This window comes from Protopterus annectens, chromosome 2.part0 (genome assembly GCF_019279795.1).
Source record: "Protopterus annectens isolate FY-2018-M chromosome 2.part0, PAN1.0, whole genome shotgun sequence".
Lineage (NCBI taxonomy): Eukaryota > Metazoa > Chordata > Ceratodontiformes > Protopteridae > Protopterus > Protopterus annectens.
In genome coordinates, this window is record NC_056728.1 from 1,046,312,714 (window position 1) to 1,046,384,802 (window position 72,089).

Genomic DNA, 72,089 nt, shown 5'->3' on the forward strand with positions numbered 1-72,089 from the left:
AATACTGCAGTCAGACAGCATTTGCAAAAATATTGCAGTCTCAAAAGGCAGACTTAGTAAGCCAACCTCATCCTGCTTATGTGGTAATGTTGGCTGCTCTCTCCTACCCCATCTTTTTCCCTACAACAAGCACTTTATTGTACATAGCATAACAGCTAAATAAGTAAGAGTAACACATGGTCATATGTATATACTGATTGCTGACTACTTCTAAGGGTTCTAATCCATGCATTAGCTAAGTGTCATTAACTGTTTTTAGTACACTATTATACGTGTAGTTGCTGGCTACCTATTATGAGCCATCATTATCCTATTTCTGTTATAAGCTACTTTGACACTGCCAACCTCTCCCCCGTCTATGTATCTTATATCTTCTGTATCATTAGTTTTCCTTTTCTGCATTTGCACAATGTATGGTGCTGAGCACCATCTGCAAATGAGACTGATTGGAAGTACACAACTTATGGCAAACTCCTGCGTATTTTTTCTTTGGTCACATTACTCTGCTGCCCTTCATACTACTATGCTTAGCTATGCATAATTGGGCTAATCTTCTGTTGAACAAGCTGAAGAGTTAGATGTACAGCATACAGGTGTCATGAGGGTAATGAAGAGTAACACATGCATTCTCATTTTCTGCAATCTGTTGTCACATGGGAACTTAGCGTGTTTAGATAATACTTGGATCTATAGTTTTCCTTGGAATACTCTTAAGGTTCAAAAACAAATGCATGCAAAAATGTTTTTAAATGTTTTGTATTATTCCTGTGGCTCTAAATGTTGGCTACACCTTTCCTTAACACATCTTTATCCTGCTGCTATATTAATGTGCCTGCTCCATATTGTGAAGCCTGACTTGTACAGATCTTTCCCGAATAATTATGTTGGTAAAGCAAATAGTAAAGTTCATAAATGATTGTCTTAATTGTGTGTCATGTCATCATCTGTCCACCTCTTCCTACCACTTATTTACATAATTTATTTGTTGATATTTGTTTAACTGGTAAAGTCTGAATGGGTCAAATGAGCCCATTCTCATTGGAAGCTCAGGGAGGCAAGATCCACTTAACACAGAAGATAAAAAATGCAAACACATTACCTAAGAATCACCTAAAAATTATACATTTCAAAAATAATCAACAATACTGTAAGGCATAAATATAAACTAAAATGTTACAAAGAGAACAATGAGGAAAAAGAAAATACAACACTATATAGGAGATAACATACTTGATCTCATCATCACGAACATGGGAGCACAATGTTCAACACCGGAAGTATACCCCTCACTGGTGAGATCAGATCACAAACTAATCTCGCTGGAGGTCCTCATCCCACCCCCACCTGAAATAAAAAAGACCACAGTAAAGAACTTCTCAAAAGCCGACTTCACACTTCTAAAGACTAGTGTGGTCTCCTTTCAGGCCCCGAGCGGAAAACAATACTCAAGCCGCTGAATCACTTACAAACGCCTTCTACCAGCACCTGCAGGACTGCATGGATAAGGCAATCCCAAGCAAAACAAAGACTCTTTGTACCAAAGGCAAGCGTCCAGTCTGGTGGACCCCAGCCATAAACAAACTCTACAACAAAAGGAGGAAGCTACTACAAGATAGAGCAAAATCCTTAAAAGGTAAGACACCCTTGATCACTATAAGTAAAAAACTAAGAGCTCTCATAAAATCATCCAAAGCAAATTTCGAGAGAAAAATAGCTAAAGACTCAAAAGACAATCATAAGGCCTTCTTTAACTATGTTAGAAACCTAGGAGGAAACTCCCAGATATGCTCAGAACTAGTTCAAAATGATGTGAAGATTACTGATCCTACAGACATTGCCAACATACTGGCTGACAGGTTCAGTGCAAACTTCTCCCCCCTCTCCCCCCTAAAAGGAGAGATATCTATACCAAATGAGTGCAGCCCCCCAAACATCTCCAACGCCCAAGTGAGAACTGCTCTCTCCAAAGCAAAAAACACAGCATCCATGGGACCCGATGGTGTCCCCAGCTGTGTGCTCCACGAACTCAATGAGGAATTAAACCCACAGCTACGACAGCTGTTTAATCAAAGTCTTACCTCTGGATACGTACCCAGGGAGTGGCGCACTGCAACTGTGGTCCCACTTCACAAAGGCGGTGCCTCCACAGACCCTGGAAATTACCGGCCCATTAGCTTGACAAGCCTTATCTGCAAAGCCATGGAGAGGATCATAATGGACCTCATAAATAAAGACATAGGGAATTTGCAGACTTTGGATCCAACCCAGTTTGGCTTTGTCAAAGGCAGATCATGCCTTTTAAACTTGGTTGACTTTTGAAACAGTCACCAAAGCCATTGATGAGGGAAAGGCAGTCCATACAGCCTACCTCGATCTGGCTAAGGCCTTCGATACAATACCCCACTCGGGTATCATTGAAAAACTCATCAGCTTAAATGTTAACCCATACATCACAAGATGGGTTGCAAACTGGCTGAGTGACAGAACCCACAGGGTCAGAGTTGCTGGCGCCATGTCAGACTCAAAGCCTGTCACAAGTGGTGTCCCACAGGGCTCAGTCCTGGGCCCACTCTTGTTTGGCATCTACTTTTCCAAGTACAAGCAAACACAGGAGGGTTATGACTGACAAAGTTTGCAGATGACTGCAAACTGGGCCATAGTAGAAAACACATCTGACACAGATATCCTTCAGAAGGGTCTCACAGAAATGGATAACTGGTGCCAGAGCCACGGTCTAAAGTTAAATGCCAAAAAATGCATAGTCATACCCTTCGGGAAAAACAAGGTTACCCCTAGCTACCAAATAGGTGGCAATCCACTGAGCACAGAAGAAGTTATCAGGGACCTGGGGACCCAGGTTGATAGTAGTCTGTCATTCGACACCCATGTAGCTAAAGTAGTTAGGAAGTCCTTCTACATTGCCCACCTTATCATGAAGGGATTCTCATCTAGATCAAGGGAGGTCATAGTCTCCCTTTACTCATCACTCATCAGACCAATGATTGAGTACAATGCCCCATTCGGAATGTATCTGACCCGACACTTGCAGCAGCTGGAGAGGACACAAAAGTTCCTCACCAAAAGGATAAAGGGTCTCAAAATTCTGTCCTATGCTGCCCGACTGAAAGAACTCCAGCTCTATTCAGTCGCCACCGCTTGCTCAGAGGTGACCTTTGCCTAACATACAAGGCCATGTCAAACCCAGATTTGATGAATATGCTTCACCTCAAAAAATCTAGATCCATCAGAGCCACAAGGGCGGGAGACTTAAACCTCGACACGGCTATTAATAGGACGTGCTGGAGGGATAGATTCATCACCCAAAGACTCCCTATGCTGTGGAACAAAATCCCGGTACATGTGAGGCAGAGCACCTCGCTGGCCTTGTTCAAGAGAAATCTTGACCAATGGATGGGAGATCGCAGATATACCCCAGGAATTACCTCAGTGTCACTGCTCGACAGAGGCACAGCAAAATAATGGGTATAGTTCCCCATACTAAAGGGGTGGCGTAAGCCACAAAACGATGGGCTAGGCTTATAAATGCCCTCGGGCAGATAGCCTAGTATGAACCTATGAACCTATGAACCTATTCTGGAGAGGGTCCTTTTGGCAATTCACAGTAGTAATAAGTAAAAGTCATGTGTTTGGTTGAATTGTAAATATAAAGGGAGAGAGAGATTAGGATAGATCAGAATAAGTGGAGAAGAGGTGAAAGGACAAGGTTGTGTAAAGTGGTAGAGAGGATAGTATAGCCAGGCGAAGATGAGGAAACGGAGATGTGCAGACCATCTGTACAAACAGGGGTGGAGAAATGTATGACTTGTGTGTCATCCAATAAACATCTTTGATTGCAAAATGTTTCCAGAAACCATTTCCACTGACAATGACATGTTTGGTCCCTCATGTGCTTCATAATAAATCTGTAGCATTTATATAAGTCTTGACTAAATCATTACTATAACACATATCTATTCTGTATTCCATCAGGTTCATAATAGCTGAATTCATATAATGCTTCTTTGTATGAAAGTCAACAAAGAGCATGATAGACTACTGTTAATTCCCATTCCATAATGTTAATTCCCATTCCAAGTTCAACACCTCAAGAAATGATTGCACATCTACTAATGTGTGATTCATAAGAAACTGGTGCATGTGTGTGTAATGACAGGTAAGTAACACTTCAGTATCAAAGGTGCTGTGCCCACTTCCTCTGAGAAAAACACATTTAACTTTGCACTCATCTTCTGCTGTATTTTATCACACTATTAACAGCAACACCCTCTCTGCATCACACTGATGAGGTCATCCTTTCAAAAGTGCACTCTCTCTCCCCTTAAGAGTCAGAATTCTCTAGTGCTACTTGCAAATAATACTAGACTGTCTAGTTTGTGTAAGTAGAACGGTAGGAGGTTCAATGCTCAACATGTTAAACTTGCGTGTATGGGCAAGGTATAGAGACAAGTAAGTAATATTTGATGCTGTGTCCACTTCTCTTTGGGAGACTACATTTAACTTTGCACATAGGTCCCTTATCCCAACAGAAACATCCTCTCTGTAACACAGTAAGGTCATTCTGTCAAAGTGCAGTATCTCTTCTGTTAAGAGTCAGACGTTTGCTCTGGCATTACGAATAGTATGGTGCTGTCTTCATTGTATAACTAGATAGTAGAAGGTTCAGTGCTAAACATGGGAATCATGTGCGTGTGTGTGTGTGTGTGTGTGTGTGTGTGTGTGTGTGTGTGTGTGTGTGTGTGCGTGTATCTGATGGGGGGGTCTGTGTATAGAGTCAGGTGAGCATGTTCTACCACACAGCTGTTATCAACCAACTCCCACTCTGGAGAAACATTACAAACTGCTAGGTGACTCCACCATCCCCTTATTCCACATTTCACAATAACATATTGTCTGCAACACACTGATGAGATAATTATTTGTAAAATTCACTCTCACACTATGGACATCCGACTTCTCTTGTGGAGCTTGCTGTTCATGGAGTGGTCTCTAGAATGCATAACCATTTAGTTAGGTATTTCAGATACAACACTGAATACCATGTGTGGGTAGGGTTCCTAAAACATTGGAATGCTTTCACTTACACTAGATATGTGTAACATTTCACTCAAGTGACATGTTTTGTCTGGAACCATTATATCCAACATCAATGTATTGTGCTTTAACCATTGCAATGTTTCTACAATGAACTGGCGATATCACCCCCTCAAAGATGCTTTATGTCTTATTTGTAGTCAGACTTCGACTATGGCTTGTGCATTTAATGAACTCCCCTGTAGATTATGTAAACAGATATTTAGGATGTTTGAATCTCACAGTGTTGAGCTTGTCTGTGTGGGGCTGTAGAGTCAAGAAGGTATAACTTCCACAACAGCTAAAATCAATCCACTTCAACAGGGGGAACCTTTAGACAGGTAGATGAACCCCACATCCCCTTATTCCACTTTTCATAACATTGCCTCCGCACCATACTGATGAGCTCATTCTTTGTAAAGTGCACTCTTACACTCTAAAAGTCAGACTTCCCTGTGCTGCTTGCATTTCATTTACTCTTCTCAAGAACGTGTAAATAGATAGGTAGGAGGTTGGAATATAGCAGTAATTACCTTCTAAGTGTGTGTGTGTGTGTGTGTGTGTGTGTGTGTGTGTGTGTGTGTGTGTGTGTGTGTGTGTGTGTGTGTGCATTAGTTAAAACCCTTAGACAGGTAGATGACCTCCCCCATTCTCTTATCCCACTTTTCATAACAACGTCTTCTTTGCAACATACTAATGAGATCATCTTTCTAAAGTGCACTGCCACATTTTAAAAGTCTTGTTTTTCCTACACTGTTTTCTAGAATGTATAACTACATGGGTAGAAGGTTCAAATACAGCAGTGATTACCTCCTAAGATGGTGTGTGTGACTGTAAATGGATTCAAGGTTGTTTATACACTTTTGCAGTGGTAACATTCATAACTCCAGATAGCTGTAAAACTCATTTTAACACATATTTCCTTGCCAATATATTGCTGATGTTGTCCCTTCCTAGATGCTGTATGCTGCACTTATACTCAAAATTCTCCTGTGGCCCTAGATGCTGATGGTATGCTCTATAGATTTAGTAACTAGATAGGTAGGTGGTTCAAGTCTATCCTTGCTTAAATAGTGTGACTGTGATTGCTATCCTATATAGTCAGCTACCTCACAATGACCATTATGTGCATTTCTACTTGTGAGCTGTATTTTCAGTGACACAGTGTTAAACCAGCAAATGTTAGCATCTCCAGGAAAAATACATTTTGGCAACACAATAATGAGATAATGCTTACTTAACTGCAGTATCTCATAGTTGTAGTGTGATTTCTCCTGTGGTGTGTGATTTTGATATTGTGCTTTGTAGACTGTGCACCTACATAACTAGGAGGTTTGAGTCCAACTGTGAGTATGCATTTTACTCTTATATTTTGTAGATTACTTTTCATATACTTACATGATGTGTTTTTCTACAGTGTCATTGTACCATTCAACCATTTTTTACCATAAACAGCCAGCTAATAAACAAAGCTGATGTCATCCATTCAACTATGCTCTGTCACAGTTATACACCAATATGTCACATAGCACTTGTGATTCAGACAATAATTTCTAGCTTTTGATTTAGCTAGTTAGTTCAAATCCAGCCATTACTGCACTGACTACATTGTGTCAGTCTCATTTTGACTGTACTTATCACTAACTCTGTTATTAAACACATCTGCTGTGTACAGATATAGATGGTAATTCCTCTTACAACAAGCTATGATAATTTCAAAAAAATTACAGTGCTTTTATTCAGAGTAATGATGACATGTGATTACATTTTACATTATAATGCCTTCTTAACACTCGTATCTGCCATAGCTCCTTGCCAAATATTTAACAGCTTAACTCCGTAACCCTTATCTACCTACTACATTTACTGAAATGAATTGCCTCCTACCATACTCAGTCCTCACAACCTTCTTATTACCCGACTTATTTACGAAGTCTTCCTCTATTATCCCTGTCTTCCTCTCTTATCCCTATTCTTCCTTTCACCCCCCTTCTATTTTGATCCCACTCTATCTCCCACTTCTGCTCATCTCCCCTCTTGTATCTTCTGTCTCTCTCTACCTGCCTGCTGTTAAGGCATTATTTAAGTAAATGATTTAAGTATCATTATTATTTTTTTTCTAAATAAATTTCCTACATTTAATGTATTCTGTACTACATGGTATATCTATCTTGTTAACCACTTTTCCTCACAGTATTCTGTATATTTTTTCTTTTTCTATTGTTACTATCTTTAACATAAAAAAATGGTACCTCTATATGTTTCATTTACTTAGTTCTACCTTCATATGTTTAATTTCTGTGTCCTTCTACTTGAAAATAATAACAATAACTACTAATGCTTGGTCTTTATGTTTTGCTATTGTATGTTCTGTTATTGTATTGAATCAACACAATTTTAACTTACTTATGTACAAATACTGTTAGCAACTCAATTCTTTATTGCATAAATGTGTAAAGGTCTGTAATTGTTGGAGCTTTTCTCCCCAGGCCTGCACTGAAAATAGGTTCCTGACCCAGTCGGACTTTCGTGGTCACCAAATGTCAATAAATAAATAAATAAATACATTTTTCTTACATAACAGTTGTAGCCAGCATTCTCCTTTCGTACGAGGAAATAAGATAATATTGTGTATGTTGTTGCCTTAGTACAGCAATTACAGGAACACATATCCCTTGCATCAATAACATGATGTAATGCCTTGAAATGCCAACATATTTCACAACTGTAGGGACACTTCTGCTGTGGCATAGTCATTTTCTGCAATATCATGTATTTTCTGTAGTCAAATGTTCAGGTGTTCAACATTCATATTCAGTTCCTGTTAGTATTGCTTTGCCTTATACTGTAATACACGAATGGCATCTACCACAGTTATAATGTGCACATTTTCAGCGAGACAGGCCTCCTCCATCCCTTTTATCTCAAAGAGATTGTTTACAACATACATATGATATCATAAGTTAGCATAGGTGGAGTGTTGCACTTATGTTAAGATTTTTGCTTGTGTTTCATCCGCATGTCATTAGCCAGTAGACTTAAATAACTTGCTGTTTGACTCCTGAAAAGGGCAATATTATATGAATGTACTAATGGTACACAAAAACCATTGTATCTAATTATTTATATCCATTTTATTATGTTGGACAGTGATATATTATCAAATGTTGCTATTGCTTGGCAGTGAAATGACTACTCAAGGTATGCCATGCTGTGAGTCCTCCTGTGACATGTGCATTAAGTACTGGCTTGAACAGCATACCAACACAGATTGACTGTGATTCAATTCTGAGGCAGTGTGTGTACTACACAATGGAAATAGCTTCCTTGTCAAAGAAGCATTGATATTTTACTGCTAACTAATGTATGGAGAGTAACATGCATAGTTTCTTTTCAGCATTTTGACTACATCAAATTATTGAAGTTATATTTGTAACTCCTTACCTACTTCACACATTGATTTCTGTTATTTGTGACAGCCTCCATTGCTCTCTCCTGTGCTGCACACAGTCATTTCGGAGGTCTTGTAGAGACCCTAGTTTCATAGGCAGGGATTTGAACCTCACAAACATCGAACTTGTAACCAGTAAACTAACAATACTGTCAAGGAAAATAAAAGTCAAACCAGACAGTTTATTAGCAGCAACCAGAAAACACAAATACACACGTTAACCCAGGTTTCGTCATCTCAAAAAGGACTTCTTCAGAACAATGAGCAAAATCAACTTCACATTTAAATAACCAACTCTTACATCACTAATTAATGTCATTATTCAATAATAACTTCATTGAAACAATTAATTGAAAATGACTTTGTTACAAGCCTTCTACTAATTTCATTAAAATCAAACTTAAAGGAGCCACATTGCATCACATTAAATGAAAAGGTGGAAACCCTAAATTATATACACTGATGAAATAAATCCACAATATATAAGATATAAAAATATATATTACAATTACACTACTTTGAGCCATTGTTAATTGCATCAAACATTATAAATTAATCATAGTTGTGATTAATCTGAATAAATTGTCCTAAAGCATTACATACACTTACATTTTTATAAAAAAATCCTTATAAATTTTTTTTTTAATTTTTTATATATATAAATTAGTGAACAATACATAAATATACAAAATACATTCATCCTAAAATATGCCTTAACTTTAAAATAGGGGCTATACTAATATTTTTGTTGATGCCCGGACTAATTAGGGCATTTAACCTTAACTGCCACTTCAGTTCACATACATCAAGGTGAATATCTAATACCTTCCCCTGTAAGTCTTTTTTGACCTGCTGAATTATGCAAAATTTAAATTCATGGTCTACATTAGCTAAAATATGTCTAGCCAACACATTAGTGGCTTTACCATGTTTTATATCCAGTACATGCTCCCTAATTCTCTCTCTAAAATATCTGGATGTTTTTCCCACATAAAAAGCGGGACATTTTTGACATTGTGCAATATAGACCACGTTTTGTGTATAACAATTAAAATGTCCTGAAAGGTGGACCATTATATGGTTAACACTTATACAATCCTTAGTAACCATAATAAACTTACATTTACTACACCTTCCACATTTAAAATTGCCAAATTCTCTTCCTACTAGGTCTACTTTTATCTCCGACTCTCTCTGTAAAATTTGTTTAAAAGATTGATCTTTATGAAAAACAAACTTGGGGACCCCCCCATTTTTGTATTCACATATTTGTCTAATATCAGGAAACCCCAATTTTTCTCAACCATCGCCATAAACCATTCCACATCTTGATTGTATGTGATCACAAAAATTAAATTCTCAGTATGATTAGATTTACACATATTTTCATCCTGTTTTCCATTATTACCTTGATGGTGGTCAAATGGTGGTGGTGCTGCGGTAGCGTTGTCGCCTCACAGTAAGACGCTGTCTGGTTCAATTCTCAGCTAGAGCGTCTTCTGCGTGGAGACATGCATGAATGGGCCTACCTTCGTTGAAGGTTGTGCGTCAGGGCTGGTAACTCGGCACATAAAAATCAACTACCAATCATTAGCGGACCAGAGTTCCGCTGTGGTGACCCCTAACTGGGAAAAGCCAAAAGACACAATAACCTTGATTCATATTAAGTATAGCCTGATATAACCCTGTCTTCCTTTTATGTACAACTTCTTTCTTGATGTTATTACACAATTCATCTGGGTAACCCCTTTTCTTAAACATAGTGATCATAAAATCTAATTCCTGTATAAATGCATCACTATCATTCACCATTCTAGCTGCTCTTACCATTTTCCCTTTAATAATGGCTCTTTTTTGATGGTATGGGTGCACACTATAAAAATCCAGATAAGAATTAGAAAATGTACTTTTCCTAAAAATATCAGATTTAAAACAATTACTGACCCTATCGATGGTTAAATTTACATCCAAATATGAAATGCTATCCTTACTAAAACTGTATGTAAATTTAAAAAAAAATAACAGTATTGTTAATATAATTAATGAACGCATCAAGTGTTTCACAACTACCTTCACATACAATAAAAATATCATCCAAATAGTGTATGTATTGTGTATTATAATAGATGGATGTAAATCAAATTCCTGTTCCCAGTAAGACGTGATATAATTTGCATATATGGGGGCACATGCTGCCCCCATAGCTACTCCTGTTATCTGTTTAAAAAATGCCCATCAAAATATATATAATTATTTTGTAATACAACTTCCATAAGTGTTATAAAAACATTCACTTGGTCTTGATCAAACAACTTAGTTTTAATTAATTGATTTTCTAACCAACTCAGACCTATATCATGGGGAATAACAGTGAATAAATTACATACATCAATGGTTAGGAACATGGTATCATCATTAATACTTAACCCTCTTATTTTAGCCAAAAAGCTCCATGAATCTTTTGTTATATATTCAAAAACTTTTAAACCCTTTTGCATATGTTGATCTAAAAATTGACTAATAAAATTTGTCTTACGTCTTTTCCCGTCAACTATTGGCCTAAATTGAATATTACTAAGGCCTTTATGTAGTTTTGGAATACCAAAAATACTACTAACTACTGGAAAAGGATTTTTTAAAAATTCATATTCTATTTCATTAAGCTGTCCTTGATACAACATATCATCTTAAAGCAAATCTATTTTTTGGTGACTAATATTAATTTCATTGATACTACTCTCTGTGTAACTGTCACCCATCAACATATTCATCATGGCATTATTGTAATCCATTCTCTCAATTATTACTACGCCATTCCCTTTATCAGGTTTTATAATCCGTATATCTTTATTTTTCACTAATGTATTCAATAAATCAACTTCATCATCAGTTAAATTAGAATACCCACTTTTATAAAATCTATTCATGTGTTCCCTGATGTCCATTTCACATGCCTTTTCAAATAAGGCTACAGTCTGATTCATTGGTGGGTTAAATTGACTAGGTTTTTTCAAAAAATGACCCTGTTTATCAACTATATTATCAGGAAACTGCATTCTTAGATTCATTTGCTGAGTGAAAATTTTAAGGTCAATTAACATTTCAGTAATATTGCTTTTCCGAAAAGGAACAAATGTGAAACGTTTTGATAATAAATTTGCATATTCAACGTCAAAATCATATTTGGTATAGTTATATACTTTAAAGTCATCATAAGTATTACAAATCAATTTTGGGTTACTCAATACATTGAATTCAGATGCCCCTTTCATTTGATTAACTAGTAATTCTACTAACAAACTTATTTCATTATTATCATAACAATTAGAAACTTCACTATAATTACTGTCAGATGCTGATGAACCATCAGTGTAATAAACATTATGTATATTACAACCAGTATACTTATTAGTATCTAAACTATCTTCTAAATAACTATTAAACATAAACAAGTTGTCCTTGTAGTATACACTCAAATTTAAACAATTATCCACAAGACTATTAACAGCATTAATCGACTGATTAATACTTGCATTTTGAATGTTATCAAAATTGTCCACAGTCCCAGCATTAACAATCCTTTCTGAATATTTGTCAAATAGATTCAAATGCGGTATGAATTCAGACAAAATTCCTTGTTGTGAGACAGGAACATTACTTCCTACAATCATTGACCCAATCATACTGCCACCATATGAAAGTGAACTCATATTTTCAATGGTTAATGAAACTCTATCATTGGTGGCTAATACATAAATATACATAATAAATTCATCCTAAAATATGCCTTAACTTCAGAATTATTTTATTGTATGCCTGAGCTATCGGGTGTGCTCGTATATTAGGTTTGCCTATAGGCAAATCGATTTGTTTACATTCTGTGCTTGTGCTTGTATACATCCTGCATGGCCATGAACGCTATTTCTGGCCAAGAAAAGAGCTTGAAAACGTATAGGAGTGATGAGCAGCATGCATATTTGATTAGCTCTGCTGCTCATCACGCTAATGCACTTAAATAGTGTAAGCTTAGCGTGACACCTACATGACTGTTAATGAATGTCAGGATCCCAGGGACTTGATCAGTGCTGTACCCTGGCAAACAAACGCAAAAAATATATATTATATATATATATATATATATATATATACATATATATATATATATATATATATATATATATATATATATATATATATACATATTATATATATATATATATATATATATATATATACATATATATATATATATACATATATATATATATATATATATATACATATATATATATATATATATATATATATATATATATATATATATATATATATATATATATCTAAAACCCATAACATCTAATTTCATAACATTGAGACCAGAACATCCAAAACCCATAACATCGAATTTCATAACATCTAACACTACAAATGACAAGAAAATAACAACCCCTCCACATATAACGACACCAAACTAGTAAAACAAAAAAGCCAATTCCACTAAAATAAACACAAAGGGTAACTCCGGTGCAATAAAATGCTGTCTTCCAACTTAAAAAACTTTCGTTTCGCCAGTATACAAGTCAGATATAAAATTCACTTGTAAATATTAAAGTTTTATTAAAAAATAATAAATGAATGAATAAAACACGGATTGAGCGCTTTCATCTCCCTCCGGAGACTTCTTCAGAATCACAAATAAACCATTTCCCATTCCTTTTATATCATCCCTTGTTGTATGCCATTGGCTGGCCATTAAAGCTTCAATTAATCAATAAACTTTTTAAAAAATCTTTTCCTTATTCTTATTCACACTATTACATATATATATATATATATATATATATATATATATATATATACATATGAATAGATAGAAAAAGCATTGCATTTATTTTTTCCTCTATCATTCGCTAATACATAAATAAACATGGACATAAGACAAATATGTTAAATTAAATATAAATGCATATATATTCTAAGTACATATATATATTGTGTGTATCACACTACCATCCCTATCAAATGTTACTGTACATACATCGGACAAGTGTCTTCATCATTAAAGTAACTAACCATATATTATGTATAAAAAACTCCATATATACATATATATATGTATATGATATATATAATGAACCATCCTATAAAACTTATATCAAAACAACAAATAAACAATAAATAATATGTATAAATATATAAATATAGACAATAAATATGTATATACTCCCTTACTAAAAATGTCCTAAAAAGATGTGTATTGTGTATAAAAAAGTATGTTGTAAAAAATGTACAATGTTATATATGTGTATATCTAGGTACCCAATACCAATAAAATGCTATATATTGTACTAATAACCACAAATCTACCTACTTTTTACATTGTGCTTTTTGGATCTTCTGAAAGAACTTTTAAAGTTGGAGTGATGGAAATATAATCGTTCATACCTTTTCCACTACACACATCCAACCTTAGTTGCCATATCATTTGCCTAAATTCTAGCCTCATTTCCCAATCTCCACCTCTTTCGAAATGGTCAACCTCTTCAAGGACCCAAAACTTAAAACCAGCATCTTTGCATACCAAAATGTGTCTATATAAGGCATTGTTTTAATTTTTCCTATTAATATCCCTTATATGCTCATAAATTCTCTTCCTGAAGTGGCATTCTGTTTTACCCACATAATACCCCCAACAGGTTTTACAATATGCCAGATAAACAACTCCCTTGGAATAACAGCTGTTATATCTTTTAGCTCTTAATGTCATTTGTAAACTTGGAATTCTAATTTCTTTTGTCCCTGCTATAAAGGGGCATTGTGAACATCTTCCACATTTGAAAGTACCATATCTCAGACATGTTCCCCCACATTGGTTTTGTGTTTCGTCTCTATTATATTTTTGATATTTTTATTTCTTCTGAAACACTTCTGAGACACTTGTCCGATGTATGTACTGTAACATTTGATAGGGATGGTAGTGTGATACACACAATATATATATGTACTTACAATATATATGCATTTATATTTAACATATTTGTCTTATGTCCATGTTTATTTATGTATTAGCGAATGATAGAGGAAAAAATAAATGCAATGCTTTTTCTATCTATTCATATGTGTGTGTGTGTGTATATATATATATATATATATATATATATATATATATATATACATGTAATAGTGTGAATAAGAATAAGGAAAATATTTTTTTAAAAGGTTTATTGATTAATTGAAGCTTTAATGGCCAGCCAATGGCATACAACAAGGGATGATATAAATGGAATGGGAAATGGTTTATTTGTGATTCTAAAGAAGTCTCTGGAGGGAGATGAAAACGCTCAATCCGTGTTTTATTCATTCATTTATTATTTTTTAATAAAACTTTAATATTTACAAGTGAATTTTATATCGGACTTGTATATTGGTGAAACAAACGTTTTTTTTAAGTTAGAAGACAGCCTTTTATTGCACAGGAGCTACCCTTTGTGTTTATTTTAGCGACACCAAACTACCAAACACACCTTTCACTATGTTTCTGCAAGGGGGGCAAGACCCGCTGCATCCCCATGGGGGGGATCTGCCTCCCCCCCGTAAATTAAATATACCAACTCTAAGATTGCACTACAGTGGAAAAAAGTGAATTTCCTAACCCCACTGTATCAAGCCCCCCTGCAGAAACACAGTAAAAAGTGTGTTTGGTAGTTTGGTGTCATTATATGTCATTATATGTGGAGGGGATGTTATTTTCATGTGAGTTGTACTGTTAGATGTTATGAAATTCAATGTTATGGGTTTTAGATTTTTCAGAAATGAATTATGAGTTACACTTGAGGGACAACTTCACAAACTATCTGTGCTTGTGTGTTATATGTACACATACACACACACACACGCACACGCACACACGCACACGCACACACACACACACACACACACACACACACACACACACACACACACACACACACACATATATATATATATTTTTTTTACATGCACCATTTCCAAAGGATTGACTTCTGCCCAGCCTTTAAACCATATAAAGAAAGAATAACACAGGAAATCCATTTGCATCTCCTCCATAGCAACTTTTTATTGTGTAGTTCTATCATTATTTTATAGTGAAAGTTGATTTTTGCTGTTCATGAGGAGGAATGATTATTTTGTGAAAGTTTAAGCAAAAAATTGAGTAAATGAAATATATTCTCTGGTGTATGTATTGCACATTCTTGCTTAATGTTGCCTGTTTTGTCCTAGCCTTACAACATACAGGCTTGCATTTTTAATTTGTGTTTACTTGCACATTTTGTGAGCAGCTAAAAGATTCTTTCCACCTTAAAATAAGTTATTTTTATGCAGCATTTCTTACAATTCCTGTTTAAAATGCCTGTAGTAACTGGCTGATACATTCTTTATAGTCATCAATCAAAACTGTGCAGCAACTTTTCTATTATGGACTGCTGTTTTAAAACCACCTAATGCTCTGTTTTATGGTCTGCTTTATACTGGAGATGTTACTCTGCAAAACAACATAAGAAGGGGACTAGCGTGGGAGACAGAGATGGGGACATTTGCAAACATTATGATACACAGGTTGATTCCTACGTTTGTTTTTCATTTCTATATCCTCTGTGTTGTCTTTAAAATGTTGCACAAAATGTTAGTTCATTTTACTTAGTGTACAACATTTGTTTATTGCATTCTCTTTGAAAAAATAGCCTCATCAGCTCCAGTAATACTTCAGTTTTATGGCCATGGACAGGAAGTAAATAAATTATGTTCTCTGAAAGGGTTATAAAATGTATCTAGCAGGATAAAGTTTGTTGGATGCTTCCATCAGCTCTATAGTGGATATGACTAGATATATGAAGTGCTCTAAACCTGGGATAGAAGAGAAATTTATTGTTTTCTGAGTCATAGCTTTGCTTCTGATATGGATTAGTATTATGTTGATAAAAGAAATCAGTCATTCTTAAAGCCAGAGGTACTGACAATCTTACACGCATTATTTTGGAAGTCTTCTGCAGACTACAGAACTTAAATTCACAAAAGGGTTCTTATTATAAGTTAATAAAAAGCATAGCTGTGAGCAGAGCAACTTCCATTAGGAAAGGAGGCATATAAGGAAGCTCTTTTGAAAAGCATGATTTTGAAGTGGTCAGGATGACCCCTGTGTGCTAATGAACAGCTGCAAGATGGAAGAAAGAATTTATTTTGTCAGTACTGTATTTTTGTTTGAAGCATAGAGGGCATTACTTACAAATGTATTCTTTAAATTAAAAAAATGCCAATTACCCTTGTTCTCTATTTTAGCTCACAGGAACAGACTATGTTGTAAAACCTAAATTAGTTAAGGTCAATGATACAAAAAATTCACAAGGGTGGAACATTTATTAAAAAGTTAAGAATGTAACCCAGATTTTCTTTAAATAAGGCAAGCATAAGGAAATTAAGACCATAACGTTTGCTGGAAAAACATGTTGGGCATCAAGTACTAATGATGCAAGCTGTATCAGAAATTAATACGATGTCATAGTTGGTCTTCTGCAAAACCAAAATGTACTTCAAACAATGGCTTATTTATTCTGTGAAAAAGATTCCTTAAATGCATATGAAATAAACAACCACAGACAAACCAACATGAAGATACACTGTACGCTTTGCCATAATGAACTTTACAGCGAGTTATTAGGTAAACAAGAGGATATAGCATAACTTTCAAAACCAACACAAATAGGAAATGATTTCGGCAACTGCAAGCAAAATATAAAACATATAATGAGGCAGGAAACAGCCAGAATGTAAGAATAATATATGCTCTTGTTCAGTAGCCTAATGAAGATATGAGAAACAATTTCACAGAAAATGCACTTTAGATATTTTTAATTTGTAAGCAGAACACATGGTACCAACTCTCCAAAGCATATGTACCCTTGAGTAGACTGCCACCAAATGCATGAAGTTGCATTCTAATACATAAATACAAGGAGGGAACACTATAATATGTATTTTTTTTAATTGATATGTTGAATAAAGGGCAGGTTTGCCTCAAATATATTTTGGCAGTCTAGAAAAACTGGCAAACAAATACATAAAGTAATTTAAATCAAGGATCCTCCAGAAAAAAAAATGTTATGAACTGGAGATTAATTACCCGGGCAATGTAATCCCATACCATGAGATTATGACTATAAAATAAAATCAATATTTTTTATGCAAGGGCAGAACTGAACACCTGAGAATTAGTCAATGAGGCAGTTAAGCATATCCATTGACAATCCAGGGGTGCAAAAGATTATAATGAATAGGAAGCAGCCAACAGTGACCTACCAGTGGTTAAAACTTGTACTAAATGCAGACAGATGTCTAGTGAAGACTGGTAGCATGCATCCACAGACCTGCACATAATGCTGGTCTCTTTAGGGAGGAGAGGACTAATGACATTGAACAGCTTGCCCAAGGGAGTATTCCAAGAGTGTGTGGGAGGGTAGGAGGCTGCTTGTTTTCTTATCACTCCTTGGCTCCTGTAACACAAAGTAGGAAGGACTCAGTTTAAGTGGTAATCCTGTTAAAAGAAAGGAAAAATGTTTACAGCAAAACTCTGGATTTCTATCCCTAATCTTTGTTTTTCATTGTCTAAGCAGGTTAATGTGACAATGCTACTGGTCATTGTAATGGTAAATGCACTGTTTATCAGAATGGGTGAGTCTAAGGGTATTACTCATAATCAAGGTAAGCTCATGCCAGGTACCCAACCTGTGCAATGGGCCATCATTTTCACTCATATTTACCCAGCAGGTGCTCCTCAAAGTCCTGTAGAGTAAACACAAGAAAAGCTTGCTTTTCCTTAGATACATGCTGTTCCTAGCACCTGAGGAAGCCATGTTGAATCACCCTGTTCAGACTGAGCACCAAAGTGGTAGGCCGATGTGCAAGGACGCATGTTTGACTACAACAATCTGGCACCACTGTAGTGCTGAATTGCAGTAATACGAGCTTCAAAAAAGCTGTAAATGAGATATGTGCATGCATGTGTCCCCAGCCTCAGGATGACCAAGGACAAACATTTTACCACTGCATATTGTAGATAGCATGGTGAATTAGTGTGTTGATTTAGACATTGTGGCATTAAATTCCCTCATTGATATAAACACTGCTCTGAGAAATCTGTATTAGCCTCATATAAAGTGGGGACATTATGCAGGAAAGACTGTGCTAAGACTGTAAGAAAAAAAATTAAAGAAATGCCACATTGGTCCACTAACAGAAAACTCAGAGATATTGTATGTAAATGTCTTTTATTGGATCCGCATAGTTTTTGCAATTATTCTAGCTTTCAAGCCGGCATGAGTTCTTTATCACGAATTATTAAGATACTGTTATTAAATACAGTGCTTAAATATGCCCTGTACATAGAAAGGGAAGGACATCACTTATCTCCCACTGGCGAAAAAAGAAATCTTGAAAAATGCTAGTGAAAAAAATCTGTGTGATACTACATCTCAGAGACATGCAATGTGTGTGTACATATGTGTATGTGTGTGTGTGTGTGTGTGTGTGTGTGTGTGTGTGTGTGTGTGTGTGTGTGTGTGTGTGTGTGTGTGTGTGTGTGTTTGTGTGAGTGTGAGAGAGAGAGAGAGAGAGACTAAAACTGTAGAACAGGGTCAACTTTTGGTATGACATATTAGAGTTAGGGTTCATTTAGCAGAGAAGAAACACTCAGAGAGACTGTTCTGGCATTTAATGAGACAATAAGTCTTGCAACAAAAGATGTGTAGGGAAATTAGTAAATCCAGAGAAGGAAAATGAATACTTATAATTCGTAATTTGTTAGTCTGTCTAAACAAACAATCTTTGTGAAGCAGATGTTTTGAGTAACAGAAAATATGAATTAGTAATAATATCCAGTTCACAATGATAAGAAAGTAAGGGACTACCAAGAGAATTAGATAGAATGCTGGAATGTATGGATATTGCATGCACTTAGTACACCACACTGGATGTGGTTTAGCAAACTGAGAAAAAGAAAGAGAGAGAGCAAGAGGAAAAGGAAAGAAACTTTTTTTTTCTGGTAATGCTTGATTTATGATAAATTTTCTCTGAATTCATACTGCTCACTATTTCAGAGTTTTAACAGTAACTGTTACGATTATTGGGGTATATGTTTTAGCACCAGTATTTTATTCATGGGAAGTGAATATTTACTTTCACATAAGGCAACATTCTGGTCAGGATAGCAGTAACCATAAATTTAACAGTCAGTAAGGCCCTAATGGTCAGACAGTTTTAACGGTTTAACAAAACTTTATCCAGTTCTGCTATTCTTCAGAACCTTATGTTGATAGTAACACCACCATTTTAATTTCTTTCTCCTGCTCTCTCTCTCTCTCTCAGGTAGATAAATAGCCCGTAGTGTATTGACTGCATACAATATCCATACATCATAACCCTCTGTCTTATTCTCTTGGTCTTTGCCTTTCTCATCATTGTGAATGGGACATTACAGCTAATTCATATTTTCTGTTAACTAAAATGTCTCACAAAGATTGCTTGTTTAGACAGATTAACATCTTATAAATTATAACATCTTGTTTCCTTCTCTGGATTGACCTAATCTTCCTGTATATCTTTTGTTTTGAAATGTATTGTCTCATTAAACATTAGAACAGTCTATCTGAGTTTTGTCTTCTCTGCTAAGTGAACACTAGCTCTAATGTAACACACTAAACTTGATTTTTACAATACATTGTTACCCTATTGTACAGTTTTAGTGTCTCCCTCTCTCTCTCTCTCTCTCTGTCCCTGTCTCTCTGTCTCTCTGTCTCTCTCTTTCACACACACACACACACACACACACACACACACACACACACACACACACACACACACACACACACGCGTGCACACATGCACACACACACACACACACACACACACACACACACACACACACACACACACACACACACACACATATACTGCATGTCTCTGAGATGTAGCTTGAGGTGTATTTTTTTTTCACTCTAGTATTTTCAAGATTTCCTTTTTAGCCAATTGGAAATAATGTACTTCCTTTTCTAAACACAAGTGCATATTTCAACATTGTATTTAATATCTTTAACTTAATAACTTCTGTGGAAGGGCTCATGCCAGCTCGAAAGTTCAAGCAAATTGCAAAACTTATGCTGGTCCAGTAAAAGATATTTACATCACATCTTTGTTCCATTGTTTTTGTATGCTAAGATTGTGGAACCAGGAGTTTTACTGGCTGGACTTTGAAATAGGCAAAATATACTTGCTACTGTAACCCAGCACTCTATTCAACACGTTGGATGGTTGCAGCAACTAGGAGGAAGAGGACGTCATGTATGAGGGTGTGGGAACACATCACAATGGAATAACACTGTGATGTTCAGCTTTGGGGGCAAACCATGGGCTGCATGCACATAGGCAGCACATTGCCACATAGGATATGGTGAACCCTGTACACAGGGTGAGGCATGGCAATGCATATTCGGGAGCAGGATGTACAGAGACATACAAATGATCAATATCCTGCTGCAGGAACATAGGGGACACCCACAGACAATGACTGGCATGTGTAATCCACACATCTAGATGTCTTGTCATGAACCCATTAGAGAGTGACAACTGCTGGGCAAATTCATGTTCCTGGAGACTGAATGATTACTGCAAGACCTCTGCACACATGAAGTGCATATCCTAGCCAAAGGACTATGTCTTTCAGGACACAGGGAATAATGCTGTTGGTGGGCATAATATGAGTCTACATCAAGTTTGGTGAAGGGTAACTATTATAATACTGCATGCCAAGAACAAGGCACAGGACATCGTCAATGACAATTCCACCACTGGAGGGGACCAATACTGACAGAAGTGGCTTACAGATGTGGAAGAGTTTATTCTGTCCCTGGGTACGGAGATAGAGCTGACTGATCCTTATATATGCTGATGGCTTGAACGTGGGAGCTGGGCTGGTTACATCTGCACAAGTGTCTTTAGTGGATACACCAGGTTAGTAATTGCTTTTACTTTGTCATATTTTACAGTGCACTTCATGTATGGCAGGATTTATTCAACTAGAGACTTATGCATGTCTGCCCTGCAGATCCCTCTCATCAGCTGCTGTAGCACCATTCACAGCAAGATGTGTATGTGCCGATATGGTATTCATCAGTATAACTGCCACAGAGTGGTTAGACATTTTTTTACATGCTGACATAGATAACTTATCTGTTTTTGCACAGGTCATACATGTGAGGGATCCAAAATAATTGGACAACGCTTGTCTGATGTATTAGGACACCAGTGGCTGATAATGATAATGACAGCATGCACATTTCACAGTCTGATGACACAGTGAAACTGATAGAAATATTACAACTAGAGGTCCTGCACACACTCCCTACATATACTTAGCCTAGGGAGGGACAGCTTGAACTTCCAACCTCACTAGTGTTTGGTGGATGTCCTGTAATGGTTATCCCCAACTATGTTATCAGGAATCTCAGGACAAACAGCACCTGTGAGTTGATCTGTTTCCGAAATGTGCATACATTCTACAGCAGGGAAGTGTGGCAGTCTGAACAGCACTATGACAATGGTTCTGTCCCTAACCTGGGTGCAACACTTGGCAGTAATCAGTGGATATGCAGGTCACTGATTAAGGAACAAACAGCTGCTATGCATAGCAATATGGAGATGGTGAATGTACTATGACATGAACACCTGCATGTGCTGCAGAATGTCATCCAGTGTCCCTACAGTAACATAGGGTATAGCAAAAGGGATCAGATGGTGCTTCTTTGGTAACTGGTGGCAAAGGTGGCATTGCATCTATTAGTATGCCTATGAGGTAGATGATAACCACCTTCCAGTCTGCCTTTACAGGCCTTATTGTCTGTGGTCATGGAAGACTCTGGATGTGATGTGGACTGTCACAGGTGGAGCAAACTCAGATAATGCAGACCATGCCAGAGGCTGCCTCACTGTAGCCAAAAGGCCACAATATTTGAATGTGATCAAGCTTATGTGGCTACTAATTTCCTAAGGCTTCCGAAGTGGGACACAGTACTAGGCTCCAGTAGTTCTACACTGTTGACAGTGGCGGCTCATGCCATCGGACTGCAGGACTGCAGCCCTCCCTGCAAAAAGAGTCAGGTTTGGACATTTTACATACAATAAAAAATAAAATGTATTTAAATATTTTGTTTGTTGTGCTCTAGCGAGTCCGACTGAATTGCAAAGTCCCGGAACTCGAACTACGCATGCTCGTCAAGTTCCATTTTTTTTTTAGCATTTCTGTAAATATACCAGACTGCTGTAAAAGCTGTCTAGATTAATGAGAAGGCATCAGTGTAATGCCCAGAAGTCTAGGCGGTTTAACCGCACAGTAAAGTAGAAGGGGGGTTGGACTGCCACGTCCACAGTCACATACGTGTCGTGGACGCCTGGATGTTTACTGATTGGTTCTCGCTCTCTTCCCACACTTTGCGTGCTGTGAAAAAGAAAGTGAGAAACAGTCAGCAGCCAGCACTACTTTGGCTTAAAGGAAGACTCTGAGTTTGTTCATTCAGAGAGTTAGTGACTGAGAGGAGGAGGAGACTGAGACACTCATTGCTTTGTACTGGTAACTTTACCACTACTTACTGCTATTTTAACTGCTTCACTTAGCAATAGTATCCAAAATAACATATCTGCTGTTCTCCGTTAAAAGTCATGCCAACCTCAAAATACAGTAATGTCAGGAAAGGTGATTTTTGTGCACCTACTACTGTATGTAAAACATCTTCTGGGGCAGAATGACATATTCATGAGGTTTGTGGCTTGTCCTATGATGGTTATGATTACATTTTTGCCAAAGCCAGTTAATATTGTCACTTTTATAATCAGTGTTTACAGCCATGAAAGATTACTTATATGTTTCCAAGTTGTTTTAGTATTTCACCTGAAACTTCCAGGATGCCATCTGTACAGGGGCTGCTTCAAGAACAATTGTGTTGCAATTGTGAACTTCTTCTGTAAAAAATCATTGCCTTTGAACACTGACCATGAAAACACTTTTTAATTTTTATGTTGAAGTATGGTTAATTCTACTAAATCACTTTTTGTCAAAGCCCATTCATTCAAGACTAGCAGAACAAATCACTTGTGGTGGCAAAGCCCCTCCCTTGCCCAAGCTGAACTGAAGCCCTTAACTATTATAACAGTTCTGATGTTGCAAAAGTGAGTTGTTGGAATAAGTGACTACCATTTTCACACTGATAGTGGTGTACCTTGTGAACTATGTCCCTGTCATGCCTTTGTTGAGATGTTACCAAAGTTACAAGTCTACATTCACTGTAAAATGGAATTTGTTTAGTATTGTCTTTCATTTTCTGACTGGTAAGTTTTTGAGAACCCTTTTATAAGTGTATCTGATATGTAAACAAATCAACAAAAATAATATAAGGTAGATTGAAAGTACATAGTAGAAATAATATATAAAGCTCATAACCAAAAAAAAGAACATGTTATAAAGTTGGAAAAGTATAAAAGTAGAGCACACAAATTGTGGAGTGAAGCTTACAGTATGAAAATCTACATATGAGAGCCCAACCCATAGACTGAAATTAATACAGTAGGGACAACAATCAGTTATGCTATTAAATTCCAGATGTATTACAATCAAGAATGCATTATTATTTATCAAGTTCACCATAGATATGGGAAGGCAAGATGCACATATTTATTACACCTAGATACACTGACCCTGCAAATCTTTGTTCAAAGATTCTTTAGTATTTTGAATTCTATCATTGTGAATTTGTAGCTGAATTCAAAATGCAGTGCTTGGTGAATATGAAACATAGAAAAGTTAATGGCTGGTCTATATTAGACAAACAAGCACCTGATTGAGAAATAGACAAGTGTTTCTAAACTGTATGTATAAGGACGTGAGGAGTATCTAGAAAGCAAATAAATGAATCATGCAGAGGAAAGATACACTGTAAGCTATTTAATCCAACAGCCCTCAACGTGCTGACAATACAAGGAAAATAGTTTAATACAATCAGGAAGGTGTATCAAAGAACACATATGTTTCATGTGCAAGGGGCTTATGATTTGAAAGCAACCCAAAGTTAATCTTTATCTGCCACTGGCCAAATGTATTTTCTTTGAATGTGGGTTTCAACGCTGTTTCAATGAATGAGTTTCAAGGGCAGAGAAGTTTTAATGCTAAATCTATTTTCATTGTGAGACTGCATTGCTTTGTTTAGCAGATGCCTTGCTATTGTTTTTTGCTGTAAAAGGTAAAATAAAACTTTTAAATGAAATCCAAAGCATCGAAGAAGTAAAGCAGTATGCACATTAAAGTGTTTATGGTAAATGGGGCAAAATAGCCAAGTAATCGGACATTCATATGGCTGCTGGGGGGAGGTCCCCATTCAACCATGATTTTGTGAGGGGGGCGGCAAACTCAGACAGCCCTAGCTGAACTATACCTCGCAACTGTCCAGATTTTCACAGAATTAATACATTTTTGCTTCTTATCTTTTTTGTTCCTCATAAAATTTGTGTGTTTTTGGCAAATCATTTACAAATGAAGTCACTAAATAATGACAGGCACTGAGTTTCAGACTTCATACTCTTCAGAAAAATGCATGCTAAAGCAAGACCTGCTATTCAATCAACTGTCTAAGTTTATACAAGAACAATTTTTAGTACTGTTTGTTTGTTTGTTCCCCCTTGGCCTTGCCCATATTTCCTGTGTTAAGAGGTTGAGAGGTACATGCAAAAAAATTGCTTTATAGAATTAGGTATATATCCAAACCTCTCAACTGTCCCCAATTTTGGCTCAAAATGTTGCTGTCCCCCTAATAATCCCTCTGCAAAATGGCAATTTTGGAAGAAAACATGGAGGATTTACAATTACTAAATAATTGTAATGATCAGAGTTACAGATTACTTTTATTTCAGAAATGCATGTAGATTCTCTTTTTTGTCAGCTGCTCAACTTAACAATACTAATATTAAAAAAGTACCCCTTCTTTGATAGATTTCCAGCTGTACTGTGTGGCTAATTTATATTTCTGCATCACGCTTTTGGTCCGTTTTTCATAAAATTGTGTTTTTCTGACAAATTTGTGGCAAATCATTAAAGATTGAAGTTAGAAAATAATGACAGACATTTAAATTTCAGATTTCATACCCTTCAGAAAATTCATACTAATGCAAGACCTACTATTCTATTATCTTTCTAAGTTTAGAAGAGCAATATTTAAAAATTGTCCTTATTTTGGGCCTTTGCCAGACTTCTATTTATGGCTTTGTCCAGATTTCTTGCTCTGAGGTCAAGAGGTATGACAAATGTGTCAGGGCCATCACCGTCAGCCAGAGACATTTCAAATTGTGACATACTTGTTGTACCCCACTCCCCCATGTAGTGACTCTGGATGTGTCCAAGCAAGGCAAGGAGCAGTTATGCAATGTAAGTGTGCAGATTATCTCCCCATCCGAGGTAGACACAAGTACTACAGTGGCTTTTCACCTGTCCTTGATTTTGCAGAATGTTCTGGTTTTCTATCATATTTTTACACTGTTGATTTATGCTTATTATTCAGAAAATGCATGTTGTTGCAGTGCCTGTTGCTCTGTGTTTAAGCAGCAGTGCTTTAATGACCATCAGGTAATCTTCTCTGAGATTGTAAGATGCAAGTAAGCTTTAATAGGCATATTGTTAAAGAATTTATCAATACTGAAAGCCTTTTTGTTGTTGCCATGCAGAGAATATTTGCATACCTAGATAATGTATAAGCCTTAGGTATTGAAATGCACATGACATTATTGTAATAAAGGACAGGATTACAGTATTTTCAGAAGCTTTTTACATTTGTTGGAGACTTGCAGTCATCATTGCAGGCTTTACCCATAAACTAAACAGAATGTCAATCTATCATGTGTGGTCCATAACCTGTGCAGTAATCCTTTAAGCAACTTATCTTGAGCTTGTTTCTTGTTTGCTGTTCATTTTTTACTTTGATCATGTTTTCCCCATGAAACAAGTAGATAGTTGTTGTCAGGCAGCAGGTCTTTGTTGGATAAAAAACATTTTTACAAGTGGGGGTATCACAGAGATTGTTACTTTTAGCATGTTACTTGGTACTTTTATAAAGCTGAATATAAATTCTAATTAGAACTACAGTGCAAGGAGAAGTGGTTTGAGTTGAGTGCTGCTTGTTTTTTTTATACTTGATTTTGACTGGCATTCCAGTAATGTATTTAAAAAATAATTTATTTTTTTCATGCCTCACAACCTTTTTGTTTCCATCTAGATATTAAGTAAGCTGCCATGTAGCCAATGCATTGAAATATTTTTTTCTTCGCCACTTCATTTTGTCTTGATTAGACTCTCATAATGACTGTTTAAATACACTGCCCTGGGTGCCAAAGTCCCAGTTTTTGTGGTTTTGAGCATGGCTTTGCCCCTTTCTAGTTGACCACACCCCTTCAGCTGTCTCCTGCAGCCCCCCTTTGATTTGAAGTCACCAGCTGCCACTGACTGTTGATATCCTCTGTGGACCCAATGTGCACCATGCCTACTCAAGGACTTCATGAAGGTTGCACAAGTTGTACCTCTCTTTGTCCCTGAATGGTACAACTGCTCAAGGCAAACACCCATGCTTGAATAGCTCAGTACCATATCCTTCAGGGTCTGTACTGATTCTTGAAACTGCAGGACACTGCAGTATACATCATCCTTGTTTGCAGAATGACAGATCCACCCTACAATGGGAGGATGTGATCCTAACTCACATACTACCAGAATGTGGACTTACCTCATCCACCTCCCATAACCCTTGCTATATTGGAAATTATTGCATTGCCTTCATCTTTCTCTGTTTTCCCACCACCTGTGCAAATGAAGATGACTCCACCCAACCCACACCCCTAATGTGTGTGGGTAAGTTGATGTCTACCTTGTATAGCATGGGTGTGATAATGCACATATTTTATTCTGTGTTGTCTGTATTATGTTCCATCTATTGTTTTTTATTATTTCCTTCACAGTGTAGCCTACACTCTCTCTCTCTCCCTGGACTCTCCACCTTCTTCACCTACTCTAATCCTACTTTGTCGTCCCTGAACCCATGCAATAAATATTCAATTATCTTAACTCCTCTACTATACCTTAGACAGTGTTCACTTTTTCACAATAGATTTGTATAGATGTCTAACTCGAAACACTCTAAGAAAATCCAGTATCAACCACTGTAAGTAAATGCTCTGCTAATTAATATGTATTTTTAACTGTTTTTTAATATATGTATCTTCATTTCTACATCCACTTGCTGTACTCCATACTAGACATGTTTTATGTTTTATGTTATGTTTTCAGTTATTTTGCTCTGTTTTGTATCTAATGGAGTTTTTGTCCCTGGGCCTCCACTGAAAATGGGCATCTGCCCAGTCAGACTATCCCAGTAAACAAATGTCAAATAATAATAAGTCCCAGAGTTGGGGACCGGATTCAAACTCTCTCTCCCAGTGCTGCAGTGTAACACCGCTGCATCTTCCTGGGTACTGCTGCACCCTGTTCTTCCTCTGAATGAGCACTCTGTTCTATGTCTGCTGCTCTAATGGGTACTTTAGACTCTGCTAGAATGTTTCCTTTTAGCTGTAGCTGTTTACACACAGGCATGTTATGTAACAGGTTGTACACTGCAGCTATCTGGGTGCAAGTCTGAAGAAAATACTGCAGTGCCTTACCAGACAAATCAATCTGGTGGAAGCATCTTTTAGTGCCAAAAAACATGGTCCATCAAATTATATGTATCTGCATGGACAGTATTGTATGCCATCTCTGCCATTATCTGGGAGATGCTGTTTGATGCAAAATTCATTGAAACACACAAAACAAACATCATTATATCGAGCCTTCCACCTAATTACATCAGAGCCAGATACACTGACCTCTGGACAGCTGGATCACATACTAGCATTGCCAGCATAAAACTTAGGTAGACTTCTTTATATAAAGGAAAATACATTTGGGTCATCCCCAGTGAAACAGCTGGCACTCTGCATAAATCAATGTTGTCACAATCAGCTTCAAGCAGCACTCAGAGAAGGCTCTAAAAACCTGGAAGTTGACTGGAGAGAAAGGAAAAGAGTTCAAAAAAGGAATTGGGTCTCTAGCAACTCAGAAATAAGACAGACTTGGTGGGGTTGAAGAAGAATGGCAGCACCTCAAATCATGTGTGAGGATGACAGAACAGATACGTGGCCAAGCCAGGTATGGAAATATGGTACATAAGGAAAGCTGATGGTGGAATGCAGAAGTCCAGGAGCTCATCAAAAGAAAGAAGGAAGGAGTAGAAGGAAAAAATAAGGGATAGAACAGACAGACCAGGCTAAGAAGGAATACTGATTGACTAACAAAGATGCGAACAGAGCAGCTGCAATAGCAAAGTCAAGGCATCAGAGGCATTCTATCAGCTTCTGGAAAGTGACTTAATATATGGCACAAGGAAATTCTTTCAGGCTGAAAAGCAAAGACAGAAAGATAAAGAAGATAGTCAACACCATTCATAAGGAATGCTAGCAACAACTGGCTCACATCAAAAGCAAATGGAAGGATTACTTCCAGTAGCTTCCAAATGAAGAAAACCTCCACAGAAGCTGTACTGCCCTAGACACAGCCTATCATGAGAGAAGAAGAGGAGCCCACCATAGAAGAAGTAAAGACAGCACTAAGGAAAATGAAGTCAGGGAAAGCTGCAGGCTCAGTTAAGGTCACAGCAGATATTACAAAGTTGGGTGAGATAGAGGAGAATTTGCTCCTGAGGGTATGCATAGCAATATGTAGTGAAAAACATATCCCAGATGACTGGAGATTAAGCATACTACTGCCAGTGTTCAAGAACAAAGGCAACATTCACAACTATGGACAGTGTACAGGTATCAAACTCCTATCACAATGCATGAAAGTTCTGGAGAGGGTGACTGGTAAATGAATATGCAGAGTAGTAGAAAGTAAGATAGGAATAGTTCAGATTCTGATCAAGAAGCAGCACAACTGACCCAGTTTGCAGTGTGACAGACAATTGAGGAGAAGCAAAGGATGAGAAAAGAGCCCAACTGGACATTCATAGACTTGGAGAAAGTATTTGTTAAGTCGTAAGAAAGCTGATTTGGACAGTCCTGCAATTTGTTAAAAGTACCAGAAGCACTGGTAGAATTAGTGCCGACTATTGTATAATGACCAGATGACATACATACAGACAGTGTTTGGACTGACAGAGTGGTTCCCTGTGACAGTGAGTGCACATCCCAGTGCTGTTCATATAAGTGATGGACTATATTAGCTTATAGGTTGCAAGGGACAGAACAACAAAGTCACTTTATGTAGATTATGTGATATTACAGGCAGAAGCTGAAGAACTTCAGCAAAGTATAGATAAATGGAATGCAAAACTGAAGGCACACAGGATAAAACCGAGTACAGATAAGACAGTTGTAATGGCACCAAACAGTCGAACAGGTTAACAGCTTCAGGTATCTTGGAGGGGTGGTTGAGGAATAGGGAAGTCCAAATGAGGAGGTCAAAACTAGAATCAGAAGGGCTGCAACAAACTGACACAGAATGTCAGGGATAATGTGTGGCAGAAGAATACCAAATAAGCTGAAAAGTAAGGAATGGTGCGACCAATACTACTATATGATATAGAAAGCTGGACAGTGAAGGCAGAGTGATTGAGGAAGCTGGAGGTAATGGAGATTATGTACCTGTGATAGGTGGTAGGATGCACACTGTGGGAGAGATGAAGAAATGAGGACATCAGAGCAAAAGCCCAAGTAGCTCCAATTGCAGAGAAGCTCAAAGAGAACAAGTTAAGATAATTTGGGCATATGATCAGGCAAGCCAAGGACAATGTGGTAAAGAAAATTTGGGATAGATAGGAACACAGGAGAAAATGAGGATAATCTGCAAAGAGATGGATGGATTATATGAGAGAAGACTTGTGACAATCAGGCATGACTGTAGAATAAGGTAAAAGAGTAGCACTGAATAAAGATGGATGGCAACAGCTGACATAGCACCCCAACCCCAAGAAGAAAAATGGGAAAAAGGGGATGATGATGATGATGATGATGATGATGATGATGATGATGAATACATTGACTTATGTACCCACCTGCCTGTGAACCTACAAAGTAGACAATCCATTTGAAGTCACCCTACATGAACTGCTAGTATACATTTGCCAAGTACAAGATTCATAGGAAATGTTTGGGTGGTATACAAAAACCTTATAGATGATACTTTGAGCATTGCTTACCATCTGGCAGTTGAGGGAGTGGAAGCCCTACCTGTTAATGCATCTGATACCCTGGTGGGGTCTTGAGAACACAGAGTGTGCATATGTGTGTGCGCTCGTGTGTGTGTGTGTGTGTGTGTGTGTGTGTGTGTGTGTGTGTGTGTGTGTGTGTGTGTGTGTGTGTGCATGTACTCAATCAGTGGCTTCTATGAACTAAGAGAAATGGACAACGGTGCAAAGTGTTCACACAATGGTACCTCTCTCCTCTGCAGTCCTTGGGAACTAAGCATGCTAATCCACACTTTGCAACATAATACTAAGGATACATGAGTCTGATACCTACTATATGCCTAGTGAGTCCTCTGCACATCAAGGAAATACTCCTGTAATTAATATGACCAAAGCTATACATACTTTGTTGTCCATTGGGGATGAGCTATTCATGCTTAATCCTTGATAACTCATGTCAGCAATACAAGTTTTGCAAGTTCCCATACAGTCTCTCAATCCAAACATAAATGATCCATGATCTTGTGATCAGTCAGTTGTTGATAGATTAGGTGCTGATGACATCATGTGCATTGCTACAGAGGGCTCATCTTAGCTTGCATTTTAGCTGACTGTAAGTTACCTTGCCAGCTCTATTCCTACAAAGCAGAAAAATCGGCATTACTTTTGTGCATACATGATGAGTATGGATCTACTCTATTTGCTTAAATGTCACTGGTTCATCAACATCATTAAGATAAGTGTTTGTGTTCCTAGATGGTCGTTTGTGCACACTGCAGTGATGGGAAAACTGATGAGTCCGAAAACTATTAGGCCTCATAGAAGCTCCTCTTAGGGACATGTGGCCTAGTTAGCACTTTCAGTCAAGGATCACACAACAAGGAACTTCCTGGTGGCAGTATTGAGAAATATCAGGTTTGATCTATCTACAAGGCATAGCCCAGTCAAAGCGCTGTGATACCAAACAGGTCCATGTAATCTTTCAGTGTATGTGCACCAAAAGGCATGACACATAGTACATCCAACCTCGAATGTAGTATGTTTGTTTCATTAACAGCTTGTATCCTCAAAGAGAAACACAGTGCGTGACTCAGTCTTCTCTCTGCATTTTCACAATTTAGTTCTGACATGTATTGCATAACTGCCCACCTTATTCTTCTTTTCAGTTTGTTAAAAGGTGAGCCATCTACAACATCAGATCCTTAGTAGCTGGATGTGTACTCCATGTTTCACTAGAAGAATCACCCACATGCATACAGTGTGCAGTTAAATAACATTCACACTTGAATATATGACTGATCAGCAGAATCATCACTAAATTCCAGCTACACTGGATCTGTCTACCCTCCACAAGAAGCAATGTGAGGCAGTGTGGTAGAATGACTCTGACAGTGTGCTGAGCTCTTATGTCCATATAGGTGACTGAATGATTTTTTTTTTTGTCTCCAAAATGCTCCAGGGTGGTTGAATGCTTTTATTTGATCACACTGCATCTATTCCTACCTTTGAAATCATGTCATTGCAGTATGTTTGAACCCAAGGAGTTAACAAGTGGACAGGCAGTAGATCAGAAGATCAGGAAGCAAGTGCTTTATTTCCTGCTGAAAAACCCACCAGATTCCAAATATATGTCCATATTACAGCATATACAACTGCTTGGATAGGCCTGCATTTGGCTAAGAGTGTGCACTCACAGCAGTACACAGGGAAGCACTTTAAAGTAGACTTACTGAGTTTGCTATATGGGCTCCAGCCTCCTATAATTTATACAACATCTGTGCTTCATTTGTTTTTTTTTTATATATTGCCTTTGACATGACTTTCCTTGAGGACTAACTCTATCCATGAAGTAGCATGATTACAAAGTTCCGTACATAGTTTGCATTCATCTGTTTCAGTCTGAGGTTAAAAAAAGAAGTTTGATGCTCAGATGTAAGACTCAACAGTGAGTAGCTATTTTTTAGATACAGAGTTGATTAATAAAAAGACCTACTCAAAATATGCTTCTCCTGACCAGAGGAAGACAATACCACTGTTATGCATGGGTGTGAATGTGATGACATCAGTACTGAAGTGGGGTGGGAAATGCTGTTCTGGTGGTTAGAAGAAGTCAGTTAATTGTTGTATTTGATCAGCAGGTAATGTATCTCTTGTAAAAGGACACCTGCAAACTTCCATTTTTAGCAGTTGAATGAATGAATAATCAAGTAGTTCTCTGTCAGATTTTGAATTACAATGAATCTTGACAAAGACAATGGTGCAAGTCACTTGCCTAATCAGTAACACAGGGAGAAAGACAGAGAACATTTTCAAATTCTTCCTGATGGAAAACATAGAAAAAAAATAAAGTATTCTTTAGCATTAGAAACGTGTGACAGATATTTATAGCTTAAATAAATTATTATACCTGAATTCCACTTTGACCAATGACTGTAGAGTCCATAACAAAAGGCAAATACTTTTTGTTAGGTTAAGAGAACATTCATGACCATACTGCAGTGGGAAATTTACATAAAGAGATAACAAAAGGCCAGCCTCATATTGATGTCAATTATACAGACTGTAGTTGGCAGAGATTGTACATCAAGTAACTGATCAGGGTGAGGCTAGAAGTACAGAGCAAAAGGTTTTATGAGTGCACCCAAAAACAGCAAAATAGTGAGGGATGATTATAGATAATATGAAAAAAAAGCTACGGATGAAAATATAAAGGAATTTAGCAGTTGTAGAATAAAACAACCAAAAGAAGGGGAACATTTTGCTATCAATTTTGCATGTAATAAATGTCACAGAATAAGACAGTGATCAAAAATGAACTGCAGTAAATCAATGAATGAATGTGCTATAAACAGGGGAATGAGCTAACACATATTATACAGTGAGAAGACCAAGCAGAAACAAGGAACAGTGGACAGCTCAGCTTGAAGAAAGTGCTACTTTCGTAAAATTTAAAATGGAAATATGGGCTTATGTAATGAGTGAAAATATTCCTGAGAAACTTGTTCTGGAAAGAATATTTAAGTCTACTAATATATATTACAAAATAGCATTTATGCTAATGTAAATTGCATGAGACTGTTTCAGGTTAGCACTCAGTATAAAGGTAAATTATACTCTTTCCAAGTTAGTGTTACTTATAGTCCAAATAAAATAAACTTACTTGGTCCATGGCTGGGGAGATGTGACCTGACTAGGAGAAGAATTAAAGAATTTCAGCAGAGATCCCGGTTCAAGATGGCCGCAGAGCACTGAACACACACTTTCTGCTGCTCCTGTATCAACCAAATCTATCCGCTCAAAAAAAACCTGCATCTGGCACCGAATTGAACAGGAAAGGAGTATTTCTTCTAAACTACACTTCATGGAAAAGACCTGTAGCAACATTTTGCTCTAAAAAGTAAAATGTTATCATTTTTTTCTGCAAGGGCTTACCTCTAGTGACTGGCTGAAGGCTGCAGACGCATGGTGGCATCCTTTTCTCTGAAGGACTGAGCTCTGAGTTCTAAACAAGAAAAGTTAAAGGAGAATTCTTTAAGTCACTCCCTTGTGGTCTAAACCTACACTTTAATCCACCCAGTGATGGCGAACCAACAAGAATCCATGGATGCTATAACTTCTAAAACCAAACTCTCTTCTCTAATATCACTTGAAAAGGATGCAACAGCTAAGAGGCATTGAATAAATAAATCAACACATGACTCAAATAAAGGAGCTGCTAAATCTAAAGGTGAGACTGTTCTTTCAATAGATGACCTTAAAACAGCATTACAGCCCTTGCATGAAGATTTCAAAATATTCTCAGACAAATTAAATTCATTTGGTTCTAATCTAGACCAAATTATATCCAGAATTAATCTAATTGACAAGAAAACTGAGGAGAATTCAAAGCAAATGCAAGAGTTACAAACCAAAGTAAATACAAATGACAAAATTATTAGTGACTTGCAGCAAAAAATAATAGATTTAGAAGCACGCAGTAGGAGAAACAACATTCTAATACTTGGCATTCCTGAAAAGTTTGACCAAGTCCAACTACCAGTCATACTAAGTGAGATTTTTGAATACATTATTGAAAATAAAATCTTAGCTAAAGAAATTATTATTGAAAGGGCTCATAGAGCATTACAAAGATCACAAGATGAGGGTGTCCCTAGGCAGATTTATGCAAAGCTACTAAATGCTGCACATGTTACCACACTCCTCATGGCTGCAAAAAAGAAAAGTAACATTTCATGGAGAGGTCACAGGATTACAATAGCACAGGATTTACCCCAGCCCATTAAGGCTCAAAGACAAGCTCTAGCTCCTTTTTGTGCTTTGTTAATCAAAAAAAATTACGCTTCCAGATGAAATACCCAGCCATCCTCTCCTTCAGCTACGGGGATCAGAAGTTCCTAATACACTCTGCAGATGAAGCAAAAAAAGTATTTATGCAAGCTTTCAAGGAACTACCTGCTTAACTAGCTATACTGTTAAAACTAGTAAAATAATATAATCAAGATAATACAGTATATGCTTAAAAGCTATGAATTACTGTTAAGACTAACAAATAGTATAACAAAGATGAATACACCTACAAAAACCTATCTCTGCTGGCTTTCTAACACTGTTAACTGATTTTAACTTACCCTGTCATCTTCCCAGCTTATTTTTACCATCATCTGGATGTCCTGGCGTTTTTTTTTTGTTTTGTTTTTATTTTCCTTTCTAGCTCTTCAATAATATGTTGGCCCATTTGTATCAGTGCACAAGGCTTCCTGTGGCCTGTTGGGGCCTTATTTTGAGCTCCATGAGGGTTCCCTAAGCTCCCAGGGCTGTTTCAACATTCCATTACCCAGAATGCAACAGGAACACCAGCCGATGATGTCACAAGGTCAAAGATTGCAACAGAAAAAGAAGAAGAAGAAGAAGCAGTGCATTTTTGGAAATGCTAATATCATGAATTAGAGCCTAAGGAAGAAGAAATGGATCTAAAACAACACTAGCTGGACACTTCAGGATGGGGGTAACTATAAAGGACTCTGGTCAGGGTAATTTAGCAGTCTAATCTTTTGTTTAAGTAATGAATATATTACAATATAGTTTTTTTTTCTAGCAATACAGGTACATCAGTTTGTCGGAAGTCTTTCGTAACAAACTGTATAGTAGCTGCCATCTGCTGGTCATGTTGCAAAATTACAATGCCATACTTCAGACATGCTTTTCTGTGCCTTTCAGTTTTTCAAAAACAATATTTTGTATGTTCACATTTAGTTTTCTATTTAATATTTAGGTGTGTGTTTGAGTGATATAAACTCAGACTCTGTGAGTAAAATAAAAAGCCTATGCAATTGTCAAAAGTTACGTACATATTTAACCTGTAATTTTTTCCTGTTATAATTACCACCTTCATTAACCTCCCTTTAGAGCAGTATGCTTAGTTAGAGCTTATCTATTTAAAGACAGCTAAAGACAATTGCCTGTTTAGTATCTGTGGTTGCATGGTAACACAAATTAGCATTCTGACTACTTTCATCATGATTCAATCATTATTCATGAATCACGATGTTCCAATTCTTTACTGGAAGTGCAGGATATGGATGTCTTGTTCTCTCTCTTAATGAAGGTGGATCTACAGAGATAGTGAGCTTGATATGCTGTATGCTTATGCTTGGTTTAATTAGCCGGCTTGCTAAAACTTGCTTTCTTGCAAAAAAGGCTGGCTAAACTGTGTCTTTTGCTGGTTAGTGATGATATGTGAGTTATGTAGTTTATTGCGAACAGCATTTAGTGAAAATCCAATTAACTGCTTAGGTGTCAATCAATGCTCTTGTTTTTGTCTTTCCTTCTCTAATCCTATTGTTATGTAATTATGTGCGTAATGCATATGTAGTAAACCCAGTTAGATATCTAGATAGGTAAAAAATGTATTTATTAGGATATTATGGCACTTACTGCTATGCCAGTTATAAATAGAACCTGTGTTACTATCTGATGTAATGGTTATTAATAGCTCTGGTTGTAAAGTGTGTTGGTTTCAATTACTTAGTAACTTTTATTGTCTATATTACTCCAACCTCACTTGCCTATTTACATGGAAATTTTCGTGGTCAATAATTTAAAAAAATGCTGTATGTATTATGTTCTTATGGTGGTATTGTTTTATTATCGCTTTTAACTCCTGACTCGAACGTCACTTTGCCTTTAACTGTCCATTCTATGTACATATGTTTTTCAATATTCCTTAACATTTTTGGGAGTGGCATGGTGGTGCAGTTGTCCAATGTTTGTTGGTGCTTGGACTATTGATGTTAGTTTATATGTCTCCCTGCTCTGTTCTTGTATTATTCTTCATAAGGGAAAATATTTAAAAACAGATCACTTGTATCTATCTAGAACTTTCTCAAAAATGACTCGGGGAGACAGGTGGTTAGGCACGGGGGTTATGGTAAGGAGCATGGATGCCAGAATATGATTTAATACCACATTACACTTTCTGTCATATATAACAAATGTGTTTACTAATTGCACCGTCCCTAGTAGGGCTTTATTCTTAGTTTATCCTAGCATATATCTATGTTTTGAATCTAATTATGGTGATTAGTGTGAATTCCTGGAATGTAAATGGCCTTCAAGAAACCAAAAAAAAAAAGAAACTAGTTATGCACCTGATTTTTCAGGATAAATCTAACATCGTCTTTTTGCAGGAGACCCATATGACAAATGTTCAATGGGATAATATTAAAAAAAGAAATTGGATTAAACTTGTGATATCAGCAGGGAATAGTCTTGCATCAAAAGGCACTGTAATAATAATTAAAAAAAAATCCTTTCCTGACGAAGTGCTAAATACTAAATTTGACCCGAATGGTAGATGGTGTTTATTTTCCTGCTCATAGCCTCAGGTAAAATTCCCTTTACTTTTCTTAAACCTGTATAGCCCTTGTACAAACCAGCACTTATTCTTCTATGAAATACATAATCTACTACTTCAATTTCCTAATCATCTTTTCATTATTGGTGGTGACTAGAATGCACTCATGGACCCCTTGAATGATAGTTCAAATAAAAACAGGAAACAGCCCTCGCAAGTAACTGCATCTATTCAGGATTTGATAAATAGCTTCAACTTAGTTGACCCTTTTTTAATATTTGACCATGACAGAGAGCTAAATAAGTTCACGTTTTATTCGGCTTCGCACAAAGTCTGGTCCAGAATTGATTATTTTTTGGTCTCAGATATCTTTTCAAACAAAATTCCAAACTTTGCCCTTGAGGCTAGATGTATATCCGACCACTCGAATGTCTCCCTTTGTATTAATCCCACTCACCACCTGAATCACAATGGTAGTAGTCCCACTTGGTCACTAAACAGTAACATTATTAAAAAAGATGTTCTGCAGGAAATTAATGATTATCTGAAATAATTTGATGCAGAATCCTGTTTATCCACCATCCCCTTAGATATCCAATGGGCTACTGCCAAAGCGGTCATCAGAGGAATACTCATACAAAAATCATCTTATTATTAAAAAAAGAGAAATTGTACATCAATAACCTCAACAATGAGCAAAAGATGACTGATGCACAAATACAAAAGGATTTTTCTCCTGAACCGGAAAAGAAATTACATGAGATACAAAACAAATGTTTACTCATTTCACTTACAAAATCAATCCTTGGTAGAACTCAAACTCCTTTACAGATATTCAGAATGGGCCCAAACCCCCTCCAGAACACTAGTTGGACTCATAAACATCAAAGAGGGACCAAACTATATTAATGAAATAAAATACAAAGGGAATAACTTATACAGTAATGAAGATATTGTTAACTCTTTTGTTAATATCTTCACTGAAATCTATAATCCACAAAACCAGACCCCAAATGAAATGCACTAAAAATTCCTAAATGAATTATCTGTTCCAAAATTATCCTTCGTGCAAAACACCCTTCTAAACAGCCCCATAACACTGAATGAAATAATGCTAGCTATTAAAAAACTTAAACCAAATAAGGCGCCAGGTCCTGATGGTTTTACAGGAGAATTTTATAAAACTTTTAGTTGTCACCTTTCTAAAACTCTCCTTGCCATGTATAATTATATCATCTCGAAAGGGATTACTGATAAGTATATGAACAATTTGAAAACAATATTCATCCCAAAACCAAACTCTGACAAGTCCAACCCTCTCTGCTATAGGCCCATCGCCCTTATTAACGTGGACATCAAAATCTTATCTACCATTTTTGCTAATAGAGTTCAGAAAGTTATAGCTACAGTCATTTCTTCTGAACAGTTGGGATTTATGAAAGAGAGGCAGCTGTGTGACAATACTCTTACCTTAAATACATTAATGTTGTTTCTAAAAAGTGATAACCACCCGCGTTATGCACTCACCCTAGATGCTACCAAAGCCTTTGACAACGTTGATCTAAACTTCCTTTACCTAACCATGAAATTCTTTAACTTTCCTGATCTGATTAGTAACACTATTAAGATGCTTTATAACAATGCCTCTACTTCCCTGTATATAAATAAAACTTTATCATGCCCTATTAAAATTACCAATGGCACTAGGCAGGGCTGCCCACTCTCACCTTATCTTTTCAATTTATATCTAGAACCTTTCCTTCTCTGGGTTAAACAAAAGACTTATCACCATATCCCAAAAGTCTTCAAAATTGATATAAATTATTCTGCATTTGCAGATGACCTAAACATCTATTTTGAGCTTCCCAACACCGATCTTCATAAAATTCTAAATTCTATTAATCTTTTTGATGAAGCTGCTAATTATAAATGAAACTCTGCAAAATCATCTATCTTTCCATTAAACCCTGCAAGGTACTTAGAATACTACTTCCCCCTGTCTGACATTCCTCTCAATTATACACTTAAATACCTAGGAATACATTTCACACACCCTCACCAAGAACTAATAAAAGCAAACCTATATAGAGTCTGGGATCAGATAAATAATGATCTAACTAGATGGAAAAACATCAATCTTTCTTTGCTATCAAAATCTGCTATCATTAAAATGAATAGTTTGCCTGGAATCCTTTTTCATCTTAACTCCATCTTCTTAAACGTTCCAAAAATTTTTTTCAGAAAAATCGAAACCACAATCTCAAAGTTTTTATGGTTCCCTAAATCAACCAGAATATCAGACAGTTATCTAATTACCCCAAAGAACAAAGGCGGTTTAAGTCTCCCGGACTTTAATTTATATTACCACATCATTAATGCTAGCCGTCTAACTCAAATAGCCTGTTATGATTCCTCTGCTGAATCTTGGTATCCAACCTGGATCAAAATCTGGTGCAACTATATATATTCATTAAAACTCAATCCATATGCTGTCCCTTTTTTAGCACCTGATGGTGACTACAAGTTCAAGATCTTGCCTACACTAAAGAACATAATTCGCATCTTTCAAACTCTGATGACCTCCTTAAAATTGCACAATACTATTCCCTTTCTCCAACCTATTCACTTAAAACCTAACTTAAAAATCAGTAATAAAATGATCGATCTAACAAACTTCCCTATTGTTAAGAAAGCCATAGTTTGGCACTTTTATAACTCTAAAAATGTTGCCGAGGTCAAAACTTTATTTGGTGCTCCTAACAAATATGATCCTATCTTAAGACAAATTAGCTCACTTATAAAACAAAAATTCTCTAACTATAGAGTGAAGGAGCAAGACATTACAGTATCACAATCTATCATTAAATCACTTTCCCTATGGAACAAAATGATTTTGAATACCTATAAACTTGTGTCAAGCATTAAGTATGATCACTCACTACTATTTTCCAAATATTGGGACGGTATACAAGGAGAAATTTCTACGGAGTCTAAGTGCGAAGCAATCAATAATACATTGAATCTAACCCCCTTCAAAAACCTAATTTACACCCAGCTTACAATAAACAACAATTCCTACTATACCCCAGCAGTCTTACTAAAATTTGGATACAATAAAAACTTAACCTGTCCGTTCTGTTCCCTCCCACATGTAGATATACTTCACATCTTTTGGAGCTGTAAGAATATTTACAAACTTTCGTATTCTCTCAGAACTCAGTTGGAAAAAATGGGATATGAAAAAAACACAATCTCTTGGCATTTTAAATATAATTCCTAAATCTCTTAAGGGTATCCATCGCCACATCTGTGTTACAGCCTGCGCCCTTCTCAAATATTTTATAGCCAAGAATTGGGTCAATCCCTCAACAATAACTTGGGAAAACTTTACATTAATGGCAATCAAATATATATCTGCACATAAGTTATGCAATAATAACAAAAAGAAAAAAGAATATTTTCAGAATTACTGGTGTAGACTTTTTGACCTAATCCAAACTAAATAATCTTCCAAAATGTGGGTCACTAATACTACATTCCAGGAAATCCTCCATCAGTATCATATCTGGCCCTATAACCATTAGACATTGTTACCATCACATGGTAACTTTTGATTTTACAAAATATTTTGTTATATTATTTTGTTATCTTCTGGCATCCATGGTGTAAATATGTTGTAAATATGGTATAAATAGAAGTACATGATGTAAATAGTTGTTTTTTATGGTTATACTGTCCTTACCGCTTTTCTTTCTTCTTAAGACAGTCATATATTCTTCCTTCCAAGCCACTTTCCATTTGTATCTCTAGACTTTGACTGTAATAGGTTATTGGGGGTCTTTACTGCTTATATTGGTCTCTAAGATGTAAGTTTCCCTGTAAGATAACTGCTGTTTTATAAATGCATAGTTTTTGTACTAACTGTTACATATATACCTATACTTTACTGCTTCCTGTAATGACTTACAGTTTTTCCTTTGTATGTTTGAAAAGTTTGAAAAATTCAATAAAAATATATTTGAAAAAAAAATAATTTCAGCAGAGATATGATCTGCATGGCTTTCTTAAATCAATCCCAGTGAGAATCCATCTGAAAGTGAATGCACATCCAACAGTGTATGTATTACATAAGACCACCAACTTCTGCTATAGAAAGTTGAAGAAGAACTTCAAACAAGAGAAGGTCAACACTTGCACCACACCACATGGAACACATAGCCCTCTAGAACACACACCAGCACTGCCTTCACATAAAAACACAAACCACACACCAACCTTTGTGGAGGCTCTCAATAAAAATCTACCCAAACAGCAGAGACCTCCAAGGCAGAAATGCACTCAACCACAACACAACACTAATCGCAAGGCACATAACTTTGCTAAAAGGTGTGCCACTCAACCAAAGCCCCTAAGGCAAAACAGCATGCCCAGCAGACTAGTCATAGGTGACCCGATAGTGAGGCACACTGATGTCCCACTCACTAGGTTGAATAAGAAGAAAGTAACAGTCAGCTGCCTGTCAGGTGCCAGGATCTGCCACATAATGCATGCACTCAGGTCCCTCAACAACAGATACAAGTATGACTCTGTCATTGTACATGTGAGTGTGAATGACCTGAGATGTACCTCCCTGGACTACATGAAAAGAGACATAGAGGAACTCTCGGATTATGTAGCCCAGGTGGGTATGACCCTAGCCCTGAGCAGCATCCTACCATCACCCAGAATGATACCACAGTACAAGCAGAAAATGATTGATTTCAACAATTGGCTAAGCTTCTGGTTGTCATTCTAAGGGGATACAGTATCTGTCTACCTGGAATGACATGGTTGACAGACCTCAATGCTTTTCTAAAGATGGCCTGCATCTGTCACCCATGAACTTCCAGATACTGGCCACGGCTCTTGCCACCCCTATAGTGCCCTTTTTAGGCAGTGTTCCAAACACCAAATTACCACCGCAACAGCTACAGACAAATGCAATCTGAGGGTCTTGCTGCTCAACGCTAAAAGTTTAAATCTCAAAATGCACTCACTCAAAGCACTCCTTAAAATGGAGAACATCAACATTTGTGATGTAACAGAGACCTGGTTCAAGACAGCAGAAAGCACGCCTGCACTACCAGGCTATAACTCATTCCACACCTTTCGGCCCCAGAACATGAACCAAAGCTCCAAAGGTGGTGGTGTTTCCATATTCATAAAAGGATGTGCACACTTTCAGACTAGTAGCCCAACATAATGCATCAGAGATACTTCAGGTGCAGCTGACATTGAGTAAGACAGCAATTCAGGTCATAGCCTGTTATAGGTCCCAACCATGTCCCAAGATTCACACTCCATGTTCCTAAGCACCCTGGAGAATATAAGGGTCCAATCTAACACTCTCATACTGGGCAACTTCAACTACCCCTCCATTAACTGGGAAAACTACTCATATACCAATACATTTGCCGAATGTTTCCTGGAATTCATTAATTCCAATGCCCTGGACCAGCTCATTCTTACCCCCACTAGAGGTATCAACATCCCTGACCTGGTCATTACTAACATGGGTGACCATTGCCGTACACCAATAGTCAACTCCTCCGTGGTTAGATCCGACCACAAACTAATCACCTTGGAAATCCACATCCCTCCCACCCCCATCCCCAGCAAAGGTAACCACCATGAAAAACTTCTCCAAAACTGACTTTGGGCTCCTAAAAACAGAGGTGGCTAACTTCACAGCACCCATGCAAATGGAGAATAGTTGCATGACTGCTGAATCATACACCAATGCGCTGTACGAACACGTACACAAATGCATGGATCTCGCCATACCCAATAGAACCAAGACTCTTTACTCTAAAAAAAGGAAGTCAATCTGGTGATCTCCTGCCATAAACAAACTCTACAACAAAAGGAGTAAACTGATGCAGAATAAGGTGAAGTCCCATGACTGGAAACACTCCCTTATCAGCCTCAACACAAAGTTGAGATCCCTCATCAAATCCTCTAAAGCTAGCTATGAAAACAGAATTACAGCAGATAGTAAAGACAACCATAAGACCTTCTATAGTTATGTAAAGAATATCCATGGTAATACACAGATTTGCTCTGAGCTACTGCACTATGGTACCTCTTATACCAAGTCAACAGATATTGCCAATATACTGGCCAACTTTACCCCCCCCCCCAGGACCAATCACAATACCAGTAGATTGCCAGGCACCCAGTATTACTGCTGCACAGGTTAAAATAACACTGTCCAAGGCCAAGAATACAGCTTCTATGGGACCTGACAATATCCCTGGCTGTGTTCTATATGAACTACAGAATGAAATGGCACCTCACCTGTGTGCCCTGTTCAATCACAGCCTCTCCTCAGGCTTTGTTCCTACTGAATGACACACTGCTATAGTCATACCTTTCCACAAAGGAGGAGTGACTACAGACCCTGGGAACTATTGTCCCATTAGCCTGATAAGTCTGATATGCAGAAATATGGAATGCATCATCATGGACCTAATAAACAAGGCTATAGGTAATCTCCAAACTCTGGATCCCACACAGTTTGGTTTTGTGAAGGATAGATCATGCCTGCTCAACTTGGTCGACTTCTTTGAGTCAGTCACCAGAGTTGTGGATGAAGGCAAGGTGGTTCATACAGCCTACCTTGATCTGGCCAAGGCCTTTGATACCATCCCCCCCACAGGAATCATAGAAAAACTGACTGAGCTAGGCATCAACCCCTGCAGACAGAACCCACAGTGTGAAATAGCTGACTCAAAGTCAGACTGCCGTCTAGTCACGAGTGTAGTCCCACAGGGATGGGTCCTGGGACCTCTCCTGTTTGGTATCTACTTCTTTGAAGTCCAGGCCAACACAAAGGGACTCTGGCTGACAAAGTTCACTAACAATTGCAAGTTGGGAGCCATTATTAACTCCCCAAGTGATATTGACATCCTACAGGAAGGCCTCACTGTGACCAACGACTGGTGTCAGAACCATGGCCTTAAGCTCAATTCCAAAAAATGTGTCAGCATCCCCTTTCACCAAAACCTAGTTCCCATGAATTACCACATCCATGATAGTCCACTGAACATAGAAGGTGTTATAAGAGATCTCGGAATGCAGGTTGACAGCAACTTCTCTTTTGACCACCACATTGCCACTGTGGTCAGAAAGTCCTTTGATGTGGCACATCTCATTACTAAGGGTTTTGCATCCAGGAAGAAAGAGGTCATTGTCTCCCTCTACTCTTCCCTCATTAGGCCAGTCATTGAGTACAATGCCCCATTTGGCATGTACCTCATTAGACACCTGCAACAACTGGAGAGGCCACAAAAGTACCTCACAAAGAGGATCCTAGGCTTTAAATACTTGTCCTATATGGACAAACTCAAAAAAACTCCAACTATTTTCTGTCTCATATCGCCTACTTAGAGGCGATCTTTGCTTGACTTACAAAGCTATGTCTGACCCATTTCTGTTAGAAATGCTACATTTAAAGAAATCCCAATCCCTCCACACCACATGCTCCAGAGACCTCAACCTCATTACCACAATCAACAGAATGTGCTGGAGGGACAGGTTCATAACCTAGAGACTGTCCATGCTATGGAATAGACTTCCCATACATGTCAAACAGAGCACCTCACTGGCCCTCTTCAAGAGAAATCTTGATGAGTGCATAGGAAATAGAAAATTCACCCCGGGGATCACTACAGTGGCTCTACTCGACAGCGGCACTGGGAATTAAGGTCGGGTGGCATGATGCCAGGGTAATCGTATGGGCTAGGCTTCTAAAGGCTCCAGGGCCATTAGCCTAGTACACACCTATGAACGTATGAACCTATGAGCACAGAAAAGATTAAAATTACTGAATGTGTACTAGTTCCTGTTTTCAGTGCCTATGCAGGTATGTATTTGTGCTGATTTCTAAGGACTGAATGAAACAGTCAAGAGTGAAAGAGTTGCTTTATCTACATCTCATGAAATTACAGGAAAAATAAGTGGTTCTATCACGTTTCCTTTACTGGATGCAATCAGTGTTTTTTAGCAGATATCATTATATCCATGGAGGAGCAAGTTAACAATGCTGATGACAATATTTGCCAAATATGTATACACGTACAGTAAACTCTCAGTTAACCAGCAGCCATGAGGATTTCTAGATGCCTGATAACTGTAGTTTCTGGTTGCTTGAGAGTTACTATTAAGATAGGCCTGACTAATGCTGTACCCTATACCATTTATTTGGTTTGACTTGTTCTCAGGTTGGGGAGAGAGGGAATTTATTCTCATCTTCCTATTTAAGACTCTAAAGGTCTAAAAACATAAGGTATGTTTCTGCGGGGGGAAAACAGAAAGTGCAACACATGAAAAGTGTACTGTATTTTTTTGATTTTTTTTTTCTGCCTTTTGCTTGAGAGTGCCAGTTGCTTGACTTCCAGTTAACTGAGAGTTTACTCTACATATATACATTCAAATATTCAGCTTCCTTTTAGCCTCTTAATATACCAAATAGTCATTCCCATAATAAGTACCCATGTTATTTTTAAACATATCAAAATTAGTGCTTGCTTTAATATAATTTGGTAGTGTATTCCATACATCAGTAACTATTGTAGAGAACCAGTTAGTACATCTCTCATTCCTATAGACGTTTATATCAGTTGACTGATGATTGTCTACTACACTTTAATAACCCAAATATTTCCAGACATAGTTGTCCCTAAATTCCCACTGACCTGAATAAGGTCCTTCATTAAAATATCAATCTGAAATACTGCCCAAGCTTAGATATTTTAATATTTCATAATAACTGAACATTTCACATCCATGGATGCCCTAGGAATATTTCCACTATACTCTTTCCAATTTGCAATCAAAAGCTGAAGTTAACTCTATATACATTACATCGCATCTCACTCCTTCAAGATCTTTATTTCGGGTCTATATTAAAAGCCCAAAACGACAAATGCTCGAGTCTATGTACATCGACACATAAAGGTCAATGTATATAAAAAACGAAACATGAAAACCGCAAAATTTGAAACGCCGAACGAGTTCCATCATCAGAACGTGCCACACAGGTAAGTAAAAAAATTACACTAAATAATTGTTTTAACATGTTTTTGCAGGGGGGCAAGCCCCCCTGCACCCCGCCACACCCCCCTACCTTAATATACCAACTCTGAGACTGTACTACAGTGGGGAAAAGGATATATTTCCTTATCCCCACCATCTCACTGCTGATCAGGAAACACGTTCGGTGTTTCGAATTATGCAGTTTTTGTGTTTCGTTGTTTATGTACATCAACCTTTATGTGTCAATGTACATAGACTCGAGCATTTGTCATTTTGGGCTTTTAATATAGACCCCTTATTTCTTCTTGATTATGCTATAAAAAGATTGCTCTGGATTTGTGAAAGAACACAAAACAAAATTACCTAGTTGTAGCATATGTATGCATATGTGAAGTGATGACTTAAAGAAGGGTAAGGGTGTCTGTGTGACAGTTCTGTTATGGAACATTAATTTCCACAATGCCAGACAGCTGAAATGCCAAAAATATAATAATAATGCCCCAAACGTAGAAAGATGAAAACAATTAGATTTAAGCATTTTTGCAGCATGCAAGCACCCTCCCACCCTCCAATGTTGGAGGGCAAGCCCCCCACATATACTAACTCCATGCTCAAACCAAAGAAAAGAGAAAGAAGTGAATCATAGGTGTGTACTAGGCTAATGGCCCTGGAGCCTTTACAAGCCTAGCTCATAGAAGTGCCCTGGCATCTTGACACCCGACATTAGTTCCCAGTGCCACTATCAAGTAGAGCCACTGGAGTGATCTCCAGGGTGAATTTAGAAATCACACCAGCAATGATTTTTAATAGAACTCGAGATCAATGTTGTGTTCCTCAGCTTTCTTTTCTTTGAGCTATTGACATTGGAGCAATTTCATCTCACACACCTGTAGATGAGCATTATATGTCATATGAATTGGACTCAGTTTGGTAAAAGTTCTCCTTGACTGCACATCACGTCTAACCCTATTTTTCTTTACTCATCTTGACTAGATCTATACTTATCTGTAATCATATACTACCTGGTATCAGGTATAAAGCCACTTTTGGCACCAAATGATATTTTGTCATGCTGCACTGTGGTCTCAGGACTTGTGAGCAGTGTTCTATAAGATATGATGTCTTCTCATTTAATGCTAATCCCACCATGTCACAGTTGTGGGTATTTGCTTTATGATTTTTCTGTATAAAAATCAGTTAAAAGGTCTGTTTTTTGTTTGTTTATTTTTGAATTTTACATTTGCAATATAGAACCCAGTTGCACTGCAGTATTTTGACATAGAAGTCCAAAATTAAAAATTTGCATCTTGCTGTAATGCAGTAATTTTGCTTTTGCATTTTTCACTTTCAAGACTGCTGAACCACCAAACTTAATTACTTCATTCTGGTTAAAATGTCTTTGGTTCAACTACCTCAGTCTCTGAAACTGTATGGTAACTTGTCTTCAAGTGGAAATTTCCACATAGAAAGTTAAAGTTTTATATTTGCTGAGAAGACAGAATGTTCCTGTATGTTTTGTTTCTTTGTGTCACAGAAAAGGAAACATTAAAGGCATTTAACACATTTAGCCTCAGTGATGAGGATGGATACAATTTAGTAGTTCTGAAGGAAAGATTTCAGACATATTGTGAGCCGAAAGGAAAATCTTTTGTACATAAAGCAGTTACTTCTCATTAAACACCAGTACAGAGTTAATAGATGTTTGCGACTGAGATGAAACACAGTGTAAAAACTATGAATTTGGATTGTTCATTGGTTATTTATAACATATAAAATTGTGTATGATGTCAAGAATATTCAAGTCAATGTTAGGCCATTAAAGAAAAAAAAAATCAGACCTGCACTTGATAAAGGACCAGAAGTATATAAACTGAGGACATCTTCATGTATTCAGCATAAGGGCTTAACTAGAAATCAGGAACTGTATAAAATAATGACTGTAAGTGAAAAGTATGGCAAAATACATCTCAAAATGAGTGAAAGAAATAGCAGTAAAAAATAATGCTGCCAGTTGCCTTGTTTCTGTGATGACACTAGATATTAAACAGACACATCCTACAGTCTGTGTTACCAATGTGGCTATTGGCATAAGAATATACACTGTTATGATTATGATTAATCATATTCACAGAGTATATGGAGTTCAGAATTAGTTTGCAAAAATGTTTGCACAAAGATTTACCTGTTATAGAGACAAAAGAACAGGTTGTAATGGAAATGCATAATGTAAATTATGTTTAGCTGCATTAGAATTATTTTGGAGCAATAATGATATATTTTGGTCAGAAAAGCCATTAGTTAAAGCCAAAAAAAATTTAGTCACAGACACAGTTTGATAAATATATTGGATGTAATCCTCTGTCGGAATCCACATTTAAGTCGGTGATTCTTCCTAATGCTACATAAAAGCTTCTGTTCAATCCTCTTGGCATATCTGAGATATAGGGTTAGCACTTGCCTCTCTTTTTGCAGGATAGTCCCTATCTGGACAGTCATGTCCTGCAAAAAATGCTGAAAAATGGGAAATCTCCTGAGATTTTAAGGCAAAAAATATTCTCTGAAATTTACTTTTGTTGTTGAAAAAAAACAATTATTTTTTTATCTGAAATGCTTAAATGTTATCTGAAACAGCATAAGCAAAAAAAAAAAAAAAAAAAACTTGCATGAATAAATGTTTATTTCAGCAAAAAAAATTATTTTAGCCCTTTGAAATGGCTGTGGGTATGGCTTATCCTGCAAAATGTCAAGTTTCTACAAATAAATGTCCTAATTTGGGCATTTGAAAAAGTAGCAACCCTATTGAGATATGAACTGTAGTCACTGGGTCATAGTTTGCTTGACTGAAGTATATAAGTATAAAAATATAAGCTAATGTTCCAGGCAGTGTTCTTGGAAAGTCAAATGAAGCAAACAAATATTATGTGCTGGGAAAATCAAAGCAACCAGATATCATGGGCTGGGAAAATCAAAGCAACCAGAGATTATGGGCTATGATGCTTATGAAGAACTTGGTATTATTAAAGTATTCCTTGAAATAGTGATACAGAAGATTTTGAAGATATATACAGAATGTAATGTGAATGTTTATGACTACAATTTTAATTTTCTTAGTGCTGCTGAGAATGGTAGTATGACGGGAAGCTGGAAAACAGCATAAATGTACACCCACAAAACAATGGTCTCCACCACTGATTCATCCAGGATATATGCCTAAGTGACCCTGTCCTAGTCTCTGCCTCCAAGGGTTATTGAGCTAGCACAAGCTCCTCTCTTCCACTCCCATCCTGCTTCTTCCAGCCACCAAACAACTAGCTAAATTTACATTGCATGGGTCTCCGTCAAAGCTACATCACTCTGTGCAAGTAGGTAGGGAAAAAAGCTTAAGGATAAAATAACTGTCAAACTGGTATTACTACACTAAGTACATTGGTCTTGTTTAGGTTTAGATTGGACAAGACTGAGATTGTTGAACTCTAATCTCAAGGATTGTCTGTCATGTAGAGACCATTGTTATTGAAAATAAATATTCACATCTGTCCACTTTTCTTCTAAAATGCCAGTAGAGTTTTGAGAAATGGCAACTTTTTACCTGCACTATTTGGTTGATTAATTGAGTCTATATCATCTAATTGGAATGGATAATTATCAAATGCCGTTTCATCGACCACTAAATATTGAACTACCATTTACGGGAACAGTCAATTCACCGATTTTTTTTCTAGGAAAAAAAATGCTTGGCTGTCGCCATGAATTTGCCCTTTCTCCCTACTGTAGTGTGATCTTGGAGTTTGGTATATTTAGTTGGGGGGGGCAAAACTCCCCACTTTGCAATGTTTGGAGTGATATGTAATTTCTGGTCGGCCTACTGATTTTTTTCCCTAGGAAAAAATCGGTGAATTGGCCGTTCTTGTAAGTGGCAGTTCGATATTTAGTGGTCAATGAAATGGCAATCGATTTTTAGTTGTTTCGATTAGGTGATATATGCCCGATTAATTACTTGGTACAAAGTGCATGTGATACATTTTATGTCAGTAAAATGACTAGATAATTTATCAAAGTTCAGAGCTGTAGGAACACTCAAAGTAAAGCTTTTTTAAATGTACTAAATACCGCCCTAGTGCATTTTTATGTCTTTTGGAATTGATAGACTGACACAAAAGAACCTAAAAATGGTATAGTCTTCTTCTTGGGGTCTAAGGAGAAAATGTAATATAACCATAGGGAGACTTTGCTTAACCCATTATTAAATGACAATTTTTTTTATTTTTATAATTTTGATGAAGTAATCTATGTTTCGACATATTCTGAATATCATAGTGGTTATTTTCTGGCATTTTCTTAATTTTATTACTTAAATATGTGTACATATAAATATATGGTTCCCCTTCACAAGCTCGAATTTTTGAAAGCTTGAAATTCATAAACTCGAGCCCAGAATCTCGAGTTTCAGTAACTCGAACTTGTGAAGGGGAGACAACAATATGTTATTTATATTTATCCTGAAACGTGTGTCTCTTTAGAGAGTTTTATTTTGGTTTAATGCTTTATTCATGAGTCTGTTTTATCAGGCTTTAAAAACTGGGTGGTACTATGAGTCACATGCAATGGTAAAGCCAATTTAGGTGAAGCCTGTTTACACTTCTTTTGGTAGAAACCTTGAAAAAAGGTCTATTACATAATGAATATCCATGTGCTAGACTTCTTTGGTTTTTGATTTTGCATTTGATCTAAATTAAATTATACCCTTTTCCCTGTATTCTCTTAATTTAATGGACTGGTCATCTAATACAGTGCTTTCCTCAAAAAAATCATGCATCATCTTACACATCTTCAAAAATCTCAAATATTTCTAACTAAATCAATTTTTGATTTAAGCCAATTAAGCTTCTCTGGCAGGCTATAATTGTCTTTCCTCTTGTCTGTTTCATACAAGACAGGTGACCTAGACTTAACAGTATCACACAGTAAAAGGATTTCCAAGTCTCCACCCTCTCTACCTATATATAACAAATAGTCTAACAAGCACCTATTTCAAAGACCAAACCTCCAGGGCAAGTTTAAGAACATAATTCTGGCATAATAAGATTCACATGCAAATCAATCTCAACCTGGACATCAAACATAGTACTTCCATGATTACCTACAAAGCCATCTCTGGTGATTCTTTATTGTTATTGATATGTTTTATTTATTTTATTATTACTAAGTTGTTTAATCTAATATGACTCCTTGTGAACTCAGAGGTATTAATACATCAAGCCTGTCTGTCAAGAACTGCCTCCTTATGTTATTGCAAATTCATGGAAATTATTAATTCAGTAAGGTTATCTAGCCATCATAGCCACTGTTGCCCCTTCAACTTTTGCCTTCAATCCTTCCAATCAATGTGTTCTCTAGTAAATCCTAACTTCATGTTATGTAGCCAAAGTATTTGAGTTTTAGTTTATAGTCCACCTCATGGAGCCTGACATTATTACTGGAAAACTATAACTTTAACTATACTGACCCTTGTATACTAGTGTCGTGCACTGATCAATACTGAACAATGTCAGGTTTGGAAATGTAAGCAATAGTAGAGAAGTTTGAACTAATTACATAGAAAAAAGTTATATATATTGTGTGTGTGTATATATATATATATATATATATATATATATATATATATATATACACACACACACACACACACACACACACACACACACACACATTCTAGCGAACAAGCATAGCACAATGTACAGTCAAGCAGAATACCAGTTAGACTATTTAAAGCTCGCACAGTACTGCAAAAACATTACATTTTGCTCTGATGAAGTTCGATTGTTATTAATAAAGTGAATGAAAGCACTCAGGAAATGACAGTTCTAGCTCAGCGTCTATTCATTGTTTTTTTGTTTTTGTTTTTAACAGTTCGGAAGTTTTTCAGTAGTATAAGTTTATTTCTTCCTAGTCTTATTCAGTTTTGTTTTTCCCATATATATATATATATATATATATATATATATATATATATATAGCTATAGCTATATAACCAAACCACCACAAGGGCTCATGCCCAGGACTGAACCGATAACCAATGTCCAGAAAGTAATCAATAAAATCAATAAAATGAACTTATACAAAAAATAATTTTATTAATACCACAGGTAAAAAAAAACTGCTAAGCACTTTCATCCATTGCATCCAGACTTCATCAGAGCATCCGGTGTAAAACAAAGCAGTCAGTAGTTAAGCAGATACCAACCAATCAAAATTCTCCAAACTTAACTGATGCCCTTAATTGAATAATTACAATATTTAAAATACACAAAAAACAAGTTCCTAGAATGAAAAGTGAAAAAATTCAAGACAAAATATATGTACTTTCATCAAGACATCATGGTTTCATTGAAGCATATGTAGTTCCAAAAAATAATCATAAACAAATGTTAAAACATGTAAAATCAAAGATGTTGAAAAGTAAATCCATAATATTAACAAATAAATTATTTGTAAATAAATTATTGGTGGAGAAATTGCTAAATAAAAACAATGATTTAAAGTTGAGCAGACAATGTTCAACATATTAGTGATAGCAAACTTGTCATTTAAGCCTGGCTTTTAACTGCATTTAAGTGCAGCTACCATACTAACTAATTGCTTTCTAACTGAGTCTGCCAGTTGCCACCTCTAGGAGAGAAGTAAACCTTATCAATCACCCTAAATTTGTATTTAACCCCATCTTTGATTGGAGAAGTGGTGGTGTGTTTATCTAAAGCATTTTTCATGTACTTCCTTCTAATATCATACAAATGTTCATAGACCCTCTTTTTTAAGGCATGTTCAGTCTTCCCTATATAAAAAATGAAACATGAGCCCCAAATAGCAATATATACACACCCTTGGAGTCACAGATAGCCCAAATGGAAGAATGCAAAGGTCTGCCATTGTAAGTCATGGGGTAAGTATTCCCACTCCACATATAACTACCATATTGACAAGCTCCATATTCCCAAGTACCTGGAGTCCTACCATTATTATTTAAAGCTTTTCCTTGATATACAAAAATGTTTTTCAAATTGCAACCCCTCTTTTATGTGAAGCAGGGTGTACTTCCAAGACATTCAAACAATTTTGTGCCCATCTTAAAGATGTTCTAGTTGTTGTAAATAACTTGTTTAACATCTTTACTGATAGAACTCTACCTCAAAATCATAGCCCAAGTGAAAGTCTTGTCACCGTGAATAGTGTTGCCATTAGCTATATGTATTTCTTCTTTTCTTCCAAAGATAGATGAATATCTGTCTCTTCTCCCTGATAACACCTCACTTTTGATTTTTCTTATCATCTGGGGTAGGTATCCCCTGTCAAGAAACATATTGGTTAATTTGTCTATTTCTATTGCAAAAAGTGAATCATCAGACATTATTCTAGACAATCTTATAATTTAACCATTGACCAAATTGGTTTATAAGGTTATAGGCTAGATACTGTTGCAATGCAAGTAGGAATTTGAAAAAGTAGGTTTCCTAAAAATGGTAAAGACAAACCTCCTCTCACATTTATATTTGATAACATCCAAGTAATTCATAACATTCACAGAGCAAGCAATGGTAAATTGAAGAAAATCAGTGTCTCATTAATGTAGTTCATAGGTTCATAGGTAGGTACTAGGCTATTGGCCCTAGGACCTATATAAGCCTAGCCAAAATGGTTCCCTGGCTTTTGCCATCCGAGAAAATTATTTTCCTGTGCCCCTGTCGAACAGAGCCACAGAAGTGATTCCTGGGGTGAATTTCATATTTCCCATCCAATCATCAAGATTTTTCTTGAAGAGTGCTAATGAGAAGCTTTGTTTGATATAGACAGGTAGCTTGTTATGGAGTATGGGAAGTCTCTGGGACAGGAATCTATCCCTACAGCATGTTCTGTTTATTGTGGTGACAAGGTTTAGGTCCCTAGAGCGTGTAGCTCAGAGCGATTGGGATTTCTTTAAGTGGAGCATGTCCAACAGCTCTGGGTTTGACATAGCTTTGTATGTTAGGCAGAGATCGCTTCTGAGTAGGTAAACTGCGATGGAGTAAAGCTGGAGTTTTTTGAGATGGCCTGTGTAGGGCATCTGTTTGAGGCCAGTAATCCTCTTTGTGAGGCATTTCTGTGGCCTTTCCAGTTGTTGTAGATGTCTTGTGAGGTACATACCAAAAGGGGCATTGTACTCTATAATGGGTCTAATGAGTGATGAGTAGAGGGGAACAATTACCTCTTTTTTTCCTGGATGAGAAACCTTTTGTGATGAGGTGTGCCATGACGAAGGATTTCCTGACTACTGTGGCGATGTGATTATCAAAGGAGTGACTACTGTCCACCTGTGTTCCAAGGTCTCTTCCCACACTTTCAGTGCTAAGTAGACTACCGCCTATGTGGTAGCTCATGGGTACAGAGTTTTTACCAAAAGGGATGACAATGCACTTTCTGGCATTGAGCTTGAGGCCATGGCTTTGACATCAGGCATCTGTCTCAGTGAGGCCCTTTTGTAGGATGTCCACATCGTTAGGAGTTTTGATTATGGATCCTAGTTTGCAGTCATCTGCGAACTTCATTAGCCAAAGACCTTATGTGTTAGCCTGTACTTCAGATAAGTAGATACTAAACAGGAGATGACCCAGGACTGAACCCTGTGGTACTCCACTTGTCACTGGTCTGAAGTCAGATTTGGAGTCTGCTACTTTCACAGTGTGGGTTCTGTCAGTGAGCCAGTTGGCAACCCATCTTGTGACATTGGGATTTATACCTAGTTTAGTGCATTTGTCTATAACTCCAGAGTGAGGGATGGTGTTGAAAGTCTTGGCGAGATCTAGATAGGCTGTATGAACCACCTTACTCTCGTCTACAGCTTTGGTGACTGCTTCAAAGGAGTCTATCAGGTTTAGGAGACATGATCTGCCTTTTACAAACCTGAACTGGGTGGGGTCCAGAGTTTGGAGATTACCAATGTCTTTGTTTATAAGCTCCATGATGATATGTTCCATGGCCTTGCAGACCAGGCTCATTAGGCTTACGGGGTGGTAGTTTCTGGGGTCTGTGTGGAAACCCCTTTGTGGAGTGGGATAACCATCACTGTGCACCATTCAGTGGGTACAAAGCCTGAGGTGAGGCTATGATTGAACATGGTACTTAGGTGGGGTGGCAGTTCGTTCTGTAGTTCATGTAGAACACAACCTGGGATGTTGTCAGCTCTCATGGATGCTCTGTGTTTGGCTTTGGAGAGTGTGGTTTTTACCTGTGCAGACGTAATTACAGGAACCTTGCATTCTTCCGGTATAGAGATGGGCCCTTTAGGGGGTGAGAGGGGGGTAAAGTTAGCACTGAACCTATCTGCCAGTATGTTGGCAATATCAGTTGATTCTGTATATTTAGTGCCATTGTGCTGTAACTCAGAGCAGATCTGAGGGTTGCCATTGAGATTCTTGACATAGCTATAGAATACTCTGTGGTTGTCTTTAGAAACAGTGGTGATTTTGTTTTCGTAACTAGCTTTGGAGGATTTTATGAGGGATCTCAGCTTCTTACTGAGGCTGACCAGGGAGTTCCTCCAATCATGAGATTTTACTCTTTTTTGCAGCAGTTTCATTCTTCTGTTGTAGAGTTTGTTTATGGCAGGGGCCCACCAGACTGACTTCCTTTTTTTGGAGGATAGCATCTTGGTTCTGTTAGGGATAGCACAATCCATGCACTTGTGTAAGGGCTTATAAAGTGCATTTGTGTAGGATTCAGCAGTTGTACCTTTATTGTCTGTCTGGATGGGTGTCATGAAGTTTGCCACTTCTGTCTTAAGAAGTGAGAAGTTGCCTTTGGAGAATTTTTTTACGGTGGTTTCCCTAATGGGGAGTGGGGGCAGGATGTGGATGTCTAGGGTAATTAGCTTGTGGTCGGATCTGACCAACGAGGGATTGACCTTTGGTGTGGAACTCTGGTCACGCATGTTGGTAATGACCAGGTCTAGGATATTTCTGCCCCTAGTGGGGGTGAAGATAATTGATCCAAGGCACTGGAATTTATGAATTCCAGAAAATGTTGAGCAAAAGAGTTAGTACATGAGTAGTTTTCCCAGTTAATGGTGGGATAGTTGAATTCGCCCATTATTAGGGTCTTGGGTTGTACCCTAATATTTTCCAGTGTATCAAGAAATGAGGAATGGGAATCCTGGGGCATGGTAGGGGATCTGTAGCAAGCTACAATGCATTATGCTGAGCAACTAGCCTGGAGGTGTGGATATCCTTAATGAATATGGACATGCCTCCGCCTTTAGTGTTTCGGTCCAGGTTAGGTGGCCGTAAGGTGTGGTATGAATTATAGCCTGGTAAGTCAGGGGTGCTCTCTGGAGCCTTGAACCAGGTCTTTGTCACTGCACAGATGTCAATGTTCTCCATTTTAAGGAGTTCCTCGAGTGATTGCATTTTGAGGTTTAGACTTCTAGCACTGAGTAGCATTACCCTCAGATTTCTCTTGCTTGTACCTGTTATGGTGGTGAATTTGTCATTTGAGCCTTGCCTAAAAAAGGCACTATAGGGGTGGCAAGTGCCTTAGGCAGTATCCAGAATCCCAAGGGCGACAGGTGCAGGCCATCTCTGGCAAAGCATCGTGGTCTGTCGATCATGTCATCCGAGGCAGACAGATAATGGATCCCCTTAGAATGACACCAGAAGCTTAGTTAATTGTTGAAGTCAATCATTTTGTCCTTGTACTGTGGTGTCATTCTGGGTGATGGCAGGATGCTACTCAGGGTTAGCGTTATACTTGCCCAGGCTACAAGATCGGAGAGCTCCTCTATGTCTCTTTTCATGTAGTCCAGGGAGGTATGTCTCAGGTCATTCACACCAACATGGACAATGACAGAGTCATATTTGCACTTGTTGTGGAGTGACCTGAGTGTGTGCATTATGAGGCGGATTCTGGCACCTGACAGGCAGCTGACAGTAACTTTCACGTTGTTTAGCCTGGTGAGTGGAACATCAGTGCGCCTGACTATTGAGTTACCTATGACTAGAGTGTTGGGTAAGTTGTTATGCCTTATGGGCTGTGATTGGGTAGCACACTGAGTTTGTGGGCTATGTGTCATTTGGGTTGTGTTGGGGGGTGAAGGTTGCTTGCATTTCTGCTTTGGAGGTCTCTATTATATATAAATGTACTGAGTGTTTCCTTATCTCCAGTCAAAGAAATACAGATGTCGTTAAGGTAATGGAAATATTTCATCCGATGTTGTGAAAAAGGAGAATTTAAAACATAAGAAGTTTTCCACTTCTGCATAACTATGTTAGCAAAGTTGGGAGCAGAAGCTGTCCCCATAGCTACCCCTGTAATTTCTTTGAAATATTCCACTTCAAGGAACAAGAAATAATTAGTTAATAGTAGTGCCATGCGATCCACTAATAAACCAATTTTCCTAATGTCTATGAATTTAGGATATAACAGCTTCTCTAAACCACAATAAACCCTCCTGATGGGGTATACTACCAACCAGATCACCCACATCAATGGTAATGAAATTTAAATCTTTGTGACAAGATTCTGGCGAAACATTACATAAAAGCCTCCATGAATCTTTAAGTATATGAGAATAACAAATGGAGAAATGCTTCAACGACCTATCTGAAAAACAGCAAGGGGGTGTGTTTTGGACACCTGGTCATAAACAACTGGTTTCAATGGAGGGTCGGAGGGGTCCTTGTGGACTTTGGAGATCCCAAAATGGAACATACTGTAGGATGTTTAATAAACAAAAAATTATATTCTGCTCTCCTGATAACACCTTGACTCAATGTGCCATATAAAAATGAATCAATTTTCCTATAAGCTATGTGTATCTCATTCATAGAGATTATATTGCATTTGGTGTCATCATAAAGAAAGTTCAGCATTTTCCCATAATATAAAGTACTATCCATCAAAACAGTTCCCCCATCCCTGCCTGGTTTCAAAAGTCATAAAGATTTGTCATTAGGCAGCACTTTTAATTGCACAGACTCAGTCTTACTCAAATTGTAATATTTCCTGTTATTGTTTACATAAAGTTGGCATAGTCCATTTTTACAAATCCTGTCAAAAATGTTGCTAGTATGGTGAAAAAGGGAGATTGAACATAGAGGGAATATGAAGCACTGCAGGAGAATCATGTCTAAGTTGATTGCAATCATTGAAAAAACAAGCCAAATTCAATTTCCTCAAAAATAATTTCCATTCAGTAAGCAGGTCACCAATGTCAGTTTCTCAGTAAGGAACAAAAGTAAAACTTTTTTTGAAACAAATGTAAATTATCCAACGTAACCTTAAGATTGCTTTAGTTAAAAATATGATAGTCACTATAAGTCAATATAAGTCCATTCAAGGCAGTAGAGATCATAGGTTCCACGGTCTCCTGGACTCTCTCCTCTTCCCTTGACACCTAATAAATTTGTTTCTCACAGTATTCCGACATTGAAAAAAATTGGTGTTGGATGTTTCTTGCTATGGAGATAGTTGGGGCAGGTTGTCATCCTGACGAGCTACTTCTGACTTTGTCAAAGGAGGAAAATTGTTCCCAATAAAAAAATGCCATCTGTTACATGATTGATGGTGTTAGGATCAACATAGTATTTACCACCTACAGGACAGTGTGCCCTATCATTATGTCCAACCTCTGAACGTATATTGTTGAAATTCACAAGATGTCTCTTATCAAAATAGGCATTAGACAACCCAGGGGAAGAGGGTATGCTTTACCACTGCCATAGTCTCTAGCATCTCTGTCTAGCTTTCTTTGTTTCCCATAAATCATTTTCTCAACATAACAATCCACTCTTTTAAAAATAAAATTGTATTTTTCTAAATTAAATTCAAAAAGCAAGTCTTTTCGAATACTACTGTCTAAAAACTCTAACTCACAAATAATAGTAGCAATCTTTTTTGTCATTATGTTACACCAAACGTCTTATAATTTTAAAACCACAATTGTCCAAAATATTAGTAAACCTGAAAAAAAAATCTTTATCAAAATCTAGCCCATTCAAAGGCTTCTGAATCAATAAAATGAACTTATACAGAAAATAATTTTATTAATACTACTGGTAAAAAAAAAAAAATTCTAAGCACTTTGTCCAGTGAATCCAGACATTTCCCCAGATTCTCAAAAGCTTGCAATGCGTGCATGATTAGTGTAAGATGAAATGTTGCCAATATGGCGGCCGAGCGATCAACGTACGTGCACATTTGACATGCGTGAGTGCTGTAGCACTAGTGCTGCACGTTCCCAGCCCCCATATGCAAATCTCCCCATTTGCAGGTGAAAAACTATACAAATTAGGTAAATATGCCATCCAGGAAGCAGGAATCAAGGTGTGCAGGACTAGCGTAATATGCAGAAATGCACTCGGTTAGTAACCGAGTACGGTACTGCAAACTCCAAAACGGAGCTATGACAGCTCCAAATAAAAGCTGCATATCATTGAGGAAGCATGCCAATGGCCAAGTAGAAGGCCATTGGCATTGCAAATAATGCCAAATGTACAAAATATAACTTTTATGATATGTCTGCCGATCACGGCCGTTGAAGCATAGGGCAGTGGTGCACAAACGGGACCAGTGGGGAAATAAGAAAATAAACCTAAAAAAAGCAGTCTAACTAAAATCAATATTCTGCCATCCAAGTCAAGTGGTAGGCAAAAGGCAACCTGGCCAGTGAGTAGTGGTTGCCAAGTGGGGAGGCACAGTGTGACATATGTAACTATGCATTAGCAGGCAATTCTATGCAAATGAGGGGAAGGATAGTGAATCCCAGTTTTCCCCAGCATGTGAGGCAGGTCCCAACAGTGTATGAGTATGAATATTTGAGTGCAAGACTAGGACGTAGATGACATCATGTGTGGGAGTTTCAGGCATACTGTCAGCGGATTGGAGCCCTGTGGCTTGGGGTTGCATCCAGCTTAGCACAGCAAAGCCAGGGTATGTGCCTAAACCTACCCAGCACGTATGACAAAGTGTAAGCGGGTGTGCGAGCCGCACAATGGGCTCTACAGGAAGATAAAGGAAGTGAACCCAGGAAATAGCAGCAGTGTGCACATTGGAGTACACTGATTGCATGGCACACCCTTGGGATGAATCAGAAGGGCAATGGGAAGGGAAAGCAGTAGTAGGAAGTTAATCAAGGGGTACTAGGTTCACTGCCAAGTGAAATGTATCAGAACCAGCCAATTACACAGTCAGCAGACCAGCCCAGCCCAGAACACCACAATAAACTATGCAAACACCTACCCCTCCATTTTTTCCCACACCCTACACTACTGATGTAAACAAGCAGGGAACTTTTAACACTCACAACAGCAAAATGTTAGGGGCTGCAATAGCTATCATACAACTTGTAGAAGAGGCTGAGGGTGGTGAGGATGGGAATGCTGCCAACCAACCCACAGTGAGGAGACGGAGAAGAGTGTACAGACACAGGGTAACCTACCAAGAGCTACATGTGCTGGAGATAGTGGAGCATTATAGGATGGACAGGGACCTTCTACAGCAGATTGTTGGGCTGTGCCGGCCATGCCTGACACAGAACTAACAGAGGGGAACTCATCCCAGTGAAAATGAAGGTATGTGTAGGCCTAACAATACAAGCTACAGGTACCTTCCAAAGGCCAACTGGGGATATGATGGGGATCTCACAGGCATCAGCATCCAGGGTACTCCACCAGTTCCTGGATGCCATGGCAGCACATGTCGGTGAGCACGTATATTTCCCCCCCACCTGTGAGGTGTTGGCCAGCAGTATGTGTCTCTTCCACCAAATAGCAGAATACACTGAGGTAGTGGGATGCAATAGACTGCACGCACATACGCATCAAAGCACCACCCGGTGAGCAGGGTAGGGTCTACATCATCCACAAGGGCTTCCCCTCCATCAACTGCCAGGTCGTGTGCAATGCCCAGGGCATAATACTGAACGTGTGTGCTGGCTGCCCTGGAAGTTATCACGATTCCCACATCTGGCATCTGACGCAGCTGTACCAGAAATTTGCCAATGGGGGCATCCCACATGGTTACCTAGTATGGGATGTTGGATATCTAGATCACATCTAGATGAGGAGAGGTCATCGTGCCTCTTTACTCATCCCTCATCAGGCCCATAATTGAGTACAATGCCCCTTTTGGGATGTACCTTACCAGACACCTGCAGCAACTGGAAAGACCCCAAAAGTACCTCACCAAGAGGATCAAAGGGCTCAAACAGATGCCATATGCTGCCCGGTTAAAGAAACTCCAGCTCTACTCAGTGGCATACGGCCTGCTCAGAGGCGATCTGTGCCTGACGTATAAAGCCATGTCCAACCCGGAATTAATGGACATGCTGCAACTCAGAAAATCCAAATCCCATCGAGCTACACGCTCGAGAGACTTGAACCTCAGCACCGAAATAAATAGGACATGCTGGAGGGACAGATTCATAACCCAGAGGCTCCCTTCACTCTGGAATAAAATCCCAGTCCAGGTTAGGCAGAGTCCCTCATTTACTCTCTTCAAGAGGAATCTTGATGAGTGGATGGGAGATAGTAGGTTTACCCCGGGTATCACTTCTGTGTCACTGTTAGACAGAGGCACAGTATACTAATCTCGAAAAAGCGCATAGCAAAATTCATTTAAAATGGGTGGCGAAAGCCAAACACACTCTGGCTAGGCTTATAAATGCCCTAGGGCAGATAGCCTAGTATGAACCTATGAATCTATGAACCTATAATGTGTATGCAATCAAAAGATAAGAATGGTAGTACACCGGTATGGCATAGCCAGCATGATAGGCAAGAGTATTGACTGAAATGGACTACAGAACATACCAGTACAGTTCTAGCAAATGTGTACAACTGTCAGGTGTGCCCCCCCCACACCACATAGAAATATAGTAACAGTCAGGTGTGCCCCCCCAATCCTGTGTAGAAAAATAGAAATAGTCAGGTGTACCCCCCGCTATGCAGACATGTTGCAACAGTCAATGCCAAATGATTGGTGGATACCCTGCAGACACAGCATGCTACCTGTCAGTGTATAACACAAAGGTCAACTGTGCAGTACAAACCACCGGACATGCTCCACACATTCAAAACAGATGGCCGTACTGGGCATGCTCACACACTTAGAGAAATGAAGGCAATTTCAGTCATCAATATACTGAAAGGTCATACTGGGCATGCTCACACACTTCAACGCATGAAGGCCATGTATGCAAACGCATGAAGGCCATGTATGCAAACACCAGTGGACCAGACATATCCAACAGTTGCAATTGTTACTGCAGACCCATGTCAGTATGCACCACTCATGCCTTGCACACACAGTGGATAGGAATACAGACATATATCTAAGGACAACACACCATAATATGCCAAAGGTAGATGGATATAGATGTGTGGAAGAGGGTGACCATGACAAGGACCCATCCATGCCTGTCCCACTTAGCACTCCACCAAAGAGCCCCAAACACATCAAGTGCACATGTCACACACTGCAGTTACTACTGACCAGTACCTGTAATCACCACAGACTATGTGGTCCACATGCCAGCTGCACAACATGGCTGTACAAGGATGTAATCAGCTTGGTGCTCTATACATGCACCTGTGACATATGAACCTGTGTGTGGCTGCCTGTAGAGTGTCACCCCTACATGAATGGTGTATGGGCCATGCACACACTGGCCACCCCATAGTGGTACCCTGAAAAGCCTACTGAGGTTATCCAATGTGAAATACACATTTGGGAGAGTTGTAGGCCAGTAATCTCTGTGGCTCATCCTATAACTGCGTACTGCTATAGTGTGATAGACTAGTTAGGTAGGAGTTTTAACCCCAGGCATGGCAATTGTGTGTGTGAATGTGTGTCACTGTTCATGTGTGTGTCTTTCTCTCACTGACTGTGTAGAGAACAATGCCTTTTAGGCTACTCACACCCCTTACTATTCACATACCCTACTTTGGCAAGGCTGCTGATGTCACTCACCTAGAAATACTCCCCTGGGAAAGCTGTAGCCCAGTAATCTCCGTAGCACATGATGTAACTGCATACTGCTGTAGTGTGATAATGTAGTTAGCTATGGGGTCAAACCCCAGACGTGGCAACTGTGCATGTGTGAGTCTGTGTGTGCATATGTGTGCATGTCTGTCTGTCACTGGCTGTGTAGAGAACAATGCTTTTTAGGCTACTCACACCCCTTACAAGTGAAATACCCACCTTTGGCAAGACTGCTGATGTCACGCAACTTGAATTACATCTCTGGGACGATTGTAGCCCAGGAATCAACGTAGCACATCCCTTAACATCATATGGCCATAGTGTGATTAAGGAGTTAGTTGGGAGTTCTAGCCCCTGACCTGTCAACTGTGTGTGTATGTGTGCATGTCTGATTGTGTATAGAGCAATGCTTTTAGGGTACTCACACCCCTTAAATTTCACATACCCAACTTTGGCAAGGCTGCTGATGTCACCCACCTAGAAATACTCTCCTGGGAAAACTGTAACCCAGTAATCTCCGTAGCGCATGCTGTAACTGAATACTGCTGTAATGTGATAATGTAGTTAGGTAGGAGATTAAACCCCAGACGTGGCAACTGTGTGTGTATGAGTCTATGTGTGCATGGTTGTCTATCACTGACTGTATAGAAAGCAATGCGTTTTAGGCTATTCACATCCCTTACAAGTTGAATACCCACCTTTGGCAAGGCTGCTGATGTCACACAACTTGAAATACACCTCTGGGACGATCATAGCCTAGTAATCTCCATAGCATGTCCCGTAACATTGTCTGGCCATAGTGTAATTAAGGAGTTAATTGGGAGTTCCAGCCGCTAACTGTGTGTGCATGCGTGCATGTCTGACTGTGTAGAGAGCAATGCTTTTAGGGTAATCACACCCCTTACATTTCACATACCCAACTTTAGCAAGGCTGCTGATGTCACCCACCTAGAAACACTCCCCTGGAAAAGCTATAGCCCAGTAATCTCCATAGTGCATGCTGTAACTGCACACTGCTTTAGTGTGATAATGTAGTTAGGTAGGAGATTAAACCCCTGACATGGCAACTGTGTGTGTGAGTCTTTGTGTGCGTATGTGTGTGTGTCTGTTTGTCACCGACTGTGTAGAGAGCGATGCTTTTTAGGCTACTCACACCCCTTACAAGTCAAATACCCACCTTTGTCAAGGCTGCTGATGTTATGGAACTTGAACTACACCTCTGGGACAGTCATAGCCCAGTAATCTCTGTAGCATGTCCTGTAACATCATATGGCCATAGTGTGATTAAGGAGTTTGTTGGGAGTTCCAGCCTCTAACTGTGTGTGTATGCATGCATATCTGACTGTGTAGAGAGCAATTCTTTTAGGGTGCTCACACCCCATACATTTCACATACCGAACTTTGGCAAGGCTGCTGATGTCACCCACCTAGAAATACACCCCTGGGAAGGCTTTAGCACAGTGAACTCTGTAGTGCATCCCATAACTGCATACTGCTGTAGTGTGATAAACTTGTTAGGTAGGAGTTCCAACCCCAAACCTGGCAACTGCATGTGTTTGTGTGCATGTCTGACTCTGTAGAGAGCAATTCATTTTAGGACACCCACACCCCTTACAAGTCAAATACCCACCTTTGGCAAGGCTGCAAATGTCATGCACCTTGAAATACACCTCTGGGACAATCATAGCCCCGTAATCTCTGTGTGCATGTCTGACTCTGTAGAGAGCAATTCTTTTTAGGATACCCACACCCCTTACAAGTCAAATACCCACCTTTGGCAAGGCTGCAAATGTCATGCACCTTGAAATACACCTCTGGGACAATCATAGCCCCGTAATCTCTGTAGAACATCCTGTAACATCATATGACCATAATGTGATTAAGGAGTTAGTTGGGATTTCTAACTGCCAACTGTGTGTGCATGTCTGACTGTATAGAGAGCAATGCTTTTAGGGTACTCACACTTTGGCAAGGCTGCCGATCTCAAGTACCTAGAAATACACCGCTGGGAAGGTTGTAGACCAGTAATCACTGTTGCATGTCCTGTAACTGCATACTGCTGTATTGTGCATTAGAAGCATGGTTGGGTTATACCCATCTACATGGCCATCCACATCCATATTGTCAGGCATGGTACACATGTATAGCACTAAGGGCTTATATGTATACCTCTGGACTGTACAGACTGTGTCAGACCGTCCACATATATTGGCCAATATCTCTGCTGCAGTCCACAGTGGCATTACGTGCTAGCAGCAGTACTGTACACTGATGTCCTTTGGATGTCGTTCAGTAACCAATGGCACACATGTTATGAGCAGATGTGACCTCCCACACACACCATGTCTGTGAAGACAATTCCAATGACAGTAGCAATAGTCTACTAGTATAAATCCTATAGATACCTGACATCCCCTGCAACTACAACATTGGGAACATACGGGCTGGGGTTGGCCTACACTTCATGTCCAGGACATATGGTGGGAATATATGTACATATACATATTCAGATGGATCTAGGACTATGAACGAAAGTTCAATAGTCCAAATCCACAATAACCGAATGCATCTTAATGAAAGCGCTTTCACCGAAAAAGCACTTTCGTTAAAGAACGTTCGGAAAAAAAAAAAACAATACATCTTCTTTTATGCCGGGGGCAAGCCCCCCTGCACTTCACATGTGGGGGGCTGTGCCCCCACACCCCCCTACTTTTATATTCTCACTCCGAGGTTGCACTACAGTGGGGAAAAGGGAATTCTCACTTAACCGCACCTTAGTGCGACCGGCACAACCAGCATACATAACCGAAAGTGCTGCTTTGATGAGCAGCACTTTCAGTTATGTATGTTCAGTGATTTCTGATTTGGCAGAAAGTGCCATTGGGGATCTGTACAGATCCCATCCAGATAGCCAGATATATGATTACACATGTGTACTACACCCAATTAACACAGTCATGGCAACCACCCACTATAGAGTCCCACATCATGTATGCGTGGACCCATTACATCTCCTGTGTTATGGGCATCCGTCCTGTGTGTGGGCATCAGTGTTACAGACAGCAGGTAGCAATACCTTTTTTCAGGAGAACCGTCACACTCAGAGCAACTACATATTTGTAGGAGGTTCAGGAACTACAGACAGAGTGTGAATAGAGTTGTGTTATGCTTTGTATAGTACTGGTGTGACAGGGTGTGTGTGTACATACTAGTTTACCTTGGAATGCAGTCTGTCTGCATAGCTCTTAAATGTGGGCCTATCCTCTTGTTGGCCAGAGGTGTGCCTATCATGTGTTGTCTGTCCACCACACAGGTCCTGTGAAGGATATTTCACTGGCAGTGTGTATGTTGAGTGCTATCAGTACATGGCTACATCCATTTATGTTTCTAGCCTCAATTTCCTGCCTAAGGGTATGTTGCAGATTATCCTGTAACACCAGTGACTTGCTTAGTGTATGGCAACAGTTTTCCACATATGGGCCTGTGTTCCAGCCTCTGTCCCCCATCTACATACCAAGCTTTGCACATATGACATGCTGTTGGGGGTTGTTCTGTAGTGGGCTGTGAGTATATCACACTGCCATTGCTGCCATCAGTCCACTGCTGCAGTATCCCCCACACATACGGTGGGGCTGGGGCAAAATATGTGTGAGTGTCACCTACACAATACATGTGTGCTCTTACACACTCCAGAGGTCAGTGTATGTAACAATGGTATATGGCCCTGTATTATTGAGTCTGAGGGGAAGCACCATAAATGACCCAGGCTGTTACAAAATGCGAGGGGTATCAGGGTTGAGCTGAATTCAGGTATCTGGATGTACAGTATCATATACTTCACCTATATTTACATTGCTTACATAAATTGGGTTAATGCAAGCCTACTGCCTCCTGCCATACAGACTATTCTGTTGGTCAGTGTGCTTGTGATGGTGTCAGTTATGCCTCATTATGTTAACAGTTACAACCCATTTGGTCAGAAGACATCTTTACCACCTAGTGATTTTGCACAGAGTGTAGATAGAGACTGCTGAACTATACACCTGCATTACATACTGTTGATTGTTTGGTATCCTGTGGCCAGTCTTTCCTCACTATTGTACAATTTGAAGGGCTTGTCCTGTACAGCAACAGTTGTGAACCTTTCCAGACTACTGTATTAGTATAGCTTTTCACAGTTGCATTACTCTGTTTTTATGGATATCAGTGTCTGAACAGCTATATGACATAGCGTATAGAACTGTAATAGTACACAGTTAAAGGTTTTCCATTTCTGCAAAACTGTGTGTGGTGTTTTTTCCTATGACCTCTCTGTGGGTATATGTTGCAGATTGTCACTTGTATGGCTGGCCCATACAGTGTCCAGTTGTTCAGGTTGTTCAGGTGTTAACTGTAGGTATAGTGGCTGTTCCAAATTGTGTGCACCTCTACATATGTATCTTACTGTACATATATATGCGTGTGTATGTGTAGTCACATGTATATATATATATATATATATATATATATATATATATATATATATATTATATATATATATATATATATATATATATATATATATATATATATATATATATATATATAAAATACATATATATATATATATATGTATATGTGTGTGGGTCTATATTAGATGAGCGACCGTTCTGATGTTTGAATTATAGATGGTTGACATCATATGATCGAACGTCGGAAAGGTCGAAGGTGAAAGTCAATGGCTTTTCACAGGCAGAATGGGAAATTTTCCCTTTATGCACTGAAGTGTGTGCTTAGAGTTGGTATATTTAAGTAGGAGGGGTGTGCGGGGTGCAGGAGGGCTTGCCCCCTTGCTCAGAGCGGTAAGGTAATTTTTTATTTTATTTTATTATATAGTCGATGTTTTAAACTTTGCTCATATGAGTTCGCTCATGTGAGGTTCGAAGTTTTGAAACTTCGACTATATAATATAGACCCTATATATATATATATATATATATATATATATATATATATATATATATATATATATATACACAGTGGCGGCTGGTGACTTCAATTTAAAGGGGTGCTACAGGACAGCTGAATGGGTGGGGCCAATGGGAAGGGGTAGGGCTATGCTCAAAACCACAACTGGAACTTTCATTAAATATACTGCCCAGGGTGCCAAACCGTCATTAAGAGAGTCCAATCAAGACAAAATGAAGTGTAGAAGAAAAAAATATTTCAATGCATTGGCTACATGACAACTTACTTAATATCTAGATGGAAACACAAAGGTTGTGAGGCATGAAAAAATAAATTGCTTTTTAAATACATTACTGGAATGCCAGTCAAAAATCAAGTAAAAAAAAAAAACAAACAGCACTTAGCTCAAACCACTTCTCCTTGCACTGCAGTTCTAATTATAATTTATATTCAGCTTTATAAAATTATCAAGTAACATGCTGAAAGTAGCAATCTCTGTGATACCCCCACTTGTAAAAATGTTTCTTATCCAAAAAAGACCTTTTGCCTGACAACAACTATCTACTTGTTTCATGGAGAACACATGATCAAAGAAAAAATGAACAGCAAACAAGAAACAAGCTCAAGATAAATTGCTTAAAGGATTACTGTACAAGTTATGGACCACACATGATAGATTGGCATTCTGTTTAGTTTATGGGTAAAGCCTGCAAAGATAACTGCAAGTCTCCAACAAATGTAATGAGCTTCTGAAAATACTGTAATCCTGTCCTTTATTACAAATACTGTCATATGCATTTCAATACCTAAGGCTTATACATTATCTAGTTATGTAAATATTCTCTGCATGGCAACAATGAAAAGGCTTTCAATGTTGGTAATTCTTTAACAATATGCTTATTAAAGCTTATTTGCATCTTACAATCTCCGACAAGCTTACCTGATGATCAATAAAGCATTGCTACTTTAATACAGAGCAACAGGACACTGCAACAGCATGCATTTTTTTAATAATAAGAAGCATAAATCAACAGTATAAAAATATGACAGAAAACCAGAACATTTGCAAAATCAAGGACAGATGAAAAGCCACGGTCGAACTTGTGGTCTACCTTGGATGGGGGAATACTCTGCACACTTACACTGCATAACTGCCCCTTGCCTTGCTTGGACACATCCAGAGCCACTACAATGGGGAGTGGGGTGCAACAAGCAGGTCACAGTTTGAAATGTCTCTGGCTGACTGTGATAGCTCTGACACTCATACCTCTCAACCTCAGAGCAAGAAATCTGGACAAAGCCTTACATAGAAGTGAGACACAGGCCCAGAAATAAAGACACTTTTTAAATATTGCTCTTATAAACTTAGAAAGATAATAGAATAGTAGTAGGTCTTGCATTAGTATGAATTTCTGAAGGGTATGAAATCTGAAACTCAAATGTCTGCCATTATTTTCTAACTTCAATCTTTAATGATTTACTACTAATTTGCCAGAAAACCACAATTTTATGAAAAACAGAACAAAAATGTTATGCAAAAATATAAAATTGCCACACAATACAGCTGGGAACCTGTCAAAGAAGGGACACCTTTTTAAAATTAGTACTGTTAACTTGAGAAGCTGACAAAATAAGAGCATCTACATGCATTTCTGAAATAAAAGTAATCTATAGCTCTGATCATTACAGTTATTTATAATTGTAAACCCTCCATGTTTTCTTCCAAAATTGCCATTTTTGCAGAGGGATTATTAGGGGAAGAGCAACATTTTGAGCAATGGATATTCCTAATTCTATAAAGCGATTTATTTGCATGTACCTCTCAACTTCTTAATGCAGGAAATGTGGACAAGGCCAGATATATTGGGGGAACATACAAACAGTACTAAAAATTGCATTTGTATAAACTTAAGACAGTTGATAGAATAACAGGTCTTGCTTTAGCATGCTTTTTTTTCTGAAGGTTATGACGTCTTAAACTCAATGTCTGTCATTATTTAGTTACTTCATTCCTAAATGATTTGGCAGAAAACCACAAATTTTATGAGGAACAAACCAAAAATGTTGTTGTGTCTTTCGGCTTTTAGGAGTCGCCACAGTGGAACTCCGGTCCGCTAATGATTGGCAGTAGATTTTTACGTGCCGAGTTGCCAGCTCTGATGCACAACCTTCAATGAAGGTACGCCCATTCACGCATGTCTCCACACAGAAGACGCTCTAGCTGAGAATCGAACAGGACAATGTCTTATTGTGAGGCGACAACGCTACCGCAGCACCACAAAAATAAGAAGCAAAAATCTATTCATTCTGCAAAATTCTGGACCGTTGAGAGGTATAGTTCAGCTAGGGCTGTCTGAGTTTGCTGCCCTTCCCCCCTCACAAAATCACGATCAAATGGAGCATCCCCCCTGCAGCCATTCCAATGTCCTATTCCTTGGTTATTTCACCCCATTTGCCATAAACATTGTAATGTTCATACTGCTTTACTTCTGCGATGATATGGATTTCATTTGAAAGTTTTATTTTATATTTTACAGCATAAACCCTAATAGATATCTGCTAAACAAAGCAATGCAGTCTCGCAATGAAAATAGACTTAGTATTAAAACTGATCTGCCCTTGAAACTCACATTCATTGAAACAGCATTGAAACCCACATTCAAAGAAAATACATTTTGCCAGTGGCAGATAAAGATGAATTTTGGGCTGTTTTCAAATCATAGGCCCCTTGAACTCAAAACATACACATGTTCTTTGATACACTCTCTTGACTGTATTAAATTATATTCCTTGTACAATACAGTACAGTTGTTAGAAGGCATTTTAAATTTATTGTTTTGAACATTTTTCCAGTAAACAATGAAACAAAATGCATGCACCAATAATGACAAACTGCCCAATTCAGAACATTTCCATCATAAAAGTCTGCTCAAATGTGTACAGTCCACCAGTATCAGTAAATATGCATGATTTCGGAAGAAGTAAAAGTCATCTAAATAATTCCACATTAAGGAAATCTGTTAACTAATGAAGAGGTTACTGCTAGCAAACAACTTTATATGTCATTGTTTCATCTACAAATAAAGTGCCAGTTGCCCTTGAGGAATAAATTGCTTATGTTCCATTAAAAAAATGATAAGCTAGTAATATCACAATAGGGAATGGATGGCAAACTGATAACAGGTTCATAGTTACTAGGTATCTTCACCAAAGAGGACTGCAGCATCCATCCCCTTTACAACAGAGTACAGTATCAGCAATGCATCTACCTACTGTGGGAGTAGAACCTACAGCCTTCTGCATCAAAAGTAAGTACACTACCTGTTGTGCT